The following is a 72089-nucleotide window of genomic DNA, read 5'->3' as shown; positions in this document are numbered from 1 at the left end:
AGGCAAAGTGTATTGTTAGAACACATTATTCTAGCATTATCATTTATATGCAGTTTATATGTAATATCTCAGACTTTTAAATGCAACTTATTTGTATACTTAAGTTCAAAAGCAATCATTGTTTTCTTTTACAGACTAAGAAACTGTGCAGTAGCCACTGATGACTTTACTATTTTTGCATATTTGTAAATATATACATTCATATATTTAAAAGGTGCTGCAGCCTCACAGTGAGAGAACACCCCAGGCTGGAAGGAACTAGTGATCACAGCTGTCTTGTCCCGCCTCCAGGGGTTTCGCCTCTGTCTGTTTCAGCTGCAGCCTCATCAGCTGCCAGGGAGGGAAAGGTGGGGGCGGGAGTGTTACCCAGCTGAGATGGCAGCTGCCACCACCTCGCCTGTGCCCTCCAGCTTTCTAATCACAAGGTGGAAATTTTTCAAGGGGAAGTTTACTAGGAAAGTAAAAGGAAAACAAAACAAAGCCCCAAGTGAAAGAAAAAAAGATAAAGAAGCAGACATGTTTCCAGAGAATAGCTCTTTTAATTCTTGAACTCTGTACAGAGTGGCACTGCTGGCTGTGACCTGGCACAACAAGTCACACTTCTACATGCACAGAAGCTTCTATCTGACCAAGGTACACAGACTTCAGCTAAAAACCCATTTGTCTAGGCCTCGATATTAGGCCTGGAACAATTCTCAGGACCTTCTTTATCCTGTGCTTTCCACCACGACCACGACCACCACCCCTACCCCAGCTCAACACGATGACTTTGAACATCCTCCATTAACTAAGAGAATTAATGCTGTATTGCCACTGGTTTTTATCTGCATTGAAGCAGCTTCTGTGGGTCTTGGGTCAAAAAGAGGAGAGGGCCTGGCGGTGTTGCTCAGCCATTGAGCTTTGACCCAGGAACTAAGAGGTCACTAATTCTATTCCCAGTCAGAGCACATGCCTGGGTTGCATGTTCGATCCCCAGTGGAGGGTGTGCAGGAGACAGCTAATCGATGATGTTTCTCTATCATCAATGTGTCTCTCTATTCCTCTCTCTAAAAATCAATAAAAATATATTTTAAAAAAAGAAGAGAGGAGAGTCTTTTTTGGCCCACAGTGGCTTTTCTCTAGACTTTAGAACATTCGGAATTGAGTATGGTATCAGCCTTTCTTTTGCCAGATAATTTCAAAGTGTCTAACATTCCTGCTTTGTTTTTGATCCACTTAAGACTTACTTTCCTATTCTTCAGAAGCGAGTTAATAATCCATCTGGATTTGTTAGCAGTCACCTGGCCTTGTTGTCAAGACGCAACGGAGAACAGCAGCACTCCAGGTTCTAGTGAGAGTGTCCTTAAAGTGACTGCTAATTGGATTTTTTCAACTCTCCAGTTGAGTGATATCACATTCACAGACGAAAGTCTAAGGCAATCATTCCTGATAGACATTTGTCCAGCTACATCAGAATATTTAAAGAAGATAACTTTTTAAAATACAAATTTAGTGCCTGTATTGGCTCAGGAGGAAGTTTTTCACCTTGAACTTTGTAATTCACACAATCCTGAATTGTTCTATAAATGTGCTGTCCCCAGGTGTGTATTGCTGGACTGGTGGTGGCAGCATTGTATGGTGGTCAGGGGCATTGCCTCCAACTGTCAGCTCAGCTTCCATCACCTTCATTAGTAGCTGGTACCCTTGGTCAAGTTACCCAACTTTAAAACCTGTTTCTTCATTTTTATAAAGAGGGTATACCATGTGCCTGTTTGTTATGCAGATACTATTTATAAAAATCACTTAACATTGTGTGGCTCATGGTGAAAATTAAATGTTAGTTATTTTTATTACCTGAAATAGCCTTATGATGATTTTACATAATAAAAGCAGCTAATCTTTATTTAATATAAATTCCACTTTGCAGTACTCTACAGACGATTGCTGAAATTACTGCATGATAATTTTTAAAAGATAAGGAAGGACCTTCTTAAAATTTTATAAAAATAATAATGTTTCCCTTTCCAGAAAATTGTAGTTTATAATAATTATGAAAAACATGGTAGGCTATGTTTTATCAGATGAAACAATTATATAACTTTATTTATTTTTACTTTGCTTGCTTGAAAGTTCAGAATTAAATTTATAATCACTCTCTTTATCCACCTTACCTGAGAAGATTGGTATACTTAACTTCTCATTCACCAACATGGGTTTATGGTTACATTGTTTTTTAAATATATTTTTATTGGTTTCAGAGAGGAAGGAAGAGAGAGAGAGAGAGAGAGAGAGAGAGAGAGAGAGAGAGAGAAAGATAGAAACATCATTGATTGGCTGCCTCTTGCATGCCCCAAACTGAGGTTTGAGCCTGCAACTCAGGCATGTGCCCTTGACCAGGATCAAACCTAAGAACCTTCAGTCCACAGGCCAATGCTCTATCCATTGAGCCAAACCAGCTGGGGCACATTATTTTCAATATAACAACCTGTTTTCATTTGTCTAAACATTTTTTTAAGAAATAGACTACAAGTAATTATTGAGTTGAGTCTTAGCTTGTCAGAAATGGTCATTTCATTAATTTTTAAACTCATTTTTTAAAAAGGTGATTAGAGATGAAATATTTGTATAGAAAAAAATTAAAGTATAATACCACAAAATAACTTCCTCTGTATCCTTGTTCCTATCTACCTAGTTTCCTCTACCCTAGCACAAATAAGGATTTAGTTAGTATGTGTATATATATCTTCAAGTTTTCTTGATGTGCATAAAGACAAACAAGAATGCATATCATGTGATACATTTTACATAAAAAGTGGAATATTCTGCATAATAATTTACATGTTGCTTTTTTTTTTTTTTTACTCTGAAAGACTTTCTAGAGACTTTATAGTGGTGCATGCAAAGCTGTTGCATTCATCTTCACAGATACACATTATTTCACACTATGGATTTCCATAATTTATTTAGCCAGTCTAGTTAGGCTGATTACAATTTTGTGTTATTATAAACAACCATATAGTGAATAACCTCATACATAAATCTTTGTACATGCATATATATCTGTAGGATAAATCCTCTGAATTAGTCCTCTGTGTCAAACAGTATATTTATTTATAATTTTGATAAATATTACCAAGGAGCTTTCAATGGAAGAGCTGCAAGATATATGAGAATGTCTACATCTGCAGACTCACCAGGCTACTATTATCAAACTTTTGGATTTTTCCAGGTTGGTAGGCTTTTTAAAAATTGAAATTAGGCATCTTTTTATATATTTAAATGAGATTTGTATTTTCTGTTTTAATAACTGTCTGTGTACATGACTGTTGCCCATTTTTCCTGTTAGATTATGAGTCTTTTTCTTATCAATGTCTTGGATTCCTTTATTATTGGAGAGATTTGCTTTTTATGATGAGTTGTAAGCATTTTCCCCTAGTTGATCCTTTGAGAAGTGTTGTGTGTGTTTTTAATTATTTAAAAAAAGTTGCAAAAGTTTGTTGTTATTTGCAACCACAGACTTGGTAACTGTTCGATGAATTTAGCTAAAGGCATTATATTCTGGAACGGCTGATTTTTATCTAAGTTGCAAGAAGCCTCGGGGTTCTAAAAAGCATGTCTGTGGAGTTTCTAGTAATACAGTCTGGTAACAGTTTAAATATAAATAATGCATGTGTCTGGACTTCATCAGGCCATGCCACAGAGCTATACCCAATGGTGTAATATCAAGACAGGAAGATATGTGAAAATTTACACAAGTTGATAAACTACCAATCTTGAAAATAAACCTCTGAACTATGAGAGAAAGGATTTTAGATCTGTTTCATCTCAAACCCTCTACTTTTGTATTCCCAAATATTCCTAATATTCCTCTAGACCAGTAGTTTCTTCTTTAAAGCATTTCAGGCCAAGGCAGGTTTGGCTCAGTGGATAGAGCGTCGGCCTGCGGACTGGGAGGTCCCGGGTTCGATTCCGGTCGGGGGCATGTGCCTTGGTTGCGGGCACATCCTCAGTGGGAGGTGTGCGGGAGGCAGCTGATCAATGTTTCTCTCACATCGATGTTTCTGGCTCTCTGTCCCTCTCCCTTCATCTCTGTGAAATATCAATAAAATGCAAATAAATAAATAAATAAATAAATAAATAAAGCATTTCAGCATTTTTCCCCCTTAAAGAGAACTTCATGAGCAGACCTAAAAGGAGTCTCTGTGGTTGCAAGTGGATGCAGGGAATGGTACACCTTAATTCCCCTCCTTTCTTGGTCTTTCTCTTCTATTTTATCTTCTCATTTCTAGTAGCAACCAGCTCACTCAGGAAGCTGATGCAGTTACAAGGATATAGTCTACCTTGTAATCCTAAGAATGATGTAATGCCAACATTTTTTTGTTTAAAATATTCCAAAACTTTCTTTGCTTGTGTATCCTTAAATCCATCTACTCTTGCTTAATAAAAATTCTTCTTTTAGGTGTAATCTAAATCACACATTCTGTGTCATTACTTTCTTAATCCAGTTTATTAGAAGTGGAACTATTATCCCTGTAATAATCATATTCTTATTTCTAGAGGTTTGGTGGTGGGGAGAATCTTGAAGACCCCACCCAATGCTCCCTCCATGGGGAAAGTGCCTCATCAGTGTCTCCAGCTCACAGTGTCATCATCTGACCACACAGAACTAGCTGTCCCTCAGGAGCTGCTTCCACTCTGCTCCAGATCTTCCTGTGGGAAGTTTCTTCTCAGATTGGACCTTTCTGTGTCTTCTATTCATTGATCTGCCCTTGGCTCTCTAGAGCTACACATAATAAGATCCACTTTTCTTCAATAGGGACGCATATTTAAAGACAGTTATCACATCCTCCTTCCACCTCATTCTCCAATTTTCTCTTCTCTAAAGTAAACTTATGTTCTTCTTTCCACTGTATTAGGAACTGAGAAGACCTCTCACATTGCTGATTACTGTCCCCTAGATTCACTGCAGTGTGGTGATCACTCCTTTCAGAGCAGCAGTGCCACAGGAACACAACACTGAACTTGGGGACTGGCCAGTGAAGAGATCATGATATTGCCTAAACCAAGTGGTCTAGGTAGTGCCTTTTCTGTCCTTTTCCTATTTCACCCTTTCTGAGTCTTTAATTTGCCTTGAAATTTGAATCATTCAAATTTGTCATGGAGCAGTGCATACCTTTAGTCCATATAGACTTAAAGCATTCCAGCCTTTGAAAATAAAAAGGTAACTAGAGATCATTTAGTCCAACTGCTTCATTTTACAGGATGAGCAGAGCAGGAGAGATTTCTAAAACGTTCATGTCTTCCTTAATGGCCATACACTATGGAGCATTCAAAAGATGTGCAGCAATGTGTCTTCTAACACTATCTATAACAGCCCACTCCCCGCGATGCCATGTGTGATAGGCAGACCCTCTAAGGATGTCTCTGTCCTCCACCTTAGTATTTGTGAATATGTCACCTAACATGGTAAAAGAGACTTTGCAGATATGACTATGGTTCTAAAAATCTTCAGATGGAAAGATTATCCTGGATTTTCCAGGTGTGCCAAATCTAATCACATGAGTCCCTAAAAGGGGAGCACCATTCTTAGCTGTAGTCAGAGGAAGATGGGTAAAGGGAGAAGCATCAGAGATACACAACATTGCTGGCTTTGAAGGTAAAGCAAGGGGGACAAATGCCATGGAGTGAAGACAATATCTAGAAGTTGGAAAGGGCAAGGAAACAGATTCTCCTGCTAGAGTCTCTATAAAGGAATGTGGCTCTACCAACAATGTGATTGTATCCCAGTGAGGCTCATGTGAGATTTCTCATTTATAGAATTCCAAGAAAATTAATGTAGTTATATAAACCACTGAGATTATAATGATTTGTTAAAGCAGCAATAGAAAACTAATACACCAGAAAAGCCCAAATACTAAACCAAATATATTCACAGCTTTTTAAGCCTCAAACATTAAACATATGCAGTATGTGCAAAGTAATATGGAGCCAAATTTGCTTTGTTTGATAGCCATTTCCTCATTATGAGCTGGGCTCTTTTAGAAATTACATTAATAACTCAGGGCACCATTTAGTCATTATTGCTTCAGTGTGTTAGCTGTTACCTTGATGATGATGGCCTAAATCTCCTTAGTCACTTCCAGGGAATTGCTTCTTTACTGGGAAAAGTACTCATTTAGATTAGTCTTTTATATCATCATGTTTAGAAAGTATGTTTGGATAATATTTTGGAACCTCTCTTTTTTACACCCGAGTTCACGTGTTCACATCCATAATAAAGGGTCAACTTACACTAAGTATGTTTCTACACCAAGTTTAGTAAATGCTTGGACACAATACAGTTTTTCCTGAAAATTAAGAAATGAGTAATGGAGACTGCTTTAGGGCCTTTGACAAGTATGTAGTTTCACTAATGCACTGCCCCTGAGTGCTCCTCCATAGGCTCAAAGCAGAGATGTGCTGAGATTTCACGCCTTGAGCTGCCCTTCAAAGAAAATAATTCTTCCTAGTTGCTGAGTATTATTTTGTGTTAGGTGATGGGCATGTTTCTGAACATGTATTTTCATATCTCATCATCAGAACTATATGAGGAAGATACTACAAAGCCCTCCACAGGTGAGGAAACTGAGACTCAGTGAGAATAAACCACTTATTCAAATTCACAGAGTTTATAACTGCTGCAATGGGACCCATACCATGCTGGTCAGACCCCAGAGCCTGTGCTCACTCTACTTCTACATGCTGCCTCCATGTACTTGCATACCATGTACGGGTGGATTACCATAGGACTATTTAGTTCACTAATTTCAGTTTTTGGAAATTCAGAAATGTTCATTGAATGGATAGATGCATGAAGAAAGAAATGAATTCTTGAAGCATAGGGAGATGTAATAAAAAGCTTGTGCTTGGATCTTCACAACAGCATCTGGGAACATTGGTATTTAAAAGAAGTCATTATGACCCAGCCAGCATGGCTCAGGAAGCCATGGTTTGATTCCCAGTCAGGGCACATTCCTGGGTTGTGGGCTAGATCCCCAGTGTAAGGCATAATGATTCTCTCATCATTGATGTTTCTATCTCTCTCCCCCTCTCCCTTCCTCTCTGATATCAATAAAAATATATTTAAAAACAGAAGTCATTATGAAGAGTTAATAAGCTAAAAGAGATGTAAAGCAAAAAAAAAGTTATTTTTAATGCATATAATTTGTTAGAAGTTGCTGCATTCTTTCACAGCAAAGGTTCAGGAATCTGGAGAAGAGGCTGCGACATAAATGAATACAATAGACAAGAAATATAAATTTGGAAGGCACTGGGGGAGCCAGATGGAAACCCTTCTCTAGTGGAATGGACTCTCTGACTTTTCCATCCCCTTTGCTTTTATTTACTAGAATATACATATGCCCTTTAGCAAAGCAAACACACATCAATGGTAAGGTTTGGTAAACAATAAAGGATTATTAGGTTAGGGGAATTGCCTTCAGCTGTTCAGCCAGCAGCAGATAATACTATGCAGATTTTCAGCCCTGCTGAATATCAAAGTCCATCAGCCTTCTGATGGACTTCTTGCATTTATTATGCTAACTACTGTTGGTCTTTGCCTCCAGCAAGAAGTAACTTTTTTTTTAATCCTCACCCAAGGATATTTTTCCATTAATTTTTAGAGAGTGGAAGGGAGTGGAAAAGACAGAGAGAAATATCAATGTGAGAGAAACCCACTGACTCCTTGCCTCCTGCATGTGCCCCTACCAGGGCCCGAGCTGGGGAGGAGCCTGCAACTGAGGCATATGTCCTTGACCAGAATTGAACCTGGGAGCCTTTGGTACACTAAGCCAAACTGGCTAGGGTTACAAGTAATTTTTATACCTGGATTTTACCCTTCTCCTCCTTGGAAACATACACACACACACACACACACACACACACACACACATGCACATATGCACACACACACACACACACTGATATGGTTAGTGATTTGTCTTAGAGTACGGGGCATGCCTCTGCAAGATGGCCAATTCCTTGCTTTTACTAAGAGTACACAAATACGAAGGTTTTTAGGGTAGAGGAAAAAGAAAAATCTATGCTGTAAAGTGGATAGAATTTAGCGTTAACTTTGGAGTAGTTCTTGACACACTGTTGAAACACTAAGCTGCTGTAAATTTTGTGTGACAGGTGAGCTTTGGAGATGTTAAAGAAAAAAGACACTTGATTGAAATGTCTTAACACTGTGTTTCTCAAACTGTTTATTTATTTGATCGATTTTTAGTAGCGGAGCTACCCCCTTTTTAGACAGTTTAATCAGAAGCTAGTATATGAAACAGATAAAAGAGAAGGAGCTGCTTTGAAGGAAATAGAGACCCTGACCCCCTATATCAGTTCCAACCCCCAAGTCACCCCCACTGAATCTGAATGCCCTGGAAAGCCCAATATAAAAACGGCTATGTTAATGATTGTATCCTTCCTCGGAATTCTTTTTTTTAAATATATTTTATTGATTTTTTACAGAGAGGAAAGGAGAGGGATAGAGAGTTAGAAACATTAATGAGAGAGAAACATTGATCAGGTGCCTCCTGCACACCCACTACTGGGGATTTGCCCACAACCAAGGTATATGCCCTTGACCAGAATCAAACCTGGGACCCTTCAGTCCACAGGCTGATGCTCTATCCACTGAGCCAAACCAGTTAGGGCTCATCAGAATTCTTTAAACTGCAGCTGCTGGGGCTGACCAGCAGACCCTGAGAGACAGATGAATGGATTACTCCAACACAATGTTTGCTGTGAAAGAGAGGGCTAAGGGACTGCCTGGCTGAGGGAACCAGACAGCCTTGTTTGCCTGCCTCATTAGGCTTTTATTGTAGCAGCAGTTTGAGATAAAGTTTATCTTTTAGATATGATCAGCAGGATAAGTAATATTGGGAGGACACATGTGTTTGTAATGTATTTTAAGCAAGACATCAAAAAGGTAAAGCATAAGGATTCCAGTAAACACCCAGGGCTCTACTCATGCACAGACTTGTTTGGAAAGATCAAGGAATAATTAGGGGCACTGCCTTCAGCACTCCCCTAAGTTGGAATTCCGATAAATATGGCAGGTGGCCTTCTGCACACTTCCCTTTTCTCAGTATGTCCTCCTTACAAACTTTCCAACCAAGTCTCATGCTTCCCCATATGCAGTGAGCCAGTTGGAAAGTGTTGTGAGGGAATTTGAATAATATAAATGTATGTCTATTTCACCAGCATAAGTCTTTGATATTTCCAAGGTTGTTCACTTTATGAAAATATTTTTTCCCCTGAGATTCCGGGGATCAAAGTGAGATGGCTGCCATCTGATACACAGGAGATTTTTAGGATGTGAGTCCTGTATTTTATGCAATGTGCCTGACACTGAAACTGGGTGCACACACAAGAGAAGGGATCCTATCCGTTTGTCTGTTCATGGTAAGTTCTTAGTACACATTTGTTGGATGGATGGTTGAGGTCAGACTCAATGTTCTATGGTGAAAAACAAGCATCAAGTTTAACAGGAAAGAAATACCTTTATAAGAAAACTAGAGGCCTGTTGCATGAAGAGATTCATGCAATCGGCTTTCCTTCCCTTGGCTTCCAGCACCGGATTTCCTCTGGCACCCTGGACCCAGGCCTTCGCTCCGGCCAGAGTCTGCCATCTTCTTTTTCGCTGCAGACTCTGGCCAGAGTCTGCTGTCTTCCCTGCAGACTCCGGCTGGAGTCTGCCATCTTCCTCTTCACTGCAGACTCCAGAGTCTGCAGTCTTCTTCTTCACTGCAGCACTCTGCTCCTGTAGATCCCTTTGCCTGACCCTCCATTCCCCCTAGTCCGTCCTTCTAATTTGCATTTTCCTCCTGATTGGCTAGTGGGCATAGCAGAGTGATGGTTAATTTGCATGTTTTTCTTTTATTAGTGTAGATTGCAATTGACATGGTTTTCTGCCCTTTCGTTATCTAATATTGAAATAATGTGATAGGGTTTAAGACAGATATTTAGCTATAATATTTAGGGATGTTAGCTGAATGCTGGAAAATATGAGATATCCTCTAGCTAATTTCAACTACTACTTATTGAGCAGTTTCTAAATGTCAAAGAACCATGCAGAGGCTTGTTAGGCATTATGTGGCTTAATTCTCACAATACCCTTAGCAGGAATTACAATTATTATCCCTACTAGAGGCCCAGTGCACGAAACTTGTGCATGGAGGGGGATTTCCTCAGCCCAGCCTGCACCCTCTCCAATCTGGGACCCCTCGAGGGATGTCCGACTGCCCGTTTAGGCCTGATCATGGTAGGATTGGACCTAAATGGGCAGTCGGACATCCCTCTCACAATCCAGGACTGCTGGCTCCCAACTGCTCGCCTGCCTGCCTTCCTGATTGCCCCTAACCACTTCTGCCTGCCAGCCTGATCACCCCCTACCCACTCCCCTGCCAGCCTGATTGATGCCTAACTGCTCTCCTGCCAGCCTGTTTGCCCCTAACTGCCCTCTCCTGCAGGCCTGGTCACCCCTAACTGCCCTCCCCTGCAGGCCCAGTCACCCCCAACTTCCCTCCTCTGCCAGCCTGGTCACCCCTAACTGCCCTCCCCTGCAGGCTTGATCACCCCCAACAGCCCTCCCTTGCAGGCCTGGTCCCTCCCAACTGCCCTCCCCTGCTGGCCATCTTGTGGCAGCCATTTTGTGTCCACATGGGGGCATGATCTTTGACCACATGGGGGCAGCCATCTTGTGTGTTGGAGTGATGGTCAATCTGCATATTACTCTTTTATTAGATAGGATAGAGGTCTGGTGCATGGGTGGGAGCCAGCTGGTTTGTCCTGAAGGGTGTCCTGGATCAGGGTGGGGGTTCCCTTGGGGCATGGGGCGGCCTGGGCCAGGGGCCTGTGGTGGTTTGCAGGCTGGCCATGCCCCCAGCGACCCAAGCGAAGGCCCTGGTATCTGGAATTTATTTATCTTCTATAATTGAAACTTTGTAGCCTTAAGCGGAGGCCAAAGCAGGCCAGGGCTGCAGAAGCTTGGCTTCCTCTATCACCGGGGGTAACCCTAGCCTCCTACTCTCTACAGCTCCGTGGCTGCCACCATTTCTGTTTGGATTTATTTATCTTCTATAATTGAAACTTTGTAGCCTGGAATGGAGGCCTGGGCTGGCAAGGGCAGGCGGAAAGCTTGGCTTCCTCCATCGTCGGGGAAACCCAAGCCTCCCTCCTGCTCTCTGTGGCTGCAGCCATCTTGGTTGGGTTTATTTGCATATTCACTCCTGATTGGCTGGTGGGCGTAGCTTTGTGGGTGTGGCTGGTGGGCGTAGTGGGGTATGGTCAATTTGCATATTACTCTATTATTAGATAGGATTTACAGAAGAGAAAAACTAAGAGTAGCTAAGTAACATGTTCAAAGTCACCACGTTTGAAAATGTTGAGGCTGGGATTTGAGATCATATTTGTGGTTCTGGAAGCCTATGCTCTGTAGTCTCCCTGCTGGGCTAATGCATAATTTGTGAATAATGCAGTGCTCTATTTTGACTTGAGCCATGCTTAGAATTACAGTGAAAGCAAAACCCAGTCCATTCAAAGAGCTCTTCTAGTCATTTATTAAAATAAAAACTTATCCTAGATTATTTCAACCAGGGGGAAAGACCTAGATCTTGGTAAGCCAATTGCTTACCATTTCTGTCTCTGACATTACACACTCTTTTTCTAGAACCCAGAACTGTTTCCACTGGGTTTTCATGAAAATTCTATACATCTTCTTTATGGACCTTGAAATTAGACTGTTTGACAAAGGACATTGTGCTCATTACTTTGAAGACCCAGCTGGGATTTGCTTTCATCTAATCCCTTCATAGGCAAGAAATCCAAAGCATGTACCTACCAGTCTCTGTGCTGTTTCCATGGATGATGGAACTGCTCCCAAACTGCACTGATACCACCATCACTGTTGCAGCAAGACTGTGATGGTGGTGAGGGTGCCCCCAGGAGGCTGAGGGGGAGATGGTTGTGCCTGCCAAGGAAAAATGGCAGCAATGCTAAAGAGGTCCCTAGAGTGACAGCTGCCATTGTGTTCTTCGATGCCTGCATGGAAGGGTGGGGTGGGCATTAATTAAACCGGTGAACTCAGGAGACTAGTACATTCCCATAGCCTTACATCATTGGGGAAGGAAAATGTGCCTGCTGGAGCCAAACAAAACTAGATACTGCCTTTCAGATTCCATGTTGATACTTAATACCCTGAAACTGGGGCAAAGTTTATCGAACAAATCAAATAATGAGGATGGTGCCTTTCACATTATGTAGAAGTATCACACTCACAAAGCCATCAAAGAAAAGAAAAGAAACTACTAGAATAGAGTGTACAAGATAATCTCAGGAAGAGGCCTTGTTACTTTTTGCCCTCCCCCACCTCTACAATAATCACCAAGATTTCTCTCCCTTGCCCTTGCATACTGAAGAGTATGTGGTGGTGCTGGGGTGTCCTCAGGCTGAGGACCTGCATCAGGTAGGGGTGTGTGTGAATGGTGGGAGATGCCATAGGTGCATCTTTCAAAATCTGAGATGGCTCAAGGGCATGTTTGAAGTCTGGAGTTTTTATTGTCCTTTGCCAAAAGAGTCAACGGGCTTCATCTCTGCAGGCATAATGAGGTGTCCTCCCGTAAAATCTAAGTCCATGTTTGAACTCAAAACTCTTTTTGCCTTCCTTTCCCCCTACCCATCTTCTATTTTAGTTTACTAAGATTTGTAAAATCTCTAGTCCCTCTTGTTCTATAGATTTGCTTCTTAACTGGGACATCCTCCTGCCCCTTTGAACCACACAAATATTTGCAATGCTTCATGGGAATGGACTTCTTGCCTGGCTTTGGTTAGCACAAACACTGCCTAGAGCTATGGTAAGCTTCCTGGGTCCCTGGCTTCTAATCCGTGACAGGCTGAAAGACACTTTAGAAAGCATTCCTTTAAATGAGAGACCAGCTAAGCTAAAAGAGCAGCAAAAATATAATGGCATTTTTTATACAGATATGCAACAGGCTAATAGGCAACCTATTTTTGTTTCACTTTTTTTTTTTTTTCAGGTTGTGATATTGTTGCAACTTTTGAAAATTAGTTTGTACTCTGTCCCTAGTAGGGTCTAACAAACAAATTGCTTAAAGCCCAGGGTTCATTGGGAGTAAAACCACATTTAAATATATATACATATATTTAAATATATATTTTTATTGATTTCGGAGAGAGGAAGAAAGAGGGAGAGAGAGAGATTGAACATCAATGATGAGAGAGAATCATTGATCGGCTGCCTCCTGCAGGTCCCCTACTGGGGATCGAGCCCACAACCCAGACATGTGCCCTGGACCAGAATTGAACCTGGGACCTTTCAGTCCACAGGCTGATGCTCTATCCATTGAGCCAAACTGGATAGGGCTTGACATGTTTTAAAGAAGAAAATAAAACAGAAGATAAAAGAAAAACAATACTTTTAAGAAACAATGTATACTTTGGTTCTTCAGAAAAATCACTTTAGCAATGATTAGGACAGAAATTACCAGAATAAACTGAATTGCAAGAAAGAGTTACTTAACCTAATTTTAGGATCCATGGGGAGAGAAATGATAACAAACAAACAAACAAACAAACAAAATAAACACACACACACACACACAAAAAAAAAAAAAACACCTGACATGGCATATTCTTTTAAGAAAAAGAGATCATATATAAAATTGAGGTTTATAAACTACAAAGTTTCTCACAAGTCAACTCTCTAGTAATTATTTGGATGTAGACACTGGCTCAGAATTTCTACAGAAAGTAGCTGTGATTTTTTAAGTACACCATCTTAACTCATGAAAAGAAGTAGCCAAGAAAACACAACGTTGGCCATAATTGGAAAAAAAAAGTCCATTTTCTCTTCTTTAACACAGATTGCTAAGTATTAAAAACAAAACAAAACAAAACAATTAACAGGAAACAAACAAACAAAACCACTGGAAGAGAGAAGAAAATTGATAGAGAATAACTTTCTTTTCTGTTTTCATTTTATTCTAATTCTAAAATGATATCAGATAGCTGTCAGGAGACAGCTCTAAAAAGACATGGTGGCAAAGTGAGGATAGTTTCTTTTTTTGAGTAGATGGACTTACAGTGTTGAATTTATGGTGAGGTGTCTGTTTTAATTATTTTATACTAATTATAATTCATTTTAATTTATAATTATTTGAGATCATTCTTTGTCTCTTCGTTTTGGCTTTCTGTTTGGGTCTGTGACTATGTATTCCTCTACACCTCTCAATCTCTAGTGCAGGACAGTGTTAAAGGCTGTTTCTAACTAATTAGATCAGGCAAAGACTCAAAGCCTCCATAGACTGCCACCTCCTCAGACTGATAGAATTCCAACCTGAATTTAAGTGGTTGGATCTGTTCTGCTATTTTGAACACCCTCTCTAGAACTTGGTTTTTAATTTTACATCTGATGTACAAAATGCCATCATTACCAGCTACTGCCAGGAGCTGGGGACATAACTGATGTGGGGAGATTTTTTTAATAGGGTGGGGCAGTTGCTTCTACCTGGAGGCTAATTCTTACTTTTAATCTCTTAAATGGCCTCAGGGCAAGGTGTTTTCCAATAGGGTGTGTCAACTGTCTTCCCCCCAAGCAAGGCAAATGTCTATGTGGGAAAGATGTCATACACTGTGTGAGGGAATGACTCAGCCCAGGAAACTTGGGGTGTCTGCCTTCTGACCTCTATCCCCTGAGTCCCCAGTCCTGGCTTCTGCTCTCACAGCTCCAGTCCATTTCACCCTCCCTCTGCTGGAGCACAAGGTGGGTGGTGCCACAGGGAATTCTGTGTGTTGGTCCTTTAAAAGGGTGCCTGAATTTGCAGCTGTTTCTCCCTGGTAGACAGCACCCCACTGCTTTTCACAGCCAGATGTTATGTGGGTACCCTCCTCAGGTTTGGTGCTCTCTGTTGGTGGGGCCTAACTTGGGGATTAGATCCCAGAGTTCTCAGTAGCAGCCCCCCAACAGCTGAGATATTTCTCCAGGACTTCAGTTGCTGTCTGTGGGTGCCCAGCCAGCCCTTTTTTTGTGCTTCTGCCCCTCCTACCAGTCTCAATGCAGTCTCCACTTTTGGTCCTCAGGTATCAAAGTTCTCTCCTGTGAGTTTTCCGTTGATTATTCAGGAAGTTTTTCTGTATTTTAGTTGTAATACAAGTTTATTCCTGGATGCATTTTCATGCAGCATCCACTTACTCTGCTGCCCATGAGATCATTCTTAAATTTTCTCCAAGTTCCTATATCTTTCAAATATGGTGGCTTATTTGTTTATTTGTAGGAAGAAAATAATAATATGAAGAGACTAATGATGAACCAGTCTTTCTGTAGAGACTTAAGAATCTAGGTTCCCTACAAAATAAAAACATGAAAGGAAAACATGAAAGGACAGTTTTTGACAAAAATAGAATAAGGTCATAAGATCCTGGCACAGATGAGTAAGGAACATATGAGACCATGTGACCTTTCTCCATGGAGTTCTCTACCATGAAAATGAGATGCAAATTGCTTGGACACCTGATGGTGTCAGCTCCCTGCTGCCTAGAGCGCCCTTGACTCTCATACATCTATTGGTCAAGCATCATCTTGAGTGGGGTTTGCCAGAGCTCTCTCCTTGTGTACTGATTAAGAATCTGATTGAAGATCCTCAAAGTGAAATATTTCTGGAACCATCCCATGCCTTTTATAGCCCATTTCCCCCCCCCCCCCCCCATTTTTTTTAAATATATTTTATTGATATTTCACAGAGAGGAAGGGAGAGGGATAGAGAGCTAGAAACATCGATGAGAGAGAAACATCGATCAGCTGTCTCCTGCACACCTCCCACTGGGGATGTGCCTGCAACCAAGGTACATGCCCTTGACCGGAATCGAACCCGGGACCCCTCAGTTCGCAGGCTGACGCTCTATCCACTGAGCCAAACCGGTTTCGGCTCCCCCCCCCTTTTTTTTTAAGTGATGGGGGGAGAGTGAATTTGTGGGCCACCACTATTTACCTGTTCCATTGCAATGCCTTGCAAAGGGAGGGCTGGGAAAGGCTGGCTTTCTGAAGGGCTTTCAATCAACACGTGGATGGATCTGTTCTGCTATTGTGAACACCCTCTAGCACTTGGTTTTTAATTTTTACATCTGATGTACGAAATGCCATCACTACCAGTTACTGCCAGGTGCTGGGGCCATAACTGATGTCCAGAATGGTGGCAAGTGTGGCTGCAGGATGATTGAAAGATGAGAATTACCAGGGAGAACATCATAGTAAATAAATCCACTATCCAATTTACTTACCTTTTCACCCCAAATTTTACAGAGACTTTTTTTTTAAGAAAGAGAAAAATTGACATATGATCTGGGCTTACTAAGTCTAGCAGAAAAATGTCCTCTTCTCTTCCAATCCATACTCACTGCTCATCATCACATGTTTGACTGGCATAGTCTGAATGCAGTGAGGTGTGTGTTTTAGCATCAAATGATATAAATAGAAAAAATGGGAGGAACAAGCGAGAGGGAGGAAGGGCAGATCTGGACAGGATATGAGTTTCCTTGCGGTTTTATAATTCGTTATAACCACATCAACGTACAGAAGGCAAACGGATGCTCTTGGTGTTTGGGAACCATCTGCTGAGCCTGAGGCAAATTTCACATTAAAACCCAATTTCAGTTGTGACCTAAAATTGAGGAGAAATGCTGTGGTTTGAAGTGAATTTCACTTTGAATGTCCTACCCCTACCTGCAGCATTGCAAAGTGAAGCTCATAAGATGGGACGTAAATGAAACAAAAGCCGCAGGAGGCAAACGCAGAGTTCTTAGTCCCCTTGCCACACCAGGTTTGCTCAGCTTGGTGTGTCCACAGACCAGGCTGAAGCCCTGATAGGAGCAGTGGTCTCCATTCCACTCCACCAGCTCGGCTCCGTGGAGCAGAGCTGTGCTTCTTTTCCATTCTCAAACACAACTCCACTTCAGTTTGATTTTTCATCAGGAACAAAGATTAGGAATCCTCATGTAATGAGAGGAAATCCATGGATCATTGTTCTTCAGGAAAATAAAAATGAAAAAGCAACAAAGAAATAAAAGTCAAAGTAGGCTGGGTTTTAAATTTCATTTCAATACTTATTTTTCTTCAGACCCCATCCCTTCCCTTTTGCAATTAAATAAGGATTGATTGCAATGTACCTGACTCCAAAGGGTTCTAATTGTGTTGAAATACAAAGCCATAGAAACCAAATAAGCATACTTGAATAAATTAGTGCTTAGATGCACACACAAAGTCTTTAGAATGAGGGGATGAACTAGAAAGACCTATGTAAAGGTGAACATCTTAAACAATGCCATGGATACGTTTTAATGATGCACAAGGAGGACCTGAGCATCAAAAGTGAACCCACCCTCACTGACAGGGAAGCTGAGCTTGGCCCTTGCATTTCCAAGGTCAGGGCCGGAAAGAAGACTGCAGGGCTCCAGGTCAGTCCCACATCCAGCTGACTGCATGCAGGGCACCAGCAAGACCAACAAGTGGTTGAAATTATTGTAGATGTTCCTGTCAGTTACTTATCACTATCTGCTTTAGTACCTACAGGAAGGAAACTTGCCAGTCACCCGTGTGGACCATTGCTTCCTAATCATGACTGTCTGTGAATTACTGGGGGATCATATTAAAATGTGGGTTCTGGTTCACTGGATTTGGAGTAGGGCCTGAGCACCTGCATTCTAATATGCTCACAGGTGCTGCTGACACTGCTGGTCTGTGGATCACACTTTGGAAAGCAAAAGTACAGGACAACCAATGAATTCCATTATATAGCTGTGAACATTTCCTTATCAAAACTGTGTGTGTGTGTGTGTGTGGTGTGTGTGTGTGTGTGTGTATGTGGTGTCTGTGTGTATGTGTGTGTGTGCATATGGTGTGTGTGTGTCTGTGTGTGTGTCTGTGTGTTTGTGTGTTCATATATTAAGCTAATTATGGTGATGGGAGTACTAAATTTGTCAGGCCAGACTTCATCTGAAAGCCTGAACTGGCTTAGGAGAACTGTACATGGAGTCTATAGTATTTGTTTCAGGTCTTCATATTTAAAAAATGGCATCTTATTTTGGTCAAAGCCTAGAAGTTTTGTATGGGGGGATTTGTGACACTTTTATTGTCCTTCCCTCCCCCAGTCCCCCTAATATCTCAGAAGAGCCAAAACTTGGATTGCATTATTAGATGAATTATAAGTAAAAATTCTATTTCCTTTTCTGTAACAATAAGAACGCATTGAAAACTCCTTCAGAATTCACTGAAGCATATTGGGTTCAGTCTCTGCAAAGCTGCTCCAGGGTTTTTACAAACCTGTATCAGCCCATTCACAGGTATTCTGCTTTAAAAGCTCTGTCAAAGTCTAATTGCTGAGCTTTCCTAGGAGTTGTTTTTCACAATGTAGCATTTTTGTTGCTTTTCTACTATCTCAGCATTTGGCAGTTCAACAACGACTTTTTGAAACCTTCTTTGTGTAAAAAATAAAAAAGCTCCTCCGGACTAGAAAGATGCACAAAACCTGGTCAGGTAGATGCTGGGTTCAAATTCTACCATGTATGAACCACCTGGCTTTGATCAAGTTGACATTAACTAAGCCTCAATTGCCTTATCTGTAAAACAGGGATGATAATTCCTACTTATGTGTAAGGATGGCACAAGATAATGCATGAAGTCCCTAGCATGATCTCTAAGGACTAAAAAAGAAAGCCAAAAACTAAAATTAAAAAACAACAACACAGTAATGGTGACACATTATTATGGTATCTACACTAAAGAATATTGAACACCTAGAATTAGATCCTAAATTCTACAAATGTTGCAATATCTCATTATATATAGAAAACATATTCTAAGACATAAATAATCTACTTTATAAAGTGTGTGTATGTGAGTGTGTGTGTGTTTTCTATAGCCTATAGAAGATGATAAAGTCTTACAACCTTGGTTAATATTCAATGCAAGGATTTTACCTGAGAAGAAATATGACAGGAAAGGGGAAGGCTTAAATTTATGAAATAAATGACGTTTCAAAAGAGGCTTCTAGAAACATGGAACACTTAAATTGCTAAACTCTTACCTTATTCTTTATTTATCCTTAAATTAGACAAAATAATATATTTATATTCCAGGAGTAAATGTTTACTTTGACTTATTAACCTAACCTAATTAAAGAAAAGAGAATGTCCAAGGTGAGGTGCATGTGAAACCTATTATCCCCAGCATCAAGCATATGTTGCCAGAAACATATTTGTTGAAATGAGTTTTCACCCACAGTTAAAACATTTATTTTATAGGGCGGGGAATTCCTGTGTTTCTACTTAAAACTGTTGAATGAATTTAAAGGCAGAATCAATCTTAAGACCCAGCCAAAAAAATCTCAGTTGGTCCTTAAAGGGACCGGCATTTTTACAAGTGGAGAGATAGCCGAAAATGGGGCAAATGAGTGGGTCACAGCTGTTTAGAGCCTGATTTTTGTGATTAGAGTGTGTGAAAGAACATTTATGAACAAAATGAGTTGCCATTGCCGGAAACTGCTTCTGAGATAAAGGCAACATTATATACGTCTAGAAAAGTCCATCCATTAGATGTGTAAACTTGGAAAAAATTATTTTACCTTTTCTGGGTTTCAAATTTTTCACTTGTGAAATGAGAGGATTGCACAAATTTAATTCTAACTCTACCATTAAATCATTACCATTATTTTATCTTCTGTTGGGCAAGGAAATTTGACATTAAAAAATTCTGTCCTCAAATGATTTTTTTTATCTTCAACCTAATAAATATCTAGGACCCATATACATAGATAGCTATTCCTACATCCCAAATATAGTAACTAGTATTAGTTATCAAAGATAGTTAATGAAATTTTTGGAAACTATTATGATTTTTCTATTTTACAGATAAGGAAAAAAAAAATAGGTCAAGTAACTTACACAAGGCCATACATCTGTAAGGACGTGAAGCCAGAATTTCAATATAAGACTGTTTGCTTTCTGATACTACACTTTGAATCTATAAGCTGTATTGACACCTTCTGAGTTTTTCATGGTGGCGAGCTGGGCAAGCCAAGACATGAAAACATATTTTGATAAAATTTGTTCCAGAGATGCTGAGTAGATCAACATGATCTCCGTAGAACAGAGATGTTAGGAAATAATGAGAACTGATAGGGTGATGACATACAAAGTGGATGGTAACTAATGGAGATAGAGAGAGCATGGTGGAAAGAATAAAAGTTTATTATTAGGCAGAAATGAACTTTAAATGCTGCTTCCCCAATGGAGGATCTTGCAACAGTGATTTAACTACATCTCAGTTCTTTCATCTATAAAATGCTTATACTATTAAAAACTTCTAAGAATTATTGTAATGATTGAGATTATATATATATATATATATATATATATATATGGTGTCTAAAGCCTCTACACTGGGGGTCAAAGGGAGGAGGTGCTTAAGGGAGAATCATGAGAGATTCCCAAGGGTGGAAATTACATGTTCAAAATTGTTTTTATTTTTATTTTATCACAGTGTCTTAGAATACTTTTGTTATTATTATTCTTTGGACACCCAATCTAAGAGTTTTCTCTCCCTGTCTGAATGATAAACACATTGATGACAAAGGCAGTGTCTGAGCCCCAACAATAGCCAGGTGGTACCAGGTATATGGTGGCAAAAGCAACACTTCCTGAGTGATGTTTTGAGGGCATCCCTGTAGCTCTGTATACTGGAATGCAGTAGAGAGATACTGGAAAAAGGGAGATTAGCTAGGAGGCTACTGGGGACAAGAGAAGCATTTCCATTTTAAAGTTATCAAGTCAGCAGTTCAGAGACTGTATTGATTTGCTTTTAAAAAGAATATTAATTTCCCTTTTAAAATGTGGGTGAAAGACTAAACAAATTAGACCTTAGATTTATTTACTAAGATGCAGTCCCTTATTATTCTCCTCTTTAAATCATCCCACTGCCATGTGGCAGGCCCTTCCAAGCATTAATATTAATGCTGCCTTACTTCTGGTAGAGGCTGGTGGATATGGTATCTCATAATTCACATGTAAATGTAAAAAGGGCCTTATACTGTCAATTCTAGTGTCTTTACTCTTCCCATTTAAGGAAAAGGAAAGTTGGATTCTACAAAAGGATTAGAAATTAATATTTGTCTTAAGAGAAATAAATAGCTGTGACACTATTCCAGATTTCTACTTAGGCCAAAGGATCCTTAATGTCCAGTTTTATTTCTGATCACACTTATGGTTATATGGACATAGTTTTAATATTGTGTTTTTTGGGTTGAATTTATCCTTTCATTCATTCATTCATTCATTCATTCATTCATTCAGCAATATGTGCCTTGTATTCACCAAGCCAGAGATAGTTATCAACCAGTGTCCCTGCTCTCAGGTACAATGTGGAATCTATTTCTCTCAGTCTAGTAAAAACCAGCAACGCAAGGTCAAATTGCAATTAGTTCACCCAACTGATGATAATTGTGCACCTTCATAAATCAGGTACTGCCTGAGAACTGGAGTTATCTACCAGTGAATAACACAGGGTCTCTCTCAGGGAACTATCTAGTGGATGCAGTAGACACACAAAAAGAACCCAAGGTGATAAAGGTTATATGTACTGGAAAGTAATAGCAGCAGTTAGCTAGGGAATGCCAAGGAGAGTGAGGGGGCAAGTATTTCAACACAAAAAGCAGCATATAAAAAAGACAAAAGGCAAAGGAGAGTATGGAAAATGTTAATAGAATAATATTAGTATGTATGAATTGTAAGAATGAAATGTAGAAGTCAAAGGGGAGAGGTAGGGGGTTTGGAGAGATGAGCAAATTCCAGAAAGTGTGAGCTTGGTACCCCACATCAAGAAATTTGAACTTGGTCCCTGATTGTGGGATAAGCTCCTCCTTGGGTTCAGGGATCCAGCTTGTCCTGCGCGATTTCAGTACCCTTAGTGCCTAGTAAAGGCTGAGTAAGTGAATGCACAGGGAGTGGGTGAATAAGCTGGGTGTGTGATGGCAGGTGACAGGGTGTAGGTGGGGGTGATGAGGATGTGAAATGGTTTTTCCTTCAGAAAAAGTGCTCTGGCTGTGTGGACCATGTACTCACAGGGAACAAGGCTAAGGCCAGCAAGCTTGTTAGTAGAGCATTGCATTAATCCAAGCAAGAAAATGTGATCTACATATATATAAAATCCTAAGCGACCAGCCGACTGTTCAACTGTCCAGCTGTTTGACTGTCCGACCGGTAGCTATGATGCACAGTGACCACCAGGGGGCAGATGCTTAATGCAGGAGCGGAAATCACAGGCATGGAAACATGGAACAGACTGATGAATCTCAGAAGGAAGGGGGCGGGGGGAGGTGGAAAGAGATTAACCACAGATCTTATATGCATACTGGAGGCCCGGTGCATGGATTTGTACACTGGTGGGGTCCTGGCCTGTTCCCTCTCACAACCTGGGACCCCTCAGGGGATGTTGGAGAGCCAATTTTGGCCCGATCCTCACAGGCCAGCCTGAGGGACCCCACTGGTGCACGAATCCATGCACTGGGCCTCTAATATTGTAATAAACTGGTGAGAATTTTTTTATTTTTTGCCAGTTGGGATTAAGAACACTTTTTGCAGTCTTCTATGTAGTCTTTATATGTTTATATTTTTTGCTTTTGATTTTTGTGTGTTTGCTTATTGGTTGGTGGGTCAGGTTTTTTTTGCAGAATTCTCAAATGTTTATATATACCTTTTTCCTTTTTTCCTCCTAAAGAGTTTCCTTCCTCTAAAATGTGCTTGCTTGGTCCCCCCATCAGTTTCAGGCATTCAGTAGACACTCAAAAGATTAGTTGTGTTTTAGTAACAGACCATCATCCTGAAGTATTTACTCTTTAATTATACAAACATTCCCCTTTCCACATATCTCTTTTAGATAATCAGTATTAGCTTGGTATTGAGCTGTGGCTCCAAAGTACCTGCTTATACTACGATTTTTAAGTTTCAAATCTATATTTACAGAACTCCCTTCAGGCCTTGCTTTCCTCCAACATTGCCTGCTTACTAGTTACAGAAATGATTGAGTGGCATGACACCTCTCCACAGGCTTAACATCTTGAATTTCTTCTCTTTGCTGGCTTATTTCTCGCTAATGAAATCAACACTCTCTGTTCTCCTTGGGAAGGAGAAAGAGATTTTATACTCCTTGTAGTGAGAAGTTACTTCCTGTTTAAAGCTTAAGCTGACCAAGATTTCCACCTTTCAGTTTACAATGAAGGTTCCTATGTAAATCTAGTACACAATGTCCACAGAAGCAGTTGAAGAAAACTATTAGTGCCATCAGGAAAAAAATAGCACAGTCATGAAAGCATCTCTCCTCAATTTTTAAACTCTCCAAAAAATTAAATATCTATGCATATGATATAAGGGTTTAACAGAAAGAGAGATCATATTCTGTAGCATTTTAATGAAGGAAATGGTTTTAGTGCTGAGCTAAAAGGATGGGGTGTTTGATTAGTGAACACAGTGTAAAAGGAATTTTTGATAGAAGGAAAGACAAAGATACGGCACAGAGGGGAAGGAAGCATGAAGTTCAGGAAGAGGTGGCCATAGGATCATTGTGGAAAAGTGGTAGGAGGTGAGATAGAAGACTATGTTTAGGTTATGGACTTGTGCGAAGGACTGGACAGGACTGTATCTTCTTGGTTGAGCAACAGGTGCAAAATGGGAAAGCATCACTATGGAGGAGCAGTTTCTATATCCTCTGGTTAGGAATAGGAAACTTTGCATGAGCGGCGGGGTCTTTGTAATGATCCTTAATCCTTCAAGTAGAGTGTGAAGGGCATTCCACCCAGATGGCAGAATAGTGCCTACAGACATAGACCTGTGAACGACCAGGTGCATTTGGGAATTTTAAAATAAATGGTTTCCACCACCATGTATGCTGCTCCATGCTTGATTCATTATAGGTCTTTCCCTTTGTGAGATCGAAAGACAAAGGCTAAGAAAGAAGCCAAAAATCTCAGCATAACCAAAGGCCAGACAGAGGAGTTTCTTGTAACAGGATGGGGTAGTGACTGCCAACATTTACTCCTCAGCCATCAAATGTGACCTTGTCCTGGAGTTCCCTGATCTGCCTAATCTTAGGCTCTAACATTTACATATCAATGACCTCTTCCACTCCTGCATTTTCATTATCTTTACTGCCCATTCCTCCTAGCCTTCTGTTTCCCTGCTACAATTTCCCCTGCTCTTGGGACTTTTACTTTTTTAATCACCTTGTTCCCATTTTGACCATATGTAACCCTAATTCTGTGTCTATATTTGGCCATGCTAAGTCATGCTGTGAGATTATACATTTTCTTTAAGCACATAGAGCGGTCATTAGACATAAGACATGGCAAAGGGATGTTTCTTTCCTCCTTCAGTGACTGCTCCAGAGGTCTGACCAATTTACTATCGCATTGCCATTGTAAGGCTTCCCAGAGAAATGAGTAGCCAGGTTTGTGTCTGAGTTATAGGCAGGAGGAGGTCAAGGCAGGGATGGAAAAGGCTAAGGATGGGAGGAGGCAGGAGGCAGGTAGGGCTGGTGGGCAGTGCCACTCAGCCTGTTGAAATGCCATCTACTTTGTCACCAAGGGCAGAGATCAATAATTTGCACGACATGTTTAGTACAGGAAAGCAAATTAAATAGTTATTAAAGCGAGGTAATCAATTGGTACCTGGAGGTAGACTGTGAGAAGATTTGTCAGTCTCCTTTATTAATTGCAGAAATGCCTTCAGGGGAGCCCTTTCTAAGTATGCTTACTCAGTTACACTGAAGGCCCAATCTCTTAGCAAGTAACCTATCATCATTATTAGCAGTAATACAATAATAACATCAATATTAATCGCAAATATTTTCTCTGGAATGGTAACCCTTAAGGGTATTTATTATTATTATTACAATTATTATCATGTTTGTTATTAGTGTGAAAAATATATCTTTCTCATGCTGGGCCTTAATTATTATTTTTATGAGTATTGTATATTCTTTAACTTAGGCAAATGGATTTGATTATGAAGGGACTTTTCTCCTCCCTGCATCACTATCCTGAAGCCTTTTGTAAGAGAAGCATGACAAACTGATAAGGGGATGCTATGTGTCATCAGTGGAATGTTGCATTTTCAAATCATGAACAAGGTAGCTGCAATGTTGGTGAATGCTCGATGGATATGAATATGAATTTTGAGTTTTCTTTCATTCCTTTCATTTTATCCAAGCACTAGAGCCCTGGTGCATGAAATTCGTGCATAGGTAGGATCCCTAGGCCTGGTCGGTGATCAGGGCCAATCTGTGGGGTAAATAGCAGGGCGATGGAGGGGGGGGGGGCTCCGCTGGCACCCACCTTGGCTGGCCTGGGCCTGCAGGCTGGGGGCAGCTCCAGCATTGAGCGTCTGCCCCCTGGTGGTCAGTGCATGTCATAGTGACCAGTTGTTTAGCCAGTCATTCCGCTGTTCAGTCAATTTGCAATTGGGTTTTTATTATATAGGATAAGTGGGGCAATGACTAAGTATATTTGTGGCAGGGACTTTAGCATCAGATAAGAAATTGGGCTGGTTCTTTACTATTTCTTCTAACTCTCTGTTTAATAATACCATAAGAAGAGTGCCAAATGATCAAGAGAAAGGGTTGTCACTTATGGAAATATAGCACTACCGGATCCCTGCTTTAAATAATCATAAGGAGAACTTCATTCAGTGAGCTTCATAATCCTTGGCCTGTGAAGACAATGTCAGGAATACTCCCTCATTCCACCAAAGCTAATGTTCGGGTTAAGGAAAAGTTAATGAATACTTTCCTGCTGTTAAGGAGAGTCTGTGAAGATCTCAGATAGGATACAGATCCCAGATATGCATAGCAGCCAATTGGGAGTAACTTCTAACAGCTGAAATCCAGAGTAGACCAAAAAGTTGTAGGCAGGGGGGTTTATATGGATGTGTGTCTGTCTGTCATTTCTTCTCATATCTCATACACACACACACCAGCCCACTTATCTGTTTTACTTTCGCCCCTGCTAAAGGTGATTAAAAAATATAATCTTCCACTCTCTCCTGGCCTCCACCAAAAGTGGAAAGAGAAGGGCAGCCACACGGCTGAGTATAAATGATTAACAACAGGAGTGGAGTCAACAATGAACTAGGACACCAGCCTTCTTTGTCCTACACCATTTTTCCATATTTGTCTCCAAGGGAGAGTTTCTGTACCCCAATTTGTGAGCCACTTCCTATCTTTGTGAATGGACAGAGGCACCTTCTAGGCCAGTGCTTCTCAACTTCATTGCAACCCCATTGTACCTATGAATCACTGGGGATACTGTTTAAGTGTAGCTTCTAATTCAATACCTCTTGTATGGGGCTTGGCATTGTGAATTTCTAACACACTCTTAGGTGACGGAGATGGTGTAAATCAGGCTCTATACCAGCCCACTTATCTGTTTTACTTTGTCCCTGCTAAAGGTGAGTAAAGAATATAATCTTCCACTCTCTCCTGGCCTCCACCAAAAGTGGAGAGAGAAGGGCAGCTGCATGGCTGAGTATAAATGATTAACAACAGGAGTGGAATCAACAATGAACTAGGACACAAGCCTTCTTCTCTGGCCTCACAGGTATGCTCACTTCCAGTGGCTAGAGGCAGAGAATGATTCAGAATCTTATCAGTCCAGGAACCAAGGTGGTTGGTGAAAGTGGGTTTAAGTTCTAAAGACCTGACATTCTGTAAACCCACACACTTGAAAAGCCATATTGGTCAAAGATCTCAAGGCATATGTTTTCTTATCCTATTAAGAAGCAATCACCTGCAGAACCCTTCTACCAATTTGCAGGAAACTTGAGAGTGAGTGATATGTTCTGCTTTGAAATTTTATTTTTATATTTTTTATTTATTATCTTAATGTTCTTGTTTGCAAGGCATGCTAAAGAACGGTGAAAAACTAGAGAAAAAAGGTGGGAATAATAGAGAAATTGTGCCACTTAGACTGAAATTACCACTTTGAGTGATGAGAGGGAGGGATTAGGGATATAGCATTAGATTTTGGAAATTCATGGATAGTAATTCTATAGTTCTAACTGAAAAAAAATTATGAAGGAGTAACTCAGAGGAAAAATATGGAAACAAGAAATATGGAAGTTGGAAAAAATTCCCAGAGCAGCAGAATCAAAGGCAGATTCTAAAGGGCTGATGGAGAAGAGAACAGTTCAAAGAAAAATACTGGGAGCTTGGTTTGATCATGGTCCATTTGATAACTTGCCTGGTAAAAAAGTAATCAGGATAAAGAAATGAGTTTCTATTTTGAATGACATGTTCCTACACAGAAGTTATTTTTCAGTAAAATATGTTGAGGGCAAGAGGTTCATCTTAATCTATGGGTCCCCAGGGCCTAGCTTGGTGCTTGGCACATAATAGATGACAAATAAATGTTTGTGGGATGTAAGAATGGATAAATGAATGGTAATGTACCATCAACATTCTTAGCTATGATCAAATCCCAATACACTGAATGTTATTTAAAAGAGACAGCTATTGAACTGGTACCTGTTATTTTCATTGGTAGATAATTAATCTATATAATAGAATTTAATCTGCGTCTTGATTTGTTAAGAGTAGGGGCAAGCAGGAGAGTTAGGATAAGGTGGAGAAGGTGTGGTTTAAAGAAAAAGATATACTAATCTTAAATGTTCTTACAATACACACAAAAAATGCAAGCCACAAAAAAGGAGCAGAAGAAAACTTTTGGAGGTGATAGATATTTTATTACCTTGACCATGCAATGGTTTCATAAAGTGTACACATATTACCAAATCCCTTAAATATATACATTAAATCCAAAAAAATGTACATATTAAATATGCTCAGTCTTTTTAATATATCATTTATACCTCCATAACGCTGTTAAAATACCACCCACCACCCCATACACACAGCCCTGTCCAGGTGGCTCATTTGGTTGGAGCATCATTCTGTACACCAAAAAAGTTTCTGGTTCAATTCCCAGTAAGGTTACCTGTGTTTTAGGTTCAATCCCCAGTACTGGAGGTAGTCAATCAGTCTCTCTCTCTCTCTCTCTCTCTCTCTCTCTCTCTCTTCTCTCTCTCCCTCCCTCCCTCCCTCCCTCCCTCCTTAGATCAATAGATATATCCTTGGATGAGGATACAACACACACACACAAACACTCAGCAATAATACATAAGAGAAATGTATGAAGAATTCAAAATAAAAAAAGCATTTGGCTCAGATACTTATGACTTTAATATTGGTGCTTTATTAATGATCACACTATCAAGGAAATAAAAGAGAAAGAGAATTATCTTGTGGAAATAACAAGGAAGGGCACAACATTTGGCCCTCTGCTGCCTTTTTTTTTTTTTTTTTTTTTTTTTGAGAAGAAAATCCTCAGCATGACTATAGGGTGTCCCAAGAAATGTGTACACACACTTTAAATAATTATAAAGGTAGTGTTTATAAAAGTACACTTCATTTTCAAAATTGAGCTATCAACTGTTAAAGTAGGTATACAGTTTTTGGACACCCTCTGTTATGCATTTCTTCAATAATATTTTAACATTTCCGAATCATGGCATAAGCAAGGGAAATTTTAAGAATATTATTTGAATGCAAGAGGAAGAAATTGGTCCAGATGGCAGAGATTCTTGCTAACTCTGTCTCCCCATCTCTAATCAGAATGAGGAGGCAGGATGGGCACCACTCAGTGAAGACCACCCCAGCAGCCTGGACATAGTACAATGCATCTGTATTTTCTGAGCCCTCATCGCTCTCTTTGATTTCAGCCACAGAAAGTATATAATGCATTTCAGCATAAACACAGAAAGAGATTGTTATCAACTGAATGACATCTGTGGGAGAGATTAAGAGAGGGAGCTCTGAGAAGATATATCAGATTTCCCCAGAGACATCCAATTTGGGTATACATCCTGGAAGAAGATGCAGGTGACTTTATTTATAACCATAATAATCTTTATAATCTCCCATGTGTTGTCTATTATCTTTCTCCAAGTTTCTGTTTACCCATAGCTCTTTGCATCTCAGACCAAGAAAATTTCTTGAATACCATTTTAATCATCTTTCCAACAACATTGTTTCCCTAATATGTCCAATTAGTTATATACATATACTAGCATTTCTGCAAATCTTTCCAACTGCCACCTAGTGTTCTTCAATGTTAGGCTCAGCCAAGGTCATTAGCATAGGGCCCCATCTGAGGTGGCTTTGAGTGAGGTAACCAGCAAACACATTTGATTGCTTAAGGGAACAGGGTTAATTGCCAGCCTCAATGCTTACACACAGAGAGAGGCAAGCGTGCTTCCCTAGAACACAAATCCATGAAAATAAAATTACCCAACTAATAGGCTAGATGTAGTTTGGGTTTTTATCTTCCACTTTCTAATGTACGAAAACACATGGAAGGGTTAAAGATGTTCCAGTCAGCTCACACTGAACAAATCCTTTTGTGATTCTATAATGTTTTAGCTTCATCTTTAAAATTTGTTGTTTATTTCTTTCTTTCTTTTTTTGGTTTGCAGGCTTGGGAAATTAGTCATTTTCTCTGATAGTGGGGCATAAATCATTTGCTCTCTAGGTCATTTATTTTGAATTATCTCAAAGTTCTGCTCACTTCCTAAAGTTCTTATCATCCACTGACTGAGGCAAGAATGAATGGCTACACTCCTCTTGCAGATAGACAGCTATTCACATAATTTTAAACCCCTTAGATAAGTAATTATACATCATCTCATCGGTACTTCTACCAAGAATGCAGAGATGGAGGCTGTTTCAGATGAGGTGGTGAAAGGGGGCCAGGGCACCTTGTTAGAAGAGCTATGTCTTGAGGTCTTTACTTACAAAGGAAAAAAAGTGCTTTCATCAGAGATTACAGAGCAAGTAGGCACTATGTATGAAAAAAGGTGATGGATAACATTTCCATTTCTCCTTAATTAAACAGTTCTAAAAGAAAACATAAAACAGTAGGTACATAAGTCAATTAGTTGGAAAATTAGAATAATTTAGATTATCATGCAATCTAAAACACTGTATAACCTCTTCAGGCCAAATATTAATGCTTTTTCGTCTGTAGAGTGAAGAAAAAAATAATTCTGTCCTCCTTTTAATTGAGGGGTTTTTTTGTGGTGGGGAGGGGTCATTAAGTAAGATCATCTCGGTGACTTGAACATAGCAAGCATATTTTCTTATCAAGCATACAATATTAATAAGTAGTAATTAAAATTTCCTCCCAATTTTAACTCTTCAAATATGTAGCACTATCAATTAGAACTTCAGATATCCTATCTAATAAAAGGGTAATATGCAAATTGACCATCATTCCAACACACAAGATGGCCGCCCCCATGTGGACACAAGATGGCCATCACAAGATGGCCAGCACGGGAGGGCAGTTGGGGGTGACCAGGCCTGCAGGGGAGGGCAGTTGGGGGTGACCAGGCCTGCAGAGGAGGGCAATTAGGGTGACCAGGCTGTCAAGGGAGGGCAGTTAGGGGAAATCAGGCCAGCAGGAGAGCAGTTAGGGGGGGATCAGGCTGGCAGGCAGAAGTGGTTAGGGGCAATCATGCAGGAAGGCAGGTGAGCGGTTTGGAGCCAGCAGTCCTGGATTGTGAGAGGGATATCTGACTGCCTCTTGGGGTCCCAGATTGGAGAGGGTGCAGGCTGGGCTGAGGGACACGTACACATCCCCCCTGCACGAATTTCATGCACGGGCCTCTAGTCTATATATATATAAAAAAACCAGCGACCAAAATGCCAGTTGCTATGACACCACTGTGGCCAGTGAACCAGCCCGATTGGGGGGTGGGGCCAGTGGCCAACCTCCCACAGTCCATCCCCCTGGCTGGCCCCTCTGCTGATGGGCCCCCACCACCCTGATCAGGGGCAGAGCCAGACAGCCAACTGCCTGTGGCCTCTCCCCCCAGCCAGCTATGCCCCTGATCGCCCCCCCCCCCCCGCCCCGACACCAATCAGGGGTGGAGCTGGCTGGCCAAACTCACCCTGCCCCTCCCCTGGCCGCTGACCCCCAATTGGCCTCCCACCCCATTTGGGGGCGGGGCCTGGCAGCCAATTGCCCATGGCCCCTCCCACCAGCCAGCCTGGCCCTGATCAGGCCTTGATCTGGCCCTGATTGGGGCAGGCTGGCCAGCCAACTTCCCACTGTCTCCTCCTCCCAACAGGTCCAGCCCCAATCCTCCCGGAATTGGGGCCAGGCTGGCTGGACCCCACCCGTACATGAATTCATGCACTGGGCCTCTAGTTTGTTATAATGAGATTTACCACATTGAGTTTATATTCCAATTCAAACCAAAGAAAGGTACCATTTTAACTAAATTTTCACTTTGGGTTGATTATGTTAAAATGGTCCTTTCCTAATCTACATACATAAGACATTTTAAGAAGGGCCCTGTTTTTTGAAACACCATTTGCCACTTCAACATCCCAGGTCACAGAAGGGACAGCAGAGTTCCTCCAGTCTGGTCATTGGGGCAGGGCCACTCCACTGGCTCCAGCCGTCTTCTCTGCTTCAAGAACCCACAAGGTCCTGGGATAATGCAGCTCTGCAGCATTGGGCATATGAGCTAGCAGAGAGGAGGTGACCTCTAATTCTTAACCCACCCCACACATGACACTGTGGATAGATGGTGGAGCTTAGCCTTCACTTCTCGACTGTCACTGGTGTCAGGGACAGCTCTTCTTTTGAGATGTACTCTTCGGAGTCTATCACTGGAGACTCCAACCTCAACTCAAACACGATGGAGTCATCAGCAGGGTTCTTGTGCAAGATGACAAACCATGAGCTGTGAGCGCTACTCACAATATGTCCTTGGAAGAACCCAGACATGTAGATTACCAGCATTTGAAAGAAAAAACTTCTACACATATATTCATCTACCCACGCCTTTTGTAGTTCCTCAAGGGAACTACATTTATATTGGAGTATACATGTATTTTTTCCCTTACTACTTTCAAATGCTTTGTCTCCACACATACAGAAAACATTTAAAAGCTCTGTGCACTGAGGAAAATATGAGTGATGGAACAGATAATAAAAGTGCAATCCTACCCACCCAGGTCTTACCATTTCTTAGGAGAAATAGACTTGTGTCAACACCCAATTAGACCAATGTGAAGCACTCTAGTGAGCTTTGTTTAAATACAGAGAAGAACGGGTGCTTAACTCTACTAGAGCAGACCAGTAGTCAGGAAAGATATCAAAAAGGTGTTATCTGAAAAGTGGCTGAGCAGAAGTTGACAGGCTGGTGAAGAGAGGTGGGGTATTTGCAGAACTAGTCATCTGGTGTGTTTTCACTCTATGCTGCCTGTGGTGATATTTCTGAAGGCAAATTCTACAAAAGAGGTGGGGATCTGGTTAGGAAAGGTATTGCATACAGTGCTAGGTAATGTAGACATATCCAAATGATAAAGACTGGTATGGGCTAAATTGCATTCTATTTAAATTCTGTGTTGAAGCCCCAACCTCAGATATGCATCAGAATGTAACTGTATTTGAAGATAAGGCTTTTAAAAAAGCTGATTCAGTTTAAAGGAGGATGGTAGAGTGGGCCCTAATCCAATCTGACTGGTGTCCTTATAAGAAAAAGAGTCTGGCCTCAGGGACACCAGGGACGTGCACACATAGAGGAAAGACCATGCGAGAATACAATGAGAAGGCAGCTGGTCTGCAAACAGAGGAAAGAGGCCTCAGAAGAAACCAAACCTTGACCTTGGACTTCTGTCCTTCAGAACTTTGAGAAAATAACTTTCTATTGTTTAAGTTACCCAGTCTGTGGTATTTTGTTATCCCAGCCCTAGAAAATTAATACAAAGAACTTTATCATCAAAGGAAGCATTTTCCAGTGGAGGATTGGTATATTCAAATTGAGCCTTTAAAAGTCTAAATATGTTGACACTGAGATCCTTTAATCATCTAAGTAACCTGAGATAGTTTTGTTCTGTTTTACAATCTTTTTATTGGACCTTAAAAAACAGTCACAAAAGATAACTTATTTTGTTGCTTTAACCAAGAAATCAACCAATCTAGAAATGAACCCTAGCATACACAGAGCAGTTAGTGCAATATGTATTCAGTATACCATGTAATATTTTTTTTAAGTGAGAAGGGATGTGATTTTTCTATGGCAAGAGGAATAGAACTATTGAGTCTGTCATAAGTAGAAATCCTTTTACCTTTCACACATTTTCATAACTTTCCCTGCTGCTTCAACTAATTAATTATCAATGCTATTTGTGTTTAGAAAAGGGGGTTTGTCTCCTTCACAGCCCATCTGCTTCTTGGTAACCTTGCTGTGAAGTCACTGCAAAGCAGAGTTGCTGATAAAGCTATCATCTCCATGGCAACCCACTGCTATGTCACAAACACAGGAGTGTGACCTCACTGCAGTTAAAAGGAGAAATCAAACGGGTGTCTGTTGGGGAGGTGATAAGAGTTTTTAATCAGACACATAGTTTATCTGTGTATGTGCGTTTTTTCAGAAGTACAGGAGAGAAGGAAACTTCTAGAGGAATGTTACTACAATAACATTAAATATTACTAAATACTTAATTACTAAGTATGAAATGAACATTTTAATATTAGGAATAAAATGCAAATGCACATTTGGTTATACTTGGATGAAATGTCCTGTGCAAATATGATAGTGATTCAGAGTGGTCTTTTCTGGTTCATAAAGTATGAATGTCTCCCTTCTTCCATTGTCTTTGCTTTAATGTGTATTGGCTCCTTAATTATGACAAAAACTAAAATTCAGTTCTTAGAACCTGCCAGATCCAAAACACATGAGCTAGGGACTATTGCCTCCATTTTACAGATGATAGAACTGAGGCTCAGCAAGTGGGAAGGACTTGCCCAGGGCACACGCTGGAGGGGTGGAGCTAGGTGTGGAGGTCAGAGCTACACCTGCTAAGCCAGGCCCTTCTCCACCATGTTATACTGACTGCCTACATACTATCTACACTTCAACATAAGATTTGCTGTACATCCTCTGTGCTGGAAACAGAGTTTCCAGAATGAAAATTGAGTTTCATAAAATATTACTAGTCATTAGACATTGATAAATTTTTAATAATAAAAGAATTGCAGGATACCTGAATTGACAATTGTTTAATTGTTTAATTTTATAAATGAGAAAACTTTGTTATATTGCAAAGAACTTTTACCCAAAGCAATTCAAGGATTATCTGCTGCTACTTTGATAGTTTAGATACAGGGGTCCTCAAACTACGGCCCGCGGGCCACATGCGGCCCACCGAGGACATTTATCCAGCCCGCCGGGTGCCGCTGCCTGTCCTGCTTAGCAGGCAACTCGTCCCGGGTTCGCAGTGCGCATAGGAATTTGTTCATAGTTTTTTTTTTAAACTATAGTCCGGCCCTCCAACCGTCTGAGGGACAGTGAACTGGCCCCTGTTTAAAAAGTTTGAGGACCCCTGACAGTTACAAGCTTTTCTTATGAAAGTCAGTATCCCTCTCACTTTCACTAGTGTGGGAAATTTGGCAGGTACCAGCACAGGGTGCCTAAGTGGGTTCTCCACCAGAATGCCTCCTGACAGGTCAGCCCCAAAGCACAAAAAGGTGATTGTTCTGCTCAGACAACTGCAAGGCAAGTCCTCGGTCTTTCTCTTCTAACCAGAGGGCCTGTTGAAATCCCTCCCTATTTAGACATTCTGGAGCCACCAATGAGAAAAGCAAAATCAACCAACCAACCCACCAACCAACTAACCAACCAACCAACAAAAACCAGCGGCAGCAGAGTGGAGGTGTGCTTTTCAATACTAGTTTTGTGATTCCATTTACTTCATTGACGTGGTAATTTAGGAAGAGTCTCAGTTATTTTAAAAATCATCTTGAACTTTTTATTCATGAGGAAATATAGTACCTCATTTATTTTATCAACTTGAATTAACTGAGTACAAACTAAATTAAGCATGGGTCAAATACAGTGATTTCTTTTTTCTCTGTTGCTTTATCGGCTCTGTGCAGGTTAATTTCTTTAATGTCCAGCTAATGTGACCTTTATTTATCCTGAAAACATTCTGACTCTTTTGTTATTCATATTCCAGTAAGGATGACACTCCTGGTGTGATAGTTAGCAAGCTGGGAAAGTAAACAGTGTCTTCCTTACTTATTGCCTCCATTTGTACAGCAGCCATATACCGAAGGGGAATTATGACATGTAGTCAGAGAGAGTCTCTCCTAGAGGAAGAGCAAAACACACTGAGGGAGAAGGTGAATTCTGAAATCGACCCACAGGAACTGTTACCATAAGTTCTAATCAGCCTATTATTTTCTTCCTTGGATGGCTGGTTAACTAGTTACTCAGTTGTATGACGCAGGCAGTAAATAGTATAACCTAGAAGTGCTGCATCTGTCCGACTGTCAGAGAGCTAAGTCAACAGCATTCATCAAGCATTTGTTGTGCATGCACCTTACTGACACTGGTAAGAGAAAATCAAGGGAAGAGTGTGTGCAGCCATGGCATTGGAATCGTTTACAATATGGGAGACAGGCAAAACCAAGATACCTAAAAGCATGAACAAAAACAGTCAAAGATTATGCCAGTTACATGTTTCAGAGTTTCTGTAAGTGCTAGGAATAGAAATAAAAGACATCAGAGAAACCCCATATTGCATGGACATTTTTAAACAGATTATTGGAAAGAAAGACTGTAAATATAGCATATCCTGAGCATTTAGTGTGTTCCAGGCACAATGCTAAGCTTCTTACATTCTTCCTATCATTTAATCCTTCAAACAAATGTAGGACATGGGTTTCATAGTTTACAAATTAGAGGTTGGGTTGACCTAGGCCCGTGGTCAGCAAACTGCAGCTTGCGAGCCACATGTGGCTCTTTGGCCCCTTGAGTGTGGCCCTTCCACAAAATACCATGGCCTGGGCGAGTCTATTTTGAAGAAGTGGCGTTAGAAGAAGTTTAAGTTTAAAAAATTTGGCTCTCAAAAGAAATTTCAATTGTTGTACTGTAGATATTTGGCTCTGTTGACTAATGAGTTTGCCGACCACTGAGAGTCATACAGGATGGACTGACGTCCCTACAGCTTTACCCATGATTCCTTCAATTCAAAAATTTATTTTATTATTTTCTTGTGTCTTTGGAGAAAGACATTTAAGCACATGCTGCTTTAAAGTACTGTTTCTCTTGGAATCTTCCACCTTTGAACACTTTTGCCTTCTAGAAATTGAGTTGTATAGAAAGACTCAGCAGGATTAGTATATTGATAGAATTGATAGATTTTATTTTTTAACCCATATACCTGGGTGCTTAAAACTACAATTATTTACAGATTGCTGTTTAGATATCTTTGCCATTATATAACCTCCTCCGATCTATAACACTCACATGGTTTTCAATATAAATAATTCACCCAGTGTACTTGCTTGTATTGTTGCATTCTCATTTCTCTATGAAAACATTAAAGAAGGCAAAAACATGGATAGTAAAGAGACTTCCACTGTGTGTCCTTGTAGCTGAATAAGTTAGCATTGGAAAGATGGGAATAGGAATTACTGGTTGATCTTAAAGTTTACACTGTAAATTGGGAGCTCCCAAACATTTATCAGGGATGTTGTATGAGCTAAAAGTGTTGCTTAGCTTTTCTTTAACTATATAAGCCCATATATAATTTATATTTTAAGAGAAAAAGCAGAACTGGCATTGGCCTATTAACATTTTTTTTCATACAACACTGAAACTACAACATTGAAAGTACATTATAAATAGATTTCATTCATTTCCATCACTGCATAGTGATTTAATCAGTTTCTTTTATGGATTTAGGTTGTTTCTAGGGTTTTGGGTTTTGACACATGGTTTTCCCTATTTTATTTGGCTTTGTTACTACAAGGAATGTTTCAGTGAGCCTCTTTATACACATATATGCAAATTGGTGAGTATCTCTGTAGAATAAATCTTTAGAAGTCCAATTGTTGGGTCAGAGCATAGGTGGGTTTTACATTTTTATAGATTTATCAAAGACTGAACAAAGTACACCAATTTAAAACTCCACCAAGATACACCTAGTGTTCCAATACATTTCCCTCAGAAATAAGTAATATAAAAGTTTAGCTTTTTACCATTTTGATGTGTAAAAAGTGGTCAAACTTTTTATGTTAAATTTCTTTAATTATGAGTGAGTTTGAACATTGTCTAATGGTAGTTGAGCTTTAGTGTTTTGTGTTTGTGTGAATTGTTTGTTCTTATCATTTTTCTATAAAAATGTTACCTATAAATTTGTTTAATATAAAAAGTATTAGTCTTGAGACTAGCATATGGCTTAGAAATAGGTTTCCCAATTATCATTTCTCTGTTGACTTGGTTTTGAGTGGCAGGAGTTTGCAACTTTTTGTTGTTGTTGATGTTAATCCTCACTCAAGGATATTTTTTCCATTGATTTTTTCTTAGAGAGAGTGGAAAGGGGGGAGAAGGGGAAGAGGGAAAGAGAGAGAGAGAAACATCAATGTGAGAGAGACACATCGATTGGTTGCCTCCCCCATGTGTCTGGGCCAGAACCTGACATGGAACCTACAAACTGAGATACGTGCCCTTGACCAGGAATCGAACCTGTGATCATGGGCCTTCAGTCATGGGCCACCACTCTAACCACTCAGAAAAACTAGCCAGGGCAGGAGTTTTCAATTTTAATACAAGTTTATCAATATATATTTTTTCAACCACAGTTTATATTCAATTCAATTTTCAGATGCACAGCAAAGTGTCCAGAAACTATGCACTCTACAGAGTGGTCCCCCTGCTACTCCAAACACCCACCTAGCCCCATACCCAATTATCTCAACATTATTTACCATAATCTGAATGTTACAATCTGTGTCTCTGTGGCTATTCTGCAACTACTGTTTTTTACTGATTAATCTGTTCACTTTTTCCACCCAGCCCTCGTATGCCCCTACCCTCTGACAGCTGTCATTCTATTCTCTATGAGTCTGTTTCTCTTTTATTTGTTTAGCATTTTATTCATAGATTCCACATATAAGTGAATTATTATGATATTGTATTTCTCTGACTGGCTTATTTCACTTAGCAAAATGTTGTCCAGGTCTATCCAGACTGTTGCAAAATGTAAGACTTCCTTTTTTTTTTTATGGCTGAGCAGCATTTCATTTTGTAAATATACCACAGCTTTTTTATCCACTTATCTACTGATGGGCACTTGGACTTCTTCCAAATCTTGGCTATTGTAAATAATGCTGCAATGAGCATAGGTGTCATATATTTCTTCAAACTAGTGTTTCAAGTTTCTTCTGATGTATACTCAGAAGTAGAATCACTGGGTCATAAGGCAATTCCATTTTTAATTTTTTGAGAAACCTATACATGTTCTCCATATTTTTTTTATTTTTGTTTTAATTCTCCACCTCAGGAATTTTTTAAAAATCACATATTTTTCTTTCATCCTTATATAACCTCTTTCCTATATTTTTCTCTTTATAAGACTATTAACTCTTTGATTTTTTGAAATTTATTTTCACATAATATATAAAAAAGTGAGCTAACTATTTTTTAAGCCAGTAGCCAGTTTTCCCAACATCATATGCTACATAATTTACCTTTACTCATCTTTATTATGTACTAAATCCCCTTAGGTATTTATTTCAATATGTAATTTTTTTCATTGTTCTGATAATCTGAGCCCATGCAAATTATTTTAAATGTTTTAGATTAATGTTTTAATATTTAGTAGTACAAATTATTATTATCATTGTTGTTGTTATTATTTTATAATTATCTTAACAGTTCTACATGATTTTGTTTTCCATAAAAAAATTGACATCATCTTGGCACTTTAATTGAATTGTGCTAATTTTATAGAGTAATTTAGAGAGGAAATGCTATTGTTACAATATTGAATCTTCACCCAAGCATAAAGCAGATATTTCCATTTATTCAACTTTAATTCCAAGGGGCAACTACGTAGAGTATCTTTTAAATATATTCCTTTCTTAGTTTTATTCATAAGCTCTATAAATTCTTACAGAAAACTATGGTGTTCATTTCATGCTAACTAACATGTTTTGTTTTGTTTTTCATTAGTCATTCCATTTTCCTGATATCATTGTTCTATCTTCTCTTTTCATTTAACCTTGGAAAATTTAAAATTCCACAGCAAGGAAATTAATTCTTTCAAATTTTGAAGACTAGCCTTCTAGCTATGGAGGATGAATGACACAGTATTTGAATAATGGCTAATATTATAAACAGTACAAAGCAGCTGCCTCACACTGTTTTTTACTGATGTACAATCATTACTAGTGCAGGATTGAGTGATTTGGGTGAAGTTTACTTAAGGATCACTGTCATTATATATTTATGAATAACAGCAAACACTATTTAGGATAAGCCATTCCCTGAGAATTGACATGCCACATCAGGGACCGGATGATAGAATTCTGAGGCTTGTGTTTATGGCACTAACAATCTGTTTCATAAGGCAGCCTCTGCAAGCTAATGATCATAGTCACTAACCATTTTATTCTCATTTTAATAAAAATTGCAAAGAGAAGAAAGAATAATAAGAGGAAGAAGGTGATGAATGTACTGTTTAGGTGATTTGTAAACAAATAAAATCCATTTAACCTTATTTGGAGGAACAACAGGAAAAAAAAAAGGAGCAAATCTCTGGTATTAGCAGCAAGACATTGCCATTTATACTCATATTCTCTCATATAGTCTCATCCCTTTTATCCAAAAGTGGGTATCTTTTACAGAGTAATCAAATTCTCATGCAATTTCTCTATTTTTGTCAGTGGCAATGTGTTTTAATGAGGTTACAATTACTACAGCCTTCTATAGCTACTCAAATAGCCCAGTGTTCCTTTTTATTACCAAATTGTTTATTTTGTCAGGGAACAATTTTACTTAGAGTGGGAGGTACTCTGATTTTTGTGGGGCACACAAAGGAACAACGAATTAACGGAAACTCTTGTTACTGGCTAACATGTACAGCTTTATAAGGATCAGAAGCTCCCCACCCCATCTTACTGTTCCTCAATCTTTTTAAATTTTTTATTGATTTCAGAGAGGAAGGTAGAGGGAGAGAGAGATAGAAAATCCATGATGAGAGAGAATCATTTATTGGCTGCCTCCTGCACGTCCACTACTGGGGAGATCAAACCTGTAACCTGGGCATGTGCCCTGACCAGGAATCGAACCATGACCTCACGGGTCATAGGTCAATACTCAACCACTGAGCCACACCAGTCAGACCTGTCCCTCAATCTTGTCTCTTTTCCCTGGGCCTGTTGCCTACTGCCAAGTCCAGCATTGCCAACCTCAACAGGTCAATAAATAGTCTTAGTCCTAGAACAAGGTGAACAGAATTTCTTTGGGGTATTTATTGGGAAATGTGTCTTATACCTGTATTTTGTCCACTAATCAGGGCCAGAGCTGGTTGAAGTCTGGTGAATTTTATTATCTGGAACATTGTGGTGGTGTCATATCTCCCTCTGGAAGGTTCTGATGGTGTTGCCTTAGAAAACAGGGATTAGAAAGTCTGAAGAGACAATTATCAACCTATTTCCCATCCAGCCTTTCCTTTTTTCACTGATCTAGAATAACCACAGCCTCAAGGTAGAGGCCAAGGGTGCTGAAAAAGATGTCCTAATACCACACAGCAACAGTGGGGCGTTCAAAGCCAGATTGCCATAAGCTTTCCAGTGCTTAACATGGTGAAGAATCATTTTTTAAATGACGGCTGTGTGGTTGTGAGATGCTAGTTAGCAGGAATGGAAATCTCTCCTAGAATTTACATAGTTTCTGAGAAATACAGAAGATATGTACATTTAATTGAAAAATGTTAGAAAATATAGAACTATCACAAGAGGCCAGGATAAATTACCAGAATAATTTAGGTTTCCCATTCTCTCTTTTGGGCATATTGGCAAGCACTTGGCAGTTCTCATCAAATAATGCTCCTAGAGAAGACACAGCTGTGTTTCCTCTCACCTGGCAGGGCTGCAAGTCTGCTTTCTGGGAATCTTCTGGGACCTAACACTGTCCTTCAGATGTCTAAATTCATTTCAGTAGCATAAATAATGCAGGAATAAACCAGAGAACAATAGCTTTCTATTGTCCCCCTGGCACTGTCCCAGCTAGTCCTGTGGTCTGTTCTATAGAAATGAGACATTCAAGGAAAGCAAGATTTATCAATCCAGAGAAGAATCCAGACTATTTAATTCTCTACACAGTCTAACTGTACATAAATTAACCTTATATCTTTCTTTCTCAAGAGAAAGGAGATCAGTAGGTAAATCTAATTTTGCTGCTGGTGTTCCACCCATGACTTCCTTTGCTTTTATGATAAAGATGGAACTTCTTAACTGGGGCAGGGTCTTGCATAGTAAGGCCTCTACTAATGTCTCTAAACTCATCTTCCACAGGTTCTTCTTTGCTTTCTGGTATCCAGCCACATTCACCATTTCTACCCCATGTACTCATGTTACTTCCTGCCATTGCAAAACATTTTCATCGGACATGCCCTCTACCTAGATTCCTTCCCTTCTCCTTTTTATTCTTTATTCTAAGACACCATTTATATCTTGAGTTAAATGTTAATTTCTTGAGAAGGACCTTGGAGATTCCTGAACAGGTCAATTGATAATTATAGATTTTCAGAACACCATGGTGGCACGTGTCACTGTTACATTTTTACATTTATTTGTATGATTTGATCCATATCTACCTCTTGCATTGGATATTAGCAAATTTCAGAATAGAAAACTCGACTATGTTGTTCACTAATTGCTTCCATAGTCCCTACAATAGTTTCTGGCATATAGTGAGCTTTTAAAAAAGTGTGTGTGTGTGGGGGGGGGGGGGTTGAGGGGGTCAGATGGATATTGACTTTAACTCATGTCTGTATTTTCATAAAACATGCTTAGGATCTTTGGGGACCAGAAAAAAATTCTTGCAGGAGGGTTTCACTGGCTTAGCTGCAAAGAGTACAAAGGATAAAGTTGTTCTCTGCTGCCCTGTAAGTACACCATCAGCAGAGCTGAATGAAAGATGTTGAATTTAGCAGTGGTGATTATACAAAGTGAATCAATATAAGTCAACAGTTGCCAAGATAAAATTTTAAAATCATCAAGAAAAGAGTGACAAAATAACCTTATCAAAGACTCATAGAATGTTAAAACTGGAAGGAATTTCAGTATTATGTAAAAATAACCTGCTTCCATTGAAAATGAGAAAGCTTAACCCTAGTTATGGAGAATTAGGACAAGAATCAAAGGCTCCTCATATGTAATGCGTGCTCCCTTTGCCACCCCATTCTGTGTCAAAAAAAATATTCTCTCTCTGAGATACTTGGACTTTAAAAAAGAAATCAGGGGAAAAGTCAATGGAATGCACATACTATGAAAAAGATAATCTGTAGCATTGTTTTTTTCTTGCCATACAAATGCAAAAATATAAAAAATAATGACTGAAAATTATCTCTGAAACATATTATGTGGAGAATGGCAGTATGGCAGTAACCCAAAAAAGCTTTTACTGTTTCTGCAGTATTTATTTGGATACATTAAATCTATTTTTTTAATGTAAAAGGCAGCCCCTCTTTCTACTCTCCCTAAATGACAGATGATAAATGACAGAAATGGGAATTATATCATCAGGACCATGTTCCAGAAACCTGCCAATCCTTTATTCAGGAATTCTCTGGGCATTATGGAAAGTTTTGATTCTGTAGTAATCTGGTTTAAGGGAGATAATTTAGCCAAGGTTTTCAGTATAGACATGTAAATATAATTCTTCCATCTATAGTAATTTGATGACCCAAATTCTAAATGTATATTATTTATATATTAAAACCAAAAACTTCAACATAGAGCTTGATTATAGAATTAAGTATCTACCAGGCCACCAAAAATAAATAAAAACATATGAGAGAAGAAAAAAAAGAAGAAACAGAAGAAAAAGCAATCACTCAATCTTTTATAAGAATAAAACATCTGATAGAATGACTATGTTGTGAATATAACTTGGATTAAATACACACAGGCCTTTAAAAAACTATTAGAAAAATAATAGCACTAGAGGCCTGGTGCACAAATTCATGCACCAGTGGAGTCCCTTGGCCTGGCCTGTGGGATAAGGCCAAAACCGGCTCTCTGATATCCCATGAGAGGTCCCAGATTGCGAGAAGGCACAGGCCAGGCTGAGGGAACCCACCGGTGCACAATCAGGGCCCAGGAGGGATGCGGGAGGTTGGCCAGCCAGGGACAGACTGTGGGAGGGCTCCAGGGTGTGTCTGGCCCATCTCACTCAGTCCTGATTAGCTGGACCCCAGCAGCAAGCTAACCTATCGGTCAGAGCGTCTGCCCTCTGTTGGTCAGTGCACATCATAGTGAGCAGTTGAGCGGCCTTAGCATATCATTAGCATATTATGCTTTGATTGGTTGAACAGACAACTGGACACTTAGCATACTAGGCTTTTATTATATAGGATGATTCTTATGAATTTTCTTTGTTTCTATTTATTTTCCAAATTTATATTTAGTAACTATGTTATTATAATTAAAATTACTTTTTCCAATAGGTCAATTAATACAGCAAATAAATTAGAATAAAATTCTTGTCCCATATTAAATTTTCTAATGCAAATCTATTAATCTAGGTTTGACAATATTGTTTTTGTCTACCCCCAATTCAACCAAAGAAGTTATGGCAAGATATCACAGGAATGGTGGCCAAAGAAAGCATTCAAACAGTGAAGTGTGTTCATCATAAATAACCTTTAACCAGAGGTGGATTATTATCAGACCAATAACACTTAAGCTCTTCATTTTCACAAGCCCCTTTCTAGCCCCTGGGAGGGACCTTAGTGATGTTGTATCCCTAAAAACTGAATTCACTTTCTCAAAGAACCTCTTTCCCCAATGTATAAGTTTTATGATCTACAAAATCTTACTCTGATCCTGCTTTTAAAAAGAAAAAATGTGTAGGAAACTCCATTTTGTCATTTCTTTTGACTATTAACTTGAATCTCAGTGAATGAATATTGTCTGTCTCACATTTTTGACACTTTCAGTCTTGAGTATTTTGAACAAGTTCATGTCTGAGTGTTCTCTTATGTTATCTGTTAAGCATCATCCACATATGGTCCAACTAGTGAGAGATTATCTGTACTTAGCTGATCTAGCCCTAGAAATATCTGTTTTCTCAGACCTCCTTTTATTTCCCCCAATTAGTTGATTTCTTTATGTCCATTTTTCTCCCGAAAAATTTGTGAATTCTTGCATATTTACATATAAAAGTATGTTTCACTTTCATATCCATGGTTTCTGGCTTTAGGCAACAATGTGCTGAATTTGCCAACATTGCCCTTGGTGATGTAGTCTGAGGGCAACATCTCAGTATGAAAAGGAGTTGGTAACCTTTCTACCCTCACATTTCATAATGACTTTCCAGGAGACAAAAAAAAAAATCAATTCCTGACTCCTAATGGGAGGTCCTTTTATCTTCCTCATGTCCTTGCTCTGTTTCTTTTGTCAAAGCTCAAGGAGCCAAAAGGTTAGCAGCGGACAAGAAGAAGTTCTGTATCACATTGAATCTCTGACTCTGTATGGTCAATTTTAAAGGTGCCATATCTCTAGGGAAAGATTAAAAGAATCCTCTATTTAAAAAAAATAAAAGAAAGAAAGAAACTTTACAAAGGCAGTCTTTAGTGGAGATGGCAAGTGGCCCTGGAACAGTCTCGAAGGGTTGATTCTTAAAATGAACTTGACATTGACTTGACACTGAAAGATGAAAATGGAGCTAGTGAGACACTTTCTTGCCAGGGAGATGCCACTGGCTTGGCACAGCTTCTGATGAGAGGACACATTTAGAGGATAAATTTCTGTCTATACTAACTGTCCAGATAAAATGGTTCATATAGCTACGTGGCCAGTGGGAGCCATCTCCCGAGGGAGCCAGGCCTCTCTGTCCAAGGTGATAGAAAGGAGGAGGGAGAGTTTTTTGGATACCTACCTCTTTTTTTCATTCTCTAAGTTCAAAGATAAAGGACTTGAAGGTTTTTATTATTTGGAACCATCTTGCCAGTCATAGTAATTCTGCAATAATAGCTCAACATAAGGGGATCTAACAGCAAAGCTATTATCTGGTAATAGCAGGTTTTTAAATTAAATCTTTATTGTTGAAAGTATTACATATGCCCCCCCCCCTTCTTTTAGGTATTAGATCTTGAACACCTACTGTGTGTCTTTGGACCAGTTTTGTTGGATAATCTGTATCTATAGCTGTATCTAAATCCATATCAATGACCACAGTTGTGCCATATTTGTATCCCTACTACAGCAACAGCTATGTTTATATTATCCCCATGTTGTCACATGCTCCCAATGTGATTTCTATTTATTCTTCACACTAACACCATAAGATAAGCATTACCTTTTTCCATTTTTCTAGTTGAAGAAACTGAAGCTTAGGGAAATGATGCAACTTGTTTAAAGTTTATCTAGTAAGTGCTAGATCTGGGCTCTAAATGTGACCCCAAACACATATGATGCCACATGTAATCTGTCATCTTTGCCAGAAGATAACACTTACTTTCAGGACATGACTGTCGGTAGAGATAAGTATTGATCGCACTATGGCCACACTACACTTCCAGAAATCAATTAACGTAAGAGACCATAATAGACCAGTTAGTCATGTAAGCCCCATGAGAGAATCATACTGTAGAACTGGACATTCCAAGTGTTAGTACCAGTGCTGGTCCACAGAGAGATCAAGTCTCCTCATTAGTGCACTGCTATGTAAAGATTAAATCTACTTCTCATTGCACCCCAAATCTACCTCTTCAATTGAAAATTTTTGTTATTGCTAATACCAGTAACTTACAAAGCTTCTGATACAAAAGAAAAGTGAAGAAGTGTTGGATGCTCTATCTAGATCCAAAATCAGAGTGGACTATTGTAGGTATTGACCTGAAAGTATTGTACCAATTATTGACAATAAATAAGAGTGTCTGGGGAAAAAATCTAAAATCCTTTAGGTAACATTGTGCAAACTGTAGTGAACTCAGGAAAGACAGGTGTGAGCAAATTATGGCCAGCTCAGCAGGTTCCTAAAAGATGGTAGATTCAGAAAACTTTCAGACTCTCAGTTGTGCTCTGAGCTGTATCTAATGAACACTACATTCTGAAATATTTGTGCAGAAAAGATGAAAAACTGTGGGTGTTAGAAATGGGTTCAGTATTTGCTTTCATGCCTCATTGCATAGTTCTTAACCTGTTGCAGATTGCATTTGAAAATGAAGGACAAAGTGTAACAGTGGCTTCCTAAAGTATGAGAATATTTGTTTCCGTGTGCATTTGCCTCTCCAACTCCATTTCTATGATAAATTCTCTAAAATGCAGAAAATAATTTACAGTGTTACTATCACAGCAACAGCAGGTCTGTGTGGATTGATTGTCGATTTATATCTAAAATAAATGGCATCTTTCAGAATGAAAGATGGGTGTGGCAGGATCCGTGGTTATACGTGTTCACTGTTGTCAGGCTATGTTTTTGTATCAGCATGTCTGTGTAAGCACACTTAACCATACCTGAAGCTAGCACACATATCCATGCCTGAACTCTTTATGAAATCATTTAAAAAGAGCGCACACATGCCTACTCACATCTCACAGAAAGATTGAAAGACTTATGCCAGTATAGTTTTTCCCAATAAAGACCTATTTTATCCTCTCCAGAAAAAATAGACAACCCATTGTCTTTTGGTGGGGCTGGGCAGAGACAGGCATTCCCTAAACATAATTGGGGAAGGAATTGGAAGGTCTAGCTATTTCTTGAACAGGATTTTTTAAAAATCCTCTTGTTTTAGCTCTGCTTTGACCTGACTACTAGCTGTTTTAAGTGCTACAAATACCTATCCTTGAAGAAGGAAGAGGTTTCTGCAAGGCTAATTTAGTGTCTCAGATTTATGTTTCTTTAGTTTGAACTTGGCTTTCTCGGCTCAGTTTATGTCAGTTACCACTAGCTGATCTGCTTTTCAGTTCTCAAAGTTTTGTTAAACTCATTGCCTTTCATTTTTTTGTTGTCATTAAAATATGTATGTTTTCTTTTGTCAGTTAATAATGTTTTGTAAAGAAGCAGAAATATATCAGTGTTCAAGTGGCCATCTTCAATTAGAAATGTGGTATTCTTTAGCTTATATCTCTTAAATTTCAACCTTTCATTGGGGACCCCAGTATTATACTATAGTATGAATCTCCCTGAATGTTGGTGATGCCCAGGGAGAGATTGTTTATATGAGTTTTTGAAAATGCATTCAATTCCTGACTGGCCAGCTATGGACAGCTTCTGAGAAGCTGCAGACAAATTAGAAATATCTGATTACCTTCTCCTTAAATAGATCAACATTTCTGGGGCTAGGCCTCAAAAATATATACATACCTTGTTACTGGACTGTGTGCAGAGCTATAAATAGGCCATTTTTAAATGATTGTCCTCATCCAATTTGCTATTATGTTCTTAACTAAAATGAAAGTTTTGATGTATTTGCTTTGATTGTAAGGATAATTTGATTCTACAGAGGACTAGATCCTTTGCTTGTTATGTAACTATTGCTTTTTGGTAAATTTAAGAAGTGCAGCAATTGACCCAAAAAAAAGTTAGATTTGTAGAAATAATATAGATCAAAATTGTACATAGTAGAGTGTGTGATATCTCATGGAAACACTGAGAACTATAAAAATTAAACATCTGAGAAACAAATGGAACAAAATATAACTGAAAGTAGCTAAAACTACACATAATATCATCTGTTACTGACTGAAAGTTGATAGAAAAAAAATCCTGACATTTCAGATATGCAAAAATTACTGAAAAAATTGGATTTGGTGGAATTATTGAACACATATATACAAATATAAAAAATCTACATGTAAAATGCAGAAGCTATAATTGATAAAATTCAATATGAACAGAAGAACTTGATCTTTCAATTATTCACTGTACAATTTACACAAAAAAGCATTACTCACAATAAAGCCAATTTTAGCAAAGTGAAAATGAAAAAAGATGGAAAAGGTTTAAAAACATCATATAAAATATTAAATAAAGAATGATATTGGTAAATGGAATTTTATTCAGAAAATACTCTCTACAAAAAGTTGAAAGTGTTCATAGAACCTTGATGCCAAAAAGTTCTCTGGCTCTTAACATGTTCTCAAGCTAGTGTTCATGGCTACAACATTTCCCCGCTACAAATAATGCAATATGAAGGCACAAGTATAAAAGTACAAGAGTGTTGGGTCTAATTCAATACATGACAGTGAAGCTCGCTATGAGGTACATATTGTGCCAAACTGAGTGAAAATTCTGGCTCTCTCAGCTCTCTGATTTCAGTTTGAGAGAGACACAGCTGGGATATTATTTTGTATACCCTAAGAGTTCAGGAATGTTTGTTGAATTATGTTTTACTGAACTATCTTAATAGGATATGCTCAATCCTTGAGTATAATTTATTTATGACCCAGAGCATTGTTTTCTGTGTCGTGACACATTTGTGTGTTCACCAGTTCTAAGTATTTTCTACTTTCAACCTGTGCTGGGGCTCCTGAGCTGCCACTCTGACTCACAGATGTCTCCTGGTTCCCAGCAGATTCAAAGGTCAGAGGAAATTGGTCTCCTTTTAAGTCCCAACTTACCCTCTTTGTTCTCCTTCTCTACCAAACATGTCTCCAGACTTGTTGCATCTTTTTTAGTGCATCAGCCCTTGTAGAGTAACTAGCGTTGTGCTGGATACAAGATAGATTAAGAATTGCATTCAAATTCATGATAAAAGATACATCCTAAATGTGTACATAAAAGCAATAGTGCAGCCCTGGCTGGTGTGGCTCATTTGCTTGAGTGTCGTCCCATGCACTGGAGAGTTACCACCTGAGGGGAAAGGAGGATTTGGAGTTTGTCAGAGCAAATCACAGTGAGATGTATGGTCTATGCCCAAGGATAAAATGGCCTGCACAAAGACCATGCTGAAGATTTGACTATGGTGGTGGGCACACAATACAGATAATGTATCATAGACTTGTACAGTTGAAACCTATATAACTATTAATCAAACTATTAATCAATGCCACCCCAATAAATTTAATTTTAAAAATTAAGATAAATAAATAAGAGTTTTAGATATTAACCCATGGAATTAAATAGTATCAATGAATCCATACTGATATTAATATGTACTTGAATAAATAATGTTTTTAAAGACCATTCTGGGTAGCAAAACAATCCTGTGTTTTAGGTCAGCTCTCAATGTGACTTCACTTTTTGTTTGAAATGCAATCCTAGGACACAAAGGACACCTGTATGCAAAAGCAAACATATAGACATTTCCTAGCCAAATAGCAGTTATACGAATTTTGTCACTTTGGGTTATACTCATTGCTTTGTCCTTCCATTCATGTGAATCTTTGAAGATTGGTTCTTTTGTAAAACCTCTTTAATCTTGCAATAAATATGTACATATCAAGGAAACTTTATGAAAAGAAGACATTCCTAAAGTGTATACTTATGATTGCTTTGAAAACAAGTGTGGATTCAAAATAAGTTGTTTGATTGTAAGGGTGTTTGCACTTTGTTGCTGGTAGAAGGAAATTTTAAAAACTGTGGTATTTGTAAACAGTCGACTTACAGTCCAAGAAAAATACAACAAATAAATTAAATTAAAAAGCATTATGCTCTACCTGATGGAAATATTTGTAAGGAAACACAACTTAGAATTTAAAAGAGCAATTAGAGGTAATTTAGAAGAATTTTCTTATGTTAAAATGAAGAAATTGTAACCCAAATAGGTCAGATGGCTTACAAAAGCTCAGAAAGCTAATGCATAATTGTTTATTTTCTAGGACAAACATATTGCACATGTTAATTATTTTTTACTGAAAATAGATGTTATTGGTAATCCATACTCTGCAACCTAAAGCAATAGAAAGTGTATAGTGAGTGAGTCATTTCCAAAACTTACTGTACTTGGGAGACAAAAGGAAGGCAGGTAATCAAGTTTAATGAGCATTTAATATATGCTCAGCCTTGTGCTAAGTTCTTTATTGCAACATTTAGAGAGTTGTACAGCAATGAAGCAATTCATATATTTACTGATGAGTGGTTTAGTGTTGACATAATCTATGCCAACTATTGGAGTTAGGGTTTGAACCCAGGTCTCTGCCTTCAAAGTGCATTCCATGGTGATGAGAGATAATTTTTCATAATTCTGGCATATCTGCACGTCTTCTGGAATGGCATATGCTTTACAAAAAAATCTTGAAAGTTAGAATTAGTATCTCTCTAGAGATAGAGATCCAGATAGACTTTCACAAATAGTCAAGCCTCTCACCTCTCACCAAAGAAGATTTGCATACCTTTAGGGTTTTAAATTAAAAAAAACACCAAAAACTAATCTTCCTCTCCAGAGGGGAGGATATGCAGATTTGCAAGCAGCCCCTTCTAAGATTAGACATTTCCTAAACTCAGTGTTTCCAAACTGTGACACATACCTGAGTGTGAGACACTTGCCTGGGTTGGTTCCACAGAGTCCCCATACAACTTAGGGGACAAGGGAACTGCTATGACCATACTGTGCCATGAGTAAGACGTATAAATAAATGTGGGCTCATTGTTTTGTCAAAAAATTATTCAAACAATTTTATGGGAGCATGGTAAGCAAATTTTAGAGGCCACTTGACCACTTGACAAACATTACTTCTTCAAACCATAAATCTGCCTGTCAGATTTGAGCAAAGAGATTTCATTCATTCCCTGACAAAGTCTGTGTTCACATGGCTGAATCATTTGAGTGTGAAAAAGCATAAAACATTTCTTAGGTCTGTTGGTTATAGCCTAGATTCCATGGAACTCATTAAAAGCCAAGGGAGACAAAATAACAGGCATTAATGAGATACAGTAACAAAGAGAAAAGCAGTTATTTTTTAATTTACTTAATTTGCAATTTAGTTAATTGCCAAAAAGCTCTAATTTTCTTTCTGATTCAGTGTTGTTTGTTATCATTTCAGACATTGTTCCATGAGCATTTCACTGATACTCCCAATCAGGAAGGTGGCTGCTATTTCTGACCATTTTGCTCTATTTTATGCTACCCACTCCTGGCATTCTTGACAAAAAAATCCATCCATTTCTATAGATGCTTTCAATTATTGGGAAAGTGTAATTATCTCCAGTATACTACCCAGCCAACACCAAGCTAAGATGCATATATTGAAAATTCTTTAACCTTTTCTCATTACAAAATAATCTCATAACTTACAATTTTGTTTTGCGAGTACCTTTGAATTGAATAGACACTTCTAGCAATGTACCTCTAAATCTGAAAAGATAAATGCTAGGAGCGTTATTATTAGGGTAGCCACCAATGTAGCCTGTGAAATGGTGCATCTTTATGCTGCTCTGAATAAGCCTTGGTGCCTTTGGCTGCTAGCTCACATGATTCTATTGAGCACTGTCTTTCCTTCTGTATTAACACATGCCCACTCTGTCCAAACCTGTCACTCCCCCACTGCTACCCTGGATCTGATGAGCATGTGCCCCACACTCGCGTGACCTGCTCTTGGTCAGCTATGCCCTCTGGAGCAAGGGGCTTTGAGAAGAACAGAGGGAAAAGACATATGTTTAGACAGCTGAGTGGGCTGCAATTCTCCAGTCTTTTCGATAACAGCCATGATAATAGGAAGCTGACTATGAGGGGAAGGGAGAGCGGTGTGTGAGCAAGAGTACGTGGTTAATTTCTTCTCACTGGGAAGTCTCTGACATGAATCAGACCATGGCAGATAGAAGTACTCTATTCCACATCAGGAGAATTAACTAGTTTTTTATTGTGGGAAATTAAAAAAAAAGTCAAGTCATCAGAAACAAAATGGTCAGCATGATTCTTTGTACTCTGTCCATACCTTTGTGCCAGGGGATGAGGCACATTAAAGATATTAGGTTATTAATTTCCATGGTATCCTTGTGAGGGAGGACAATGGAAACTAATTATCCTTATTTTCTAGGTACTGAGAGAAGTGAAAAGACCTCTGTGCAGTCTGTGTAATTCATTGGTAGTGGAACCCCAAACCGTGATTTATTTTCACAGCAGTTCCTGGGGTTTGAGTCAAGCTGGAGGAAGACCTGTTCTGGGAGGGGGCAGGTCACAGAGCACACTTCCTGCACTGGTGGCCTGTGATTCTTCCTCATCCTCTCCAGGATTTCCAAAGAGGCATGAAAAGATCCAAGCCAAATAAAAGGGGGTGGGGGTGGGGTGGGGGTGGGGTGGGGGTGGGGTGGAAATTCATCTTTGTTCAGAAACAGAACTAAGGAGAACATGTAACCACGTGACTGATTCACTGGAATAAAGTGATGTTGTCAAGTGTCTGATCTTTTCAAGTTTTTAGAAATATCACAGGAAAGACCCTTCCCAAGCCCGTCAGCTTCATGTTTGATAAAGTGGAAAAGTGTCCCTGGAGTGTCAGAACTGTCATGCTTATCATCGTCTCACCAAATTCTTTCTATCCTCCCCTGAAATAGACCTTTTTTGGTACGCAGACATTCCCTGTCAGGGTCAGGGGAGAGAGGAGGGAAGGAAATTGGATATAAGGCTGTGAATAAGACTAAGAATCCTGTTAGGTGATTTTAAAATCGTGAAAGGGAATTTTGCTGCATAGAGCAGCAGAAAGGGGTTGGCGAGTAGCTGAAGAAAATCCCAAAGAATGTATCAGTGGATACAGCAGTCAGTGATAAGCAATATGCCAAGAATAAATAAATGAAAATCACTTTCTCTTCCTCAGTTCAAATGGTCAGAAATTTGGCAAGTAAAACTAAAGTAGAAAAAACAAATAAATTGAGCAGAAACACAAAAAGAAATCCCAGCTCCAGTGTTACTGTCTACTGTGCTTAGATGTATTCAAACACTTTGAATAATTATAAAGGCAATAATTAAAATGCACTTCATTTTCAAAATTGAGCTATCAGCTATTAAAGTGTACATACATTTTGGGAGGGACATGCTGTACATGTGTGTGCTCAGACACACACATGCACACATTAGGAAATGTTTACAAAATCCTTTTTCTGTCATATTCATGCAAAAAGCACACTGGAAAAATAGCTGGTTATGAGCACACGAAACCTTCTCAGGATGTAGCATTCACCGAGCCCTGCATCAGGGTTAGCAGAGCGGGTGGTTGCAAGAAAGACCTCAGTAATGAGAACTGCAGAGTGGAAAACCCTTTGCACTGAGGGCTCAATAATTAATCAAAGCAAAAATTTCTAACCAAGGCAGCTGCTATAGCAGAACACAAAGGAAGCATTTATGGAACTAGGGCTAAATGAAAGAGAAAAAGACAGCAGAAGCTCAAAAGTCATGTTGCCAGTGAATGAGGATGTCAGATGCCTACATATTTGAATTTCAAGGTTCTGGAGAGCCTGGTGGAGCAGAAATTCATGCCACACATAAACTATATTAACCTTCTCTTCTCTTCAAAACACACCTGTGGGGAGCTTGGAAGTTTGATGTGGTGGGGATTTGATGCTCACCGCCCTCAGGGCCTGGACTCTTTAATGAGATCTCAGTGACAGCCCAGACCAGAGCCAGTCTAAGGTGGGCTCTTGATCACTTATCTTCTGACACCTAGTAAACCTGGGTTTTCTATGTAATAGTACAAGCAAAGCACACATGCTTTTAAATTGTATTCACATATTCACTCACTTATTAATCAATAATTATTGAGCAACTACTATGTGTAAAACTGAGGCCGGCAAGACAAGAGACAGAAGTGAATATTGAAGTGGCATAGCCTAACGAAGATATAAAACACCACATTGAGTTCAGTGCCATGAGAGAATTGAAGACAAAGTGACATGGAAATTCAGAAGACGGCAAGATCAATTCTTGTTTGGGAGAAACCGGAAAAGGTTCAAGAAAGAAGGCAGCATTGAAGTTGAGACTCCAAGAATGGATGTAACTCTCTCAGGGAGCCAGGATAGTTTCACACCAACGTTGAAAAGAGCAGTTAAGCATGATTGTGTTGTCTTCTGTCATGTGAGGCTGTACTCATCTAATTTATCTGTTCCATGTAGCCACGTTTATCCCTCTGCTGCATTGTAAATAATTTGAAGCCACTGAACAACTAACAATGCATGGATTGTGTATTTTAACAAAGAACAACTGCAGGGAAAAGCAAATGGGAAACTCTGGGAGCATTTTTATTTATTTTGTTCGAGTAAGTAATTTTTGGCAAATTCTGAGTTTGTCACTAAGGATGCAGAAAGTGGAGGAACCCTCAAATGGCCACAAAAACACTAGATACCTTCTCTTTGGGGAGCTGCCCTGAATTACATTTCTCCAAAGCTAACCTAAAATGGCAATCTCGCCTCTAAGAACTTGCATTTCCAGGGAACACAAATGTACATATAGTTACACATGTAAATCAATACCACATAATTCACTCACTGATGGATGCCACTATACAGTGTGGAAAGGGTTTAATATTCTTGTTCAAGTATATTAATAACTTTATGAAATATGTTGGTCAAATATTATCATTGTCCTTATTTTACGATGTTAGATTAAGGAGAATGAGTCTCAGTGAGGGAAGAGACTGCCTAAAGTCTAGGCAACTGGAAATGTGACCACTCCAAATATATTTATCTTGGTTTGGATTTTTTGTTTTGTTTTGTTTTGAATTGTTGTTGTTTTAGCAGTAACCAATAGGAGTCATCTATCTTTCAATTCATTTCAACAAATGTTTCCAACCATGTTACCTCAGCATCTCAGTCTCCGGTTTTGACTAGCCTTGGCATGGCTGATGGGCATAACAAAATCTACTTTCTGATTAGGGCGATGGTTGCTTTTCAGGTTTTTCTCAGAAGTCTTAATATTAGTTCACACCCAGATATGCTCTCCAGGGGTGGCAAATTGAAAATCATCCAATGGTAATATGTTCTAAATAGCCCAAAGGTTTTCTTCCAGCTCTATATTTTAGCAGCCAGGACGTAGTGGAATTAATGTGAGATGTCTGTAAGAGGGCAATCAAAGATATTGCACACATACATTTAAATATTGGCTGTTTTCTGTATGTGCGTCCAAATCGTATTTCAGCCTGCTAGTATGTGTTACAATTACCTTTAATGCAGAGCCTGAAAAATAAATCAAACCCAGAGTGTCCACACCCCAATTCCGTCAAGGTTCCCTTGAAGTCATTGGGCACAGCGCTGTGCCCTTGATCATTCTACAAAATCCATGTAGAATGCATCACTGCACATACAGTACTTGCAAGGCATGCTGATGTGTAGCAGACACAGGGCACATTAGGCAGAGCCTCTGGTTTTACACTGTGAAACCTATCTGCTGGGGTATATCTAAGTTGCTGCAGGCAAGTCATAATGCTCTCTGGTCTGAGTTAGGAGATTTTTTGTTGTTGTTGTTGTGAAGAAACAGCCAAATGTACTTCTTTTTTATTTATTTACTTTTTTTTTTCTTTTTTTTTCTGGCTATTTCCAGTTTCTCCAGAATCCCAGGGAAGTTCCAAAGGCCTCTGAAGATTTGCATGCAGAGACTCAGGGTGGGAGCTCAGTGGGAGCTTTTCCTTTCTTGAACTAGTTAGAGGGCAGAGGGCTGGCAAGGGTCTCTCTCCCTGCTGGGTGCCTCAGGGTTTATTCTTGCAATGGGCCCACCTAGGTGGGCGGGCCATCCAGCAGTCATTTCTCCTGGACAGAGTGATTTGATAGCTGAAAGGGTGCCACCCATGGGAGTCACAGTTTCTGAGAGGGGGTAAAAAGTGTTTCTATGAAACCTTGATAAAGATTCTGAATACTGTTCCCAATCCTAGAATAACTGTCTACTTTCATCACATTTTAATATTGATCAAAACATGCTGTGAACATTTAGCAAAAATTAGGATTATAGGAATTATTTGGAAGATTGTATACTCTTACTTCTCTAAAAATCCCTTAAAAGGCAGCAGAGAGGCTTTCTTCCTGCTAAGAATGATAAAACTACTCTTTCACTTATGAAAATCATACAGCTCTCCTCCCCGACGCAAAGAATTAACATCAAACTAGAGAAAGCTAAGATAAAAACCTTTCTCTTCCCTCTCTCCCCATCAGTTCGCCTCTTCCACATGTTTACTTTTTTTTTTTTTTAAACTAAGGTTCCTATTTGAACTAAGGTTTATATCTCAGGCTTGTGAGATAATGGAGCCTCCCTGCAGGGTACAATTGTAGACAGACCCTATTGCCTTGCTAGCTTTCATTTTTCTTTCCCGGTAATCTGTAAGCTCTATAGATTACACATCAGAGATCATTTCTCATAATAAAAGCTCTCTCTAGGACAGTTTATCTTTTAACCCTTTCCCTTACAATTTTATGGTTGGTTGTGTTTCTGATCAAAAACATTCAAGCTGTTAGCATTTCAAAAGATGAATTTAAGAGATTAAATTAGAGAGAAGAGGAAGGAAGATGCAGTGTAATTGATAATTAGATGAACTTCACTCCAGCCTCCTCAGGATGACTCTTTGGTCTTTGAGCTAAATTTGGACAGTAATGAATTTTTATCGGAAACCCACTTTGTAGCTGGTTGGAATCTTGTTCTCGCCTCTCAGTGTGAGCTGTCTTTGGTAAAAGGCTTATCAGTGGTAATGGGCCAGCTATTCACCTCTCCTCACACTGATGCTGACTGCTGACCCAGGATGTGCATTGCCATTGAATAATGAGGTGAGGATCAAATAGAATCTGGTCCATCAGCCCATGTAAGGCCAAGAATGGGCTCATTTTCACAAATTATGCAGGGACAGCACCTGAATTGCTGTCAGCTAACTGGATAAATTAGGGGAAGGAGAATAGCATCCCCCTCTCTCCCCTGCCAAATTATCCAGGTGGTCTTTTCTGGTCTTAACTCTTTTCATAGAGATATAGCCTAAAGTCTTACAGAACCTTAATTAAATTTAAGGTACTTTGGCTTACCATGAATGCTGAACAGGGGCTCTCTTGATTATTTCATTACACAATCAGACCATATTTCCCATGGCCAAATAAAATGTGAGGGGAAGGGTCACTGAGGCTTTATGAAAAAAAAAAATTATACACTTTTCCCAGTTTTAGCATATTTTGTGTTTAATCACAAAGAATTTCACAACTGAGTAGATTTAAACTGTAAAATGGGGTGCAGTTTAGCTAGTGGTTAAAAAGCATAGGCTCTGAAGCTAGATCATTTGAGCTCAAAACCTCTCCTCCCCTCCAACCCCCCCCCCCCCCCCCCCCCATTTTTAGCTATGTGGTTTCAAGCAAGTTACTTTACCTCTGGAGCTTCAGTTATTTCATTTGCAAATTGAGCATAAAAATAATGCCTCCGTAGGTGGTTGCTGTAAGGATGGAATGGATCTGAATTGGCCAGGTCTGGTTCACTCACTGGGTTATTCTGTGGATATGATCACTAATTAGAGTCCTGAATGGTCTTAGGTTCTGTTTCCATGTACTTGATTGGAAATTTCACAGCACAAACTTGCAGATACTGAAAGTAGCTTTCCTCATTAAGGCAGAGTGATCTGTGAACCCGGGGTACACTGGAGGCAGTAGGCGTCCATGTGCTTTCACCAATAATGTAAATGCCAGTCCTGTTGTTTTCTTTCACAATCTAGGTGTGTCTCTAGGCCACTGGTCTGGGGGAAACCATTAGCTCATAAACTCTAGTACTGCAGAGCTCTTGAGATATAGAATATAGACAGCATGCTCAAAACAATTAAATTCTTTAGCAGATTTCCTGCACTGCACTAATAGCACCGTTTAGGCTCTAATACTTTGAGGCTTCATAGTTATTAGTACTGAATTCCTTCCTCGGAGCCATTGAAATTTAATTCTTTCCATAACTCTGATCATCCACGCCACTTAATCCAATATCCATTACCCCTTTCCCAACCCTTCAGTCTTTGTCATAGCTTTCCTTAGATCTGAGCTTCTTTCCCTTCTAAATGCTATATAGAACCTCCATGTAGAGTCACTATCTTAACATAGACTTATTCAAGTCTGACCCAGTCCCTGGAACCTTGTGCCTCAAGATTCCTCTAAGTGAGCATCATTTCTTTGATGTTTGCTTTAATCCTTTAGCAGGATGTAATTATTACGACATTGACTTAGTTGAGTCTCTTTCAGTAAGTCACTTAGTTCCATAACTAGCCTAAGACCACTAAATTGAGGTGCTTCCTTCTTGTGCATGTTCTGTAGTGTTACTTACTGTTTGCTTGTTTGTGGGAGAGTGGCTTCTCTTTCAGCCTGGTCCTTCAAAGTACCCCAACATTGATGCTTGTGTCAGATATGAGTAACTAAGGTATGCTATAACAAATACCTCTTCCTCAAATCCTAGTACCTTATAATGATGAAGTAATATTTCACCTACTCTCCATGTCTAACATGAGTGTTCTGTGATTCTGTGTCATGTCATCTTCATCTCAGAACTCTAGCTGATGGAGTATCCATGATGAATGTTGCCATCGGTTGGGAAAAGCAAATCATGTGTCCATGTCTTAGTTCAATAAGATGGGCATGTGTAATCCTCCCACAAAAAGGGACCGTGTAGAGTAGGTTACTAAATATGAATGAGGAGTAATATAAGCTGCCACCTTACTGAAGCAGTTTGCTATATATTATAGGAAAGACTAATGCAGTCTTAAGTGATTCTTCAGATTCCTAACACAGGAACCTCAACTTCTAGCTTTTCACATCTCCAAATTACACACAAAAACAGTGATTCATAAACTGTAGCTTAAAATTAATAGTGAGGTTAGGTAGGCTTAAACCTTATTTTTTAAAGAATTCTTATGTTAGAATTTCTTTGAAGAAGGATAGTGGCTTTAGACGGAAGTTAGACAAATTGTTTCTTTTCATACCTTCCACTTTATCCAGCTGTAAAAGATAAGAAAAAACAAATTAAGGGCATTATCTAAATTATGGATCTCAATCATATTATGTAAAAATCTGATGTAAATATACCATCTAAAGGTGAGCTTGATTATAAAGAGAAAGCATATATTCAACAAATTCATTAAAATCAAATGGGTATGGTGAAAGCTTTAAATAAGTAATGATAAGAAGGAAATACATAGTAATAAAGTAGCTAAAAAATGAGAGCAAAATTTCATGTGAACCCATGGGAAATATAATGTTACAGTAGGATAGCTGACAACAAAATTAAACTAATAAATGAGAAATACATAGTATATCAATTCAATAACTCCACAGTGAATACACTATTTTACTTTCCCAATAAAGTGGCTTTTTTTTTTAGGAATAGAAATGAATATTGAGATTTTAAAATGCCAGAGCTTTTTCAAATTTCTTTGAAGAAATAAAATAAAAGCAATGTAACTGATTTTGTAGAGACCATAGAAAACTTATTTTTTATTTTAGGTTTTATAGGAACAAAAGTATTTCCTGATCAAATATTTCAGTGAAACTACAAGAACACTGAATAATCTGGGGTTTGCAAGACAAGTTTATATTCCATTGAGAAAGAAAAATAATTAATTTCTATCTCTAAAGCTCTTTGGACATATAAAGTATTATTATGTTATATTTTTAGTTTGGTATGCATGAGAGATTAGTAATTAGTATATAAGTTGCCTTTGCAAATATAATCCTATATAATAAAGAGGTAATATGCAAATTGACCCTCACACCCTCGTGTCACAAGATGGCCGCCCCCACATCGTCACAAGATGGCTGACAGGGGAGGTCAGTTGGGGGTGATCAGGCTGGCAGGGGAGCAGTTAGGTGTCAATCATGCCGGCAGGGGAGGGGTTAGGCCAGAAGGGGAGCTGTTAGGGGGCCATCAGGCTGGCAGGCAGGCAAGCAAGTTGTTAGGAGCCAGCAGTTCCGGATTGTGAGCAGCAGGGGATCAGGCCTAAACCAGTAGTCAGATATCCCCCGAGGGGTCCCAGATTGGAGAGGGTGCAGGCTTGGCTGAGGGACAACCACCCAGTGCATGAATTTTGTGCACCAGGCCTCTAGTAAAATATAATAAATAGTTCACAAATTGTGGCAGTGAATGACAAGTGGTTCACATAAGAAATCAAATTTCTGAGTTCAACTAGCACACAAAGAATGTAGGAAAAGAATTAGAATAGATGAAGGAATGTGTGAATTCACCAGTATTTGTTTTTTACCCTCGCCCAGCAAGGTATAATGCTCTTTAGAACTAATTATCCATCAAACATTCCTTAGGAGCAAGTTGTTTCAACAGATGTTTCTAACTCTGTTTTGCATATGGAGAAAATGAAAAACAATGATTTAGGGAGAAGTTGAGATAGAACAAAGTTGACTAACAAAGCCTAAGAAGCTCAACTTTTAACTCTGGCATGATTCACCCAATAGCCCAAATTAATTTCCATTAAACATAACCCAAAGAGTGGCTTCTAAAATCTACCTTAGTTATCTTAAGTCTCTAAACTCAATCATCTTAATAATGCAATTGCTGGTGGAGGATTAATAACCCTAAATCTCTTTAAGTTGGTGAGATGTCATGTGGCAAAAGGCTAATTAGAAGGGCCTTGATAGACTTCAGAGGGAAGTGTGGCCACACATGTAATACCTCTGTGGCTGATCTTGAGTTCCCAGTACCTTAGAGATATTCTGAAATGTTTTGCCATTTGGGAAATTAAAATTTACAGTGACAAAATTGCATATGTTTAAAAAAAAAGCAAAATACAACCAAAAGAATGACTTCAATTAATGGGTCAGCCTAGGGAAATGGATATTTTATTTGTTAAGAACCAAGGGACTGACTGGATAAAGATCCATCAATATACTGTATCAGGTAATTCTAATTAACTACTGTAAGCAAGGAGTTCATCTCACTTAGCTTAGGGGCCACATGGGAAAATAGCACTGCTTTCTTCATGCACAGGCATTATCTAACATTCTACAAAGGAGAGGATTTTGTCTTCAATGGAAATCTTTGCTTGTTCTTCTCCAGCTAATATTTTTGTCAATCAGTATCTGATTAGGCATTTTTATATTCGGAATACTTTAAAGTCTTAAATTTCATAATAAAAAATTTCCTTGATTATTATCACTTTCTTCTTAACAAAGTATAAAAAACATAGAAAAAGAACTTTGGAGGGTAAAGTGATTGGATTGAGATCATGGTAGCCTTAGACTTAAAGAATTTGGAGTTTTACCTTGTGTGGGAATATAAGAAAAAACTGTGTCACCTGATTGTCAGTTTCATCTAATTAATTTATATCTTCTGCCAATTATGTGTCTTTTATTACTCTATTGAAATGACAATTAATTAAAAACTAAGTTTTGAAAATTTAATAATTTAATTAAATTTAAAAACTGCCTTCTACATCTTATACATAGACATTTTTTTAAAATCCTCACACGAGGATATATTTTTATTGATTTTAGAGGGAGAGGAAGGGAGAGAGAAAGAGAAACATCCATATGAGAGAGAAACATTGATCAGTTGCCTCCCATATGTGCCCCAACCAAGGATCAAACCCACAACCTAGGTATGTGCCCTGACTAGGAATTGAACCCCCAATACTTTGGTGCATGGGATAACATTCCCACCAACTGAGCCACCTGGCCAATGCTAGACATGTTTTATATACCCCAAAGGTTGACTATTACTGTATCTATTCTATAAGTTTCACTTAACATAACAGATCTTTTACCATTTTGCTAAATATTGAACAACTAATTGGCTATAGAACATTTTCTTCTGTTCACATGGTATAATTTATTAAGCATTTTAATAATGTTAAATACTCAAATTGTTTCTAGCTTTTCTTTTAAAATTATTGATAATACAGCTATGTTCATTTATTAAGCATGCTTAATTATTTTCTTAAGATAAGTCCTAGGAGTGAAATTATTGATTCAAAATATATGACTGTCCTTAAGGATTTTTTGGCTACATTTATTTTTTTTTAATACATGAGTTGATCAACTTATAATGCCAATAGCAATTAATTAGTGTTTCATTTTCACTACAACCTTTTCAACAGTGGAAATTCTGTCAAAAAATTGCTACATCATTAAATGCAATATAATGCTTCAAGTCACTTAAATTTCCATTTCTTTGACAATTAAACAGTTACAGTTAAGCTAAATAAAATCACTGACATCATTAAAGCTATATTGGTTATTATCGGGTTTTGATTCTTTGAGTCTAAAATATAATTATATACAGATGAGTTTAAAATTTAGTTTCAGGAATTCCATGAATGGAACTTGTTGTACATAGACTATCACTAAGTAAAATTATTTATAATACTGAACTACCTCAGTCTCATATGGAAAGTATCAAAAGAACCATGTTAAAAGAATGGTCTTATTTTAGAAAAGCTTGAAGTGAATTTATTATCACAAGGTATGGACCCCAAAGGCATGGCTACAGTATTTCAGATTTTATTTGTCTTTGATGGAAAACTTGACTTGTTGATATTTTCTCACTGATTCTTTTACCTGTGTGCTTAGTATATTTCATTCTTCATCTTGTTTCCAGGAAGCTTGTTTGTTTGTTTGATCTTTCCCTATTTTCAGAGTTTACTATTGAGTTCTATATAAGAAATTAAATAATTTAAAAAATTAATTACTAGGAGAGAAATTCTTTAGGCAGAGCTTGAGAGTTAGGTCACTTACTTTGTAAGAATGATATCTTATATCTTTGAGGGGATCGTTAGTTCACTAATTGGACCTATTGAATCCCCTCTGCAGTATTTTGTTCAGTGATCACAGAGCCCATGCAGAAACAGCACCATAGATGAGGCTCATTGCCCTTAGATAGTTGCCATTGACTGGTTCTTTACACATTCAACTTTATTTCATCTATACGGTAACCCTCATTTAAAAAATAAATAATAGTCAGTGGTCTACCTAACCACATGACAGGTATATATTCATAGTAGTATGGCATTTTTGGTACTATCTGACCCCAAATGCCTAATCAATTGAATCTATGTCATGTTGCTTCCTGTCGTTGATGGCATACATTAAAAATTAAAATGCACTTCCTCATGATAGATTTTCATATATTTAAAGGCCTGTATGCTGCCTCTCATAATCTCATTACCAGTAAGGTCAAATATTACCATAACTTTCAACTCTGCCTCATCTGACAGTCTTATAAATCTCTTTCCCACCCTAATTTCACAACAGTTTCTAATCATCCTCTTAAATAATCTATCTCTATATATAAAAGCCTAAGCAACCGGCTGACCGACCGGCCGGTAGCTATGACACGCAATGACCACTAGGGGCAGACACTCAATGCACAGGCATGGAAACATGGAATAAACTTATGAATCTCAGAGGGAAGGGGAAGTTGGGAAGAGATTAACCAAAGATCTTATATGCATACTAGAGGCTTGGTGCATGAATCCGTGCACCAGTAGGGTTTCTCAGCCCGGCCTGCCAGGATTGGGCCGAAATCAGCTCTCCAGCATCCCCCGAGGGGTTCCAGATTGTGAGAGGGTGCAGGCCAGGCCGAGAAACCCCACTGGTGCACGAATTTGTGCACTGGGCCTCTAGTATTTATATAAAAGCCTAAGAGACCATTATGCCCAAACGACCAGAACGATCGGAATGACTGGTTGACCAGTTGCTATGATGGGCACTGACCACTTGGGGGAAGATGTTCAATGCAGGAGCTGCCCCCTGGTGGTCAGTGCACTCCCACAGCCAACCTCCCATTGCCCCTCCGCCCCAGCTGGCCGGCCCCCATCGGCCCCTCATGCTAAACCATTCGTAGACAACCTGCTTCTGGTTCAGGATTTCATATGTAGCAGAGCAGCTCCCTCGCTGCAATCTATTGAAAGTCACCCATTAACACAAGGGTTTGTCTCGCTCCCATCCTCTCCAGTCTCCAGGGGCCACCTGCCTGCCACAGTGGTGGCGATGTGGCAAGAGAAGGAGGATGGGGGGAGGCAGGGAACTCCAAGGTGGCAGGATGCCAATGGCGGCATCAGAGTCTGTTCCTTCCATGCCCAGCAACCGTCGCTCCTCTCCTGACTCTGCCAGGGCCTTCAGGCCCCAGGCTGGGATGGAGAACCAGGGGTGGGTGGCAGCAGATGTGGCCCTTTCCCAGGGGGGCGAAGGCCAGCTCCTTCCTCAGGGCCGACGGCCAACCTCCTATGGTCCTTCCCCACAGCTGGCTAACCTCTTGCAGTCCCTCCTCCTGTTCCTCCCCACAGCCAGCAAGCCCCAATCACCCAATCAGGGCCTGCTGACCAACTCCCATGGTCCTTCCCCCCCTGCACGAATTCATGCACTGGGCCTCTAGTATGTAACATAAGAGCAGTTGCTTACTAATGACAAACTATGTATAGTGTTAAGTGCTTTACAATAAGATAAACATTTTATATTCACTTTATAAACAAAAAAACTGAGGCATAGGAATTTTAAAACGCACAGCATTACAGAACCAGGAAATGGCAGGCCTGGGATGCTGACACAGGACTGTCTAGCTCCAAATCTCAAGTTTATAACCACTGTGTATACTCGACAACCTGGGTCTGGTGCTACCAATGCAGAGTAAAGTGAGGTGATCAACTCCCTCATTCTAGGTTCGACCATTCTATTGTGGCATCCAAATTTTTCCTTTAGAATATTTTTTTACAGTCCATTATGTATAGGTCCATTTTAAGTTTACTATAATATAAGTCTGCCAAATCCTATTTCTTTGGTTTTATTTTTCACAATTTCCACCCATTAAAATAAGCCACCTACAGTTGGTATGTGAACCCAAGTGAAAGACTTTTCCTTCAGCTCACTTTGCATATGACGGTATCTGGGGTTAATACAATTACAGATACCCACAAACATTCAATAAGTTTGAAATCAGGTGCAACAATTTCAGAACAACCCTGTAATGAAGCAGATGAACAGTTGTAAACATATTTCCCAATAGGTTGTGATACTTGGCTGAAATCAAAATGAGGATAAACATACAAGTTCCCTTGTTAGTAGTTGAAATGGATTAGATTACTCATTTTTTGATACTCTGGGGATGGGTATTAAAAGATATAGTATCAAACAGAGGATTTTATAATGAACAAAGTAAAAATCAAAATTTTAAGATGATGTTTTACATACATTAGAAAAGATCTGGCATTTACAAAAGGCTTGAGTTCCATTATTTTTCAAAATTTTCCTAGGTTTTTTTTTTTTTTTTTCTTTATCTTGCATTTCCTAAATCTTTTGATAAGAAAACTAATTCAATGTGTTTATGTGCAATTCCTTCACAAGTTGGGAGAGCACATGGGAAGGTAGTTAATGACAGCAGCATGAGCACCAGTGGCAGTACTAGTCATGGTAATGTTAGAGGAAGTAGTGATATTAGTACCTTGTGACTTTGTAATTCACAACAGCTTCAATTCACACCTGGAAGAACCCAGGAGCAGAAGATCTGCTCAGTGCATTGACCATCTCTTCATCAATCCCGTATCTCTGAACCAAATCATTTCACTCAAAAACACAACACCTTAATTCTACATGTAGATGAGATGAATTGATGCTGCTTCATTTGCTTGTTTGTTTGTTTTGTAGTTTATTTGTTAAGAGAGAAAAAAGTAAGAGTTGAATTTGGGGTAAATAAAAGTTCTGAAAAAATTAGAAAAGACACTAGGGTGTCAACCAGGGTTATGCAGTACAGTTGAGAACTGACCATAAATTTCAGGTTATACTCAAAAACAAAATGCACAGTGACTCACATCTATATGGCTATATGATTTTCTTTATCAGGACTTAGCAACCCTGACGTAGAAATAGAATTTTTTTTTTTTTTCAGAACTGGTATATAAATGAGAGTTTACATGGAGATATAAGCTTGGAGACTAGTAAAAGGGAGCAAGGGATATAATGTGCTCAAAGGAATGGATCTAGGTGGTGGTGTAAGGAATTGAATTTGGAAGAAAGCTGATAGAAAATTGAGGTATCAAAGCCCTGGAAGTCTCATTGAGATCAAATAGCAGATTTAATGAGACTGAGGAAAAGCAGAGGGGACGGGTAAGAAATAGCAGCTTGTAATTGGAGTAGGACCATAAAATGTGTGACTGTGAAGTAGTGATGAAGTAGAGTGAGAGAGTAGATGGAGATGGTGAGAAGGCTCAGGGTGAGGCAAGGGAAGTGATTTCCTAATGAGGGCTGGAAGAGACTCAAATACCTGAGAAACCAAATTATTTGAAAAGTAAAAATGGAAACTAGAGTGTTACTTGAGTAGGAAATAACACAACCAGACAAGAAGGCAGGGAAGTGCAAGGATTTAGGGATGATGGAAAATTTGAAGACACATATGTTAATTTAGTTTGAGTAGATAATTTTTAGAAATAAATTTTATATGATCCTCTCCTTCCCCTTTCCTCACTCCTTCCCCTTTCCTCCCTCCTTCCCCGCCTCCTCCTCTTCTTTTGATTGTAATTTGTATGAGAACATAACAATTCTGATGTTGAGACTCCATAGGGCTCATGAATTTGCAACACAGCTTCCTAAAGAAAAGAAAAAGCAGGTTAACATACCAAGATGAGTACTGCTATTGTTGTAAAAATCCGTATTGTGTGATTGGTTGGTCAATTGTATACATTTCCCAAAGTCACTTTGTACAGAGAATACTTAATGGAAAAAGAATAACTATCTATTATCTTTCTTCCTATTTGGGCAATAGAACTGACAACTCATAAATATAATTCACTATATTACAAAGAAAATTATTATAATTTCAGAAATGCTGATCTCAGCTTCCTCCTTTTATGAATCTAAACAAATATAAATATTCCAAGTAGCAAGTAATGTTTGGTCTCCATGGCCAAGGAAAAGAAAGAAAAAAAAATTAGATAATTAACCAGATAGTCCTTTTCTTTCTTTCTTCTTCTTCTTCTTTTTTTGTTTTGTTTGTTTAATCCTCGCCTGAGGATATTTTTCCATGGATTTTTAGAGAGAGTGGAAGATTAAGGAGGAAGGGGAAGGAAAAGAGAGAGAGAGAGAGACATCATTTGAGAGAGACACATGGACTGGTTGCCTCTCACGCACGTGCCCAACCAACCTTGGCCCAGGATCAAATCCGCAACCCAGATAAGTGCCCTAGACCTGGAACTGAACCAACGGGTGTTGGGGCTGATGCTCTAAGCATTTAGCCACACCGGCCAGGTCAGAGAGTCCTCTTTTAAATCTCATATTTATACATTTATATATTCATATCTATATAGCTATCCACATGAAGCATATTTATATTTAATTATATGATTAGTTATGAATACTAAATATTAACTGTTAATTACATAGAATATACATGTATTAGATAATGTATAAAATATATAATATGGAATTATTATATATTATATACTATACTTTTATATGAATAAAATTGATACAATGTTATATATAAAACACTGATGGGTTTTTTTACTGGATTTAGTCTACCTAGCATTATTATTCTTTTAACTTATCTTTATTGTTGAAAGTATTACAGATGTCCCCTCCCCCCCATTGAGCCCCTCCACTCAAGAGGGTATAGGAGCACTCCCCAGGCCTTCACAGCACTATTCTCTGTCCATGGGTTATGCATATACCTGGTATGCATATAAGTTCTTTGGTTAATCTCTTCCCACCCCCCTCCTTCCCTCTGAAATATGTCAGTCTGTTATTTGCTTCAGTGTCTCTGGATCTGTTTTGTTCCTCGGTTAATTTTGTTCATTAGATTCCATATATGTGTGATCATGTGATAGTTGTCTTTCTGTGACTGGGTTATTTCACTTAGCATTATACTCTCAGGTCTCTCTATGCTGTCTCAAAGGTAAGAGATTCTTCTTTTTTACAGCTGCATAGTATTCCATTGTGTAAATGTACCACAGCTTTTTTATCCATTCATCTATTGATGGGTACTTGGGCTCTTTCTAGATCTTAGCTATTATAAATAACACTGCTATGGACATAGAGGTACATATATTCTTTCTGATTGGTGTTCATTTATCTTCCCAGAATCACACACTCTTCCAGATAGAGCATGTTAGATTTTATTTTCTTTAAGTTTCATATTATCGCTCAGTTGGTGTGGCTCAGGGATTGAGCATCAATCTATGAACCAGGAAGTCATGGCTCGATTCCTGGTCAGGGCACATGCTCAGGTTTCAGGCTCAATCCCCATTGGGGGGCTTGCAGCAGGCAGCCAACCAGTGATTCTCTCTCATCATTGATGTTTCTCTCTCTTTCTCCCTTCCTTTCTGAAATCAACAAAAATATATATTTTTAAAAGTTTCATATTTTTTGTCATTTAGTTTTCCTCTGGAATTGCATAACTGATTTCTTCATGTAGGGACAGGGTAAGCTATATAAATGTTAAAATGCACTTCCCAACGCCCCAGAACTTACCTACACTAATAAAAGAGAAACATGCAAATGGACCGTACCTCCACTATGCCCACAAGCCAATCAGGAGCGAGTATGCAAATTAACCCATCAAAGATGGTGGGTAAATTTGCATACGAAGGCAGGGTGGGCAGCACCATGGCCTGCCTCTGGGGGTCCAGGTCCATCGGGGTCAGGGGAGACCGGTAGGGCAGCACCAGACTCTGCCAGCAAGGTACCAGTCCATCAGGGCCCAGGGAGGTGGGGTTGGCAGCGCCAGACGCCACCAACCAGATTGGATCCATTACAGGCCCCCCTAGCCACTCCAATGGGGCCCCGTGAACATTTCTGCCCCGGGGAGGGGAGGCCACCTGCCTAGCCACTCCTGCCGGGCCCTGTGAACATCGCAGCCCTGGGGAGGTGCTGCTGGGCCTACTTAGCCACTCCCGTGGGGCCCGTGAACATGACTGCGGGGCTGCCTGAGGGGCGGCTCCAGGGCGAGTGCCACAGCTTTGGCAAAGTGGCTGGCCAGGAGGCAGGCGTTCCAAGGGGCCCCGAGCAGCGCTTCACCATTCCTCTATGAGGACACCCCCCACAGGCGCTGCCTTTGCCAGCAGGCTCTGGGCAACATCTGCAAATGCTAATGCAACCTCTAGCATTCTGGGCAAAGAACTGACCCTGTGCCCCTCTGGGTACCAGGCTTGCTATGAGTGTGCTGTCACCAATGCCATAGATCAAAGGCAAAAACCTGGCGAGGCGGGGTGCACCAGAGGGGGCTTGGGCTGGGGCAGGGGGCCAGCGGGCAGGGGCATGGAAAGACATCCAGGGGGAGGGGCAAAGACCCGCAGACCTGAGGTGGGGGTTGAGGGGTAGTGCCACCTCAGTGGAGGGGTGCTGCACTGCAGAGTACCGGACTGACTGACGTGATTCAGAGAAGCTCCCAGTGCTAACCGGCCTCGCCCAGGCGGCCTTCACACTTCAGACGCAGCGACTCCTGCTCCCGCCTTGACCCCAAAGCAAGCCTGCGCCACCCTGCCCCATGGCAGAGCATGCCTAGGCAGTGAGTGCGAAGCCTTCCACCTGCTCTGGAGAAGGGGGGGCAGTAAAGAATGGGGGCAGGAGACCGGGGAGAGGAAAGAATGTGGAGCGTCTGCAGTGAAGAGGTGCTTGAGAAAGAGGCTCGGAGGCCTGACAGGAAGGTTTGTTCAGTTTGCCCGGCGGCTGCCCCTTAGGAAGGGCAGAGAGTGCAGGTGTGAGGGCTCCCTGTGCACTGAGTCAAGTTCCACAGCCAACTGGAACTGGCCTCAGTTTCCTGGTCTGTAAAATGGATTAAGCATGTCCCAGTGCATTCACTGAGCTTTGATGGCCAATTGAGATACTATATAAGGAAAATGAGGGAAGAAGTGAAAAGGAAAAGGAAAGGTGAACAACACAAAAGAAAGACTGGAAGGAACCTGTAAACCCATTGTCACTTAAATAGGGAATATAGTTAATAGTGTTGTAATGATGGTATGATGCCAGGTGGGCACTGGAAATATCGGGGAATACTTTGTAAAGTATATGATTGTCTAACCACTATTCTGTAACTAATATAAAACCTGAAACTAATACAAAATAATATTTAATGAAAATTGGAGTGAAATTTTTATAAATTTCAAAGTTTAAATAAAGGCTGTAAAGGAAGGAAGGGAGAGAATAAAAATAGTGTTTTTCATTTTACCACTTTATTGTCTTTCAGTACATGAAAAAGACAGTTGTCTTTATATGGTGCTTTTATACTTTTCTAAGTCATCTCATTTTAATTTCAGGGCAACTTAAAGACAAGATAATTATTCCCTCCACTATTCAAAGAAAGGAAATCTTGGTGTCTGGTCCCAATGATTCAATTGTCAAGCCATTATTATAAAGCAGGGTTAGTAAAATTTTCTGTGAAGGGTCATATCTATACTAATAAAAGCCTTGAGGGTGATCAAGTCAGCAGGGGAGGGTAGTTGGGGGCAATCAGGCCAGCAGAGGAGCAGTTAGGTGTCAATCAGGCCGGCAAGAGAGCAGTTAGGAGCCAGGGGTCCCAGATTGTGAGAGGGATGTCTGACTGCAGGTTTAGGCCCGATCTCCCGAGCGGTCCCAGATTGGAGAGGGTGCAGGCTGGGCTGAGGGACATCTCTAGTATATATAAGCCTTGGGGTTCCTGTTAACCACTGGAGTCCAATAACAAGAATGGTTTTCTGAAATATGAGTTTGCATTTCAGTTTGGCCCAGTTTCACCCTAACTTAACAAATTTGTGCACACATTTAAAAAAGGTTTAAGGTACTGCTGATGATGGAGTCTGATAAGCAAATTTTTGTATAGTTGTGCTTGCTCTCTCATTCTTCTTTTTCTCTTTTCATTTTAAATAATGAAAGAAGTAAGACAGGAAAGGTCAAATGCTTTATGTTTTGTCAGACAGTTTGGGATTTCTCCAGTGAAGAATACATCCCAATTCCCTGGAATGTCAAATCAGCAGTTTAGTCGGTCACTGGAACCAGGACAGATGGGATCCCCCAGGAGGGTTGGCCCACTTCCCTTCTTAGCTCACACAATTGAAACTTGAAACAATAGTTTTCTTTGACCTCACATTTGTTTCAAAAAAAAATACTCTTTTTTACCTTCAAGAGAGTTTAATCCAAAAATTTGAAAACTGTTTCTCTAGAGAAAGACCAAGAAGAAAAGCAGATGAAGCAGGAGTGAAATATCATATTTTTATACAAGTTAATTAATTCAAAAGTTGTAAGCAATTGTCCATGGTATAGATTAGAACATTTTATGTAGCTGAGTAATTATGCCATTGCTGGTGTCAGGGTCAAATGGTTGTCTTGAAAAGATGTGGCTTTGATCCGTTAGGCCAGTGGTCGGCAAACTCATTAGTCAACAGAGCCAAATATCAACAGTACAAATATTGAAATTTCTTTTGAGAGCCAAATTTTTTAAACTTAAGCTTCTTCTAACAGCACTTCTTCAAAATAGACTCGCCCAGGCCGTGGTATTTTGTGGAAGAGCCACACTCAAGGGGCCAAAGAGCCTCATGTGGCTCGCAAGCCACTGTTTGCCGACCACTGCCTTAGGCTATTTTCCTGACTAGCTATGGGATTTTTGTGTCTTGAAAAGCTTCACAAGCCTTAATGTTTTTTCTTCTATAAAATGTGGAGTTAGATAGGTGGATAATATAATTTTTACAATATCTTATGAAGACAGGATTCTTGTCTGATTTGCTCAGCATTATACTTGACACAGAATAGGTTCCAAAAGAGTGCTTATTGAGTGACTGGATGGATAAATAGTTGCTTTTTGGTTAGGAACCCTGAGTTTTGTTTTGCAATGTTCAGTGGTTTTTTTCCAAATTATTTAATACCCTTGTATAGCTCCTTCATCTTAGAATTTCTCTGGATATGATGAAGATTAATAAGATATTGATCCAAAGAATGTTATTATTTGCCCTGGTCCAGTAGCTCAGTTGGTTAGAGTGTCATCCCCCCATATGCCAAGTTTGCAGATTCCATCCCCAGTCAGGGAACATGTAAGAATCAACCAATGAATGCACAAATAAGTGGGACAACAAATGGATGTTTCTCTCTCTCGCAAAAATATT

The sequence above is a fragment of the Plecotus auritus genome (assembly GCF_963455305.1).
Source record: "Plecotus auritus genome assembly, chromosome: 2".
Lineage (NCBI taxonomy): Eukaryota > Metazoa > Chordata > Mammalia > Chiroptera > Vespertilionidae > Plecotus > Plecotus auritus.
Note: the sequence above shows the minus strand (reverse complement) of the source record.